The sequence below is a fragment of the Ciconia boyciana genome, chromosome 10 (genome assembly GCF_034638445.1).
Source record: "Ciconia boyciana chromosome 10, ASM3463844v1, whole genome shotgun sequence".
Taxonomy (NCBI): Eukaryota; Metazoa; Chordata; class Aves; order Ciconiiformes; family Ciconiidae; genus Ciconia; species Ciconia boyciana.
In genome coordinates, this window is record NC_132943.1 from 38,334,539 (window position 1) to 38,401,170 (window position 66,632).

The window sequence follows — 66,632 nt, forward strand, 5'->3', positions numbered from 1 at the left end:
TGTAAGCTAACTAAGATGTTTTGGGAACCATCTGAAACAACTAGCAGAAGTGTGCTAAGAGGCACCCTTACATGAACTATCCTCATTATAACACTAAGAGTCACAGCCCTCGAGCTGGAGACCCCAGCCCAAGCAGGGACCCCTCACCTCTGAGTGTGTGCAGAATATTAAAGTAGCACTGTAGCTTTAAGTTGAAATAAGAGAAATGTAGCCCAATAGAAAACTGCTTTGTGTAATGACTTATGCATATGCATAACCAGACTATATAAATACTGTACCTGTATGACCGAACTCTGCGCTAGCTTTATGGAGCTACCACCTAGCACCCATCTCTGCGCAGACATGAAATAAAATACCTCTGCCCTGTGTGTATATTGGCGTCTCGCACACTGGGTAAACGACTTCACGCTTGTGGGATAACACCCTCCCACACCCCCGGGTGAGCGAGTATACCTGCCGGGTGCCCACGAGACAGCGAGCGTTTCCCCCTTTGCGCGCGAGTGTGCGTGCGCACTTTGGAGCATCGTTCTCCTGTGGAATTCTTGCCGTGTAGTAGCAATACCCCCACTGACACCGCGAACCTGTTATATGTGAAATGTTATCGGAGTGTTGGTTGGTTTCGGTTTACCTCTGTTTCTCCTTGGTTTCTGTTGTGTGGTTTTGGCTGTTTTGCGAAATAAAGTTGTTTGAGCTTGTCCCTCGTTTGAGTTAGTTTTAGTGTACCGCCGTGACAGCAACCCCCGAGTTACTCTGGATACCCACTGATAGAAACTGAGTGCAGGCAATTTTGCACAGCTTAGTCCTTGGACTGCCCCTAGAGATAACCTTCTACCATTGCTATCCTATTCAATCTTTCATGGATAGGGTATAAATATATCATTACATTCCTCATCTGAAAAGATTCCAGCTAGAAAATCTTTCAATCAAAGAGACTTATTTTGCCAGCATGATGTCATCTCAGAATCCTTTGTTTTCAAAAAGTTACAGCCTGAGGTTTTAGATGTAGGGATTCTGGGACAAATTCTCCCTGAACTGGGATTGCTTTAGGCTTAGAAAAACAACCCTAAAAGATAAATCCATCCATAGAAGGAATGAGCATAGGAAGATCGCCAGCAACATGCAAGCAGTATATTAACCTTTACCATAGTCATCACCTCTACAGCTGACATCAGGATGTGGCTGAGACAACACGGACCTCCCTGGGATTTCTGTGAAAGCCTGTTAACCAGACTTTGGCCTCACAGCCCCGTAGGGCCCCTGACGTGGACATATGCCGTTCAGAGCAACACTGAAGCTGTTTTAACAGCAGAATCCAAGTGGCACACAGTGACTTCTGGAATTGGAAAAGTATTGTGCAATACAATAGCATTACGGCAAGAATCTCTGCTCAGCTCCACTTTTGATTTTCCTTTTGTTTCCGTTCTTTTGAAGCTGTATACAAACACTGCTCTGGAAACTGTGTCATTGCTGCCTGGTCATCATCTTACCATGTGAGTCCTGAACACCTCCCTCAGCCTGTCTGGAGAAGAGCAAATACTTCTGCTTTTCTTTCTGTTCTCAAGTCTGACGCGCTCTTCCAATTAATGCCCTGTTTGTGAGCTGTTACCAAGTAAATCTGGTCAGATGCCATGTGAGCATAGTTTCACAGACTCCAGAAAATTTACTTCTCATTGTCTGGCATGAGACCACTCTGGTCAATGGAATTACACAGATTTTAAAAAAGAATCAACCTCCAAGTGGGCGCAGTTACAGAAAGCCTAGGAGGCATAAAAATGGATAAAAGTAAAAGGAGTTAAGTTCAACACATGTCCCTTACACGAGTCTAATCTGTAATAAGCTACTTTTTAAAAAAATTTGAACAAGGATGAAAATACAATTAAAAAAGTCAACCTATTCATGCAATTAATCATCAATCTAGAGAGAGCATCTCTTCCCAGGCAAGCGTGTTGGAGCAAAACTACTGGAATCATTCAGCAAACAATTAGATGATCCTGTGGGGAACGATGCACCACAGAGGTAATGAGCCACCTAGTTCTTACTTTCATAATAAAATTCTCCTGCTGTTTTTACAGAAAGGCTCTGGGGAATGCAATATCCAGCAGGCACACCAAGACTTAAAATACACTCTGCAGAAAGCTGGTTGGCCTTTGGATACCATAGGTCCCTAATGTATGAAACATACCATCTGTATTTAGAAACCACACGCTCCATTACGGGCATTATTTAAAGTTCTGTTTGACTTATTAGAGACTTAGGTATATGCTAAATGCCTTTCTTCACACTGCGACTCTTCTGAGCTGAAGAAAAGCAGTGACCGAGATTAAAAAATGCTTCAGACGACCAAATAGACACAATAGCTCAGCTGACAGCTGCCCAGGAGATGTCCACGTTCCCACCACAAGCATGCTCATCCCCAGCGTCCACCGCAGAAGGGGTCTGGGAGAGAGGAAAGCATTAACCTCAAACTCTGGACCCCTTGGTAAGAATCTTACCTGACCTGCCTAACAGTTGTGCTATCCTGGATTTGGGAAGTGCTAGAGCCTGGCGAGGTGAGAGGGAAGAAAGGGGTTAGGGGCCTCAGGGCAATGCTCAAGGAGGGCACAGCCACAGGAGGACAGCTTAGTCTGTTAGTATGTTCGCTTATTGCTGGTTTGCTCGTTTCTTCCTCAGACAATGCAAACAACACCATTTTAAGACACTTTCTGCTAAGTCTGAACATAAATGATTTATCCTGCCACTGCATTTGTCTACCTGTGTACAGCAGAAGCAACCCCATATGGCAAGTGATTTGTAATAGATGGGAATTTGAAGAGCATACCTTCAAAACTTGGGTTCTGTTAAAAACAGGCATCCGTACCTAAGGGACAAGAAGCATCACAAATGTTAGTAAAGGACGTCTATTTTTATGTAGGGCGTAAATCAAACCTGTTGACAAGAAGGAATTTGGATCTGTCTTTGCCTGTGTGGCAACTGGTTAATCACCACTAAAACTTCCATGGCTTCAGGAACTTTCAGGCTGCAGAAAATTATCCTGTGCTTCAGCAAATGCTGTCTGTGCATTGAGTTTCCAATGGTACGGTCCCAGCACACCAGGTATTGGTTTCCAACTTGGAAAACTCCGATTATAATAACCCTAACTGAATTCAAGGTTTGTTACAAGATCCTGTGCCTTGCACTAGTCCCACTCTGATCGCCTGTAACTCGCTAAGATCACCTCACTGGATCTCAGGAACAGGCTTTGTTCTACTGCATGGTAATACCTGATATACTTGCTCTGGATAGAGACTTCAAACTTTTCTCATACCAATAACTAAAATCTAAATAAAGATATCAAATGTTTTCTCCCATTTTCTCATTTGCTTCTTGCTCTTCAGAGGCATTATCTAAATATCTACTAGTTCAGATACTCTAAAACAAGAACATGATTTAAGACAATGAACAAAATTTTAAACAAGTATTTCCTAAAATTAGTTGCAGGCAGATTAAGTATCTACAATATCACGAGAACTTCAAGTTCTTAAACTTGGAAGTGCCACTGACGTCCTCCCCCCATTAGCTGCACGTGCCAAGGGCCTCATTTGGTTCAACTTCATCTCTGTAATGCATCCGCAACATTAGCTGCCTCAGCTAGACTGATGAACCACTCGGCTTTATTAAGTTTCTTAGCCATTTCCCAAAACTTGCTACTTAAGTCTTTTGACAACTGTTCTGATTACTATAAAAATAGGTCATGTAATTTGTCAATACATAACATTTCCCGCTCATTTTCAATTCAGTCCTCTTGGGATTCACAGGTGAGGAGCCTGCGTTACAGATCGGGAAGCGTTACCGTGGTGGAACCCTCCATGCAGCATGAGACCATGCATGGAGATCACTGTACAGGGCTCATGAAAATTTCATTAGGCAACACTATAGGAAGTCTAACTGTGGTTCAGAGTAATTTTAACTGCCAGTTAAAATCTCTTCCCAAGACTACCCAAGACTGCCAAGAGTTTCTGCTTGGCCATCCCCAAAGAAATTATTCTTATGCTTTCTGGACCAGAGCCAAGCATCAAGAATCAAAGCCCCAAATCTTCCTCTTTCTCTACCTTTCCTGACTAATAAAGATGAAAAACAGCAGTCTTGGTTTTACTACTCCAAATTCTTATTTGTTTCAAAATTGTTTGAATGCAGCAGGAGCTTATCATGAGGCAGTAAAATGCTCTTGACCACTGGCTTCCATATTTCTTCTTACCTTTTGCAGTTCAGATTTGTGTTGAATTTCATAACCCTGACATCAGATACGACGACACTGTTATTGCCAACAATGTTTTATGGGTGAGAGGGAGCTCTCTTAGTTGTTTTGGGCCAATTTCCATCTACCATGGAAAATGGACATAAACGGGAGAATCCTGTATTACCTATCTACACTTGTTAACAGAATGAATCTCTACTTTCTTTTCCTCAAAAACCTCACTGAAAACATCCCTTTTTCGTGTCCTTCATATTCTTACTGACTAGACAGAATTTACTGGGATTTTTCTCTTGTGATACCAAACAAGTTTAGATCCTGAAAAAACTATGCAGAAAATAAAGGGGGGAGAAATCCAAAGAGGACAAAGAGAAACACCATTGGAAAAGTTTTCCAGCTCACCAGGTCTCATTTAAATTATTTGCTTTCTCATTGCTTGAGACAACTTTGCCCTTTGCATGAAAAATCTCAGGGCTCACTTTGACTTTAGCAGCAACTTTCCTAAAGATTTCTTATCACTGCCGTTATTTTAAATCTTAACAAGTAGCTGAACTCTAATGTGTTTCTCTCCACTAATACAAAACCCACAATTATCTGCCAGTTGGCTTAAGGATTTAAAATTCTTATAAAGGCTTTGCTGTCAACTTTTCACATTACGTCTGGGAATTAAATCCCTCAAAAAAAAAAAAACATAAATATAGCCTTATCACCTTCTGCAATGAAGTCAAATGATACAAATTATTTTCTTGCCATCCTTTTTGCACAGATAAATAGACCGGAGTCCACAGCTCTGTTTCTAGTTCTCCTGACACAGGCAGTGCCCGAGACTTACCAGTTGGAAGTCTGCCAGAGCTCCCAACTGCTCCTTCTTCTTCTGGCTTGATGACTCAGCACTTACTATTAAAGGTAAAGAATTATAGAAGAGGTGGTTTTCTTCAAGGCCTGAAAAGGAGGGGGGGCTGTGGGTTATTGGTTCGTTGGGTTTTCTTTTGTTGTTTGTTTGGGGATTTTTTTTCCCTTTGGGTTTTTTTTTGTTTGTTTTGCTTGGGTGGTTTTTTGTTTGGTTTTTTTTTTGTTTTTGGTTTTTTTTGTTTGGTTGGTTTTTGGTTTTTTTTTTTTTTACACACAATAAGAAAATGAATATTTATCCCTTCAACTGATGTCTGTGACCTCTCTTGGGCTCCCTGGCCTTTTTGTTTATTTGTCTTTCAATAAAGACTAGGTGTAACATCAGATAAGAAAGGGGAGAAGGGAACTGACAAAAACTGCAACTTTTCCAAGAGAATCCAATAAACAGGCATTTATAATGCAGACATTTCTGAGCCACCTTGTTGAGCACCATTAAATTCACCTTCATGCTGCAAATCCACCATACCAAAACATCTGAGACATGCCAGCAAACTGAACCACAAAGGAGTTTCTGTCAACGTACCCAAGCCTCTGAAAACTAGCCTAGTGACTGCTATTTATATTTTAAGTCTTTGACAGACACAAAACAAACTTATTTGGTGCAATATATGCAAATGTGCTATCAAATACTGGTGCCTTTCAGATTTCAAAGCACGTAATTTTTTTGTGCTGTTTTCCACATAATCTGTCCTCAAATAAAGGCATCAGTAATTTTGACTTGATTACACTATAATTATTCAAATATCTTTCATTTTATACTCTGGACTAATTTCCATATCCGTTGTTATCATTAGAAGAGATTGTTATAGGTGATCTATCTCATATATTTCCCCTAATTGAAAAATGCAGTTCTTGAACAACAACAACAGTTATGACAACAGCAATCCTGTTTAAAGGCTACTTTGGCAATACAGCTGTAATTATCGCAAACAAACTATGGCAAGGCACCGTAATTAATAGCAGAGCAGAAGGACAAGCTGCCAGCAGTTAACTTTGTCCTTTTTGCCTAGTTTGTTTCCTCACCACGATCCAATAGACAACGCTGGAACTTTGCCAGGGAGCTCACAAAGTAAGCTGATTATTTATAAAACCCTGTAACACGCAGGCTATATCCCAAGTAAATGTAGTGTAGCTGCCTTATACTGCAGACCCTCCAGAACCAGAACCTCCCCGGCTGGACCTTCCAGCAATCGGTGACACCCAGCGCATCCCTGAGTCATGGTGCAGCACCATCTTCCCTATTAAAAGGCATGCTTTTCCCCAAATAACCTTTCTTGTTGGCGGATTCTTGCTGGATATGGGAAGGGAGGAGGGGTAGAACGATTCACCAGAAAAAGTGCAGCTAGGGCAAATGAAGACAAGAGTTACTTCTTCCCAGATCTCCCCCAAAACTGGAAAGGAACCAAGAAGGAAAATGTCAGACGACAAGACTGCGTGGTAAAGATGAGAGAAGTGCGAGAAAGGTTAAAAAAAGGAGACTGAGACAATAGAAGAAATAGCAGAAAAGGAGACCAGAAAATAAGAGAAGGGGAAAATTAACTGTGAGAAAAGGAACCACGTGCTGAGAAGAGGAAAACCAAAGGATAGTCAGAGACATAAAAGAGTGCAGATGCATGAATTTCATATTTGCCAAACACCAACACAGCTCTGAGGAAGAGGTTCAGGTGCCATGGACCGGAATAAAAGAGAGGATGGAAATACCCAATGAAATGATGAAAATGAGAAGGAAAAACAGTGTGAATAAAGAGTGGCATTAAGATTAAAAGCTCTTCAGCGGAAAGATTGCCTTTTTATTGTGTGCTTTTGCAGAATTCAGTAGAATAGGATTTTTAGCATAACTCTTTTCTCCAAGTGCTACTTCAGTACAAATAATTAATAACAATAACAGTCAAAATAATTCATAAGACTAATGACTTTACAAATGATTTTGTGCAGTTCTCAAGGGTAAGTGCTCCTTTCCCTCAACTCACTACCCAAAAATCACCAGCAAATCTAGCTGCTTCCCTTGACAGCTCATCTTATCTTTCTCCTTACTTTATTTCAGCTTGAATTATGGGCCAATTAATATACTTTCTACCTTATAAGCAGAGCCAAAGAAATCCCCTACAGTAGCTCTGTACTGAAGCTGACTGCATGTTGTGTTGAATTTGTAATGAACACCCTTCCGCTGGCACCCGGCACCGCTTTTTCAAAGCCAAGTATTTTGGATAGGTAAATAACAAATGCTGGATTTGTCAGATGTCTGGAACATTGGCATTTTACCATGGATATTGCAGCATCTGATTACCACACTACAGTGTTAATATCTCTTTTTAAATGTATGCTCTCAAGAAAACGAGTTTCCCTACAATCACATTTGATCATTAACTTATCCTTACAAAATATGGACCAGTTCCAGCAGAGCCTACTCACTCTTCCTTCATACTGACGTTCTTCTCTTCCGTTACATATATTGGGCTGATTTTGTAGCCAGAACAAAACCGCAGAGAATGAAAGCCCAGAGAGTATTCTCTGGTCTGGTTGCAGACATGAGCCAAGCTGTCTGGATGCGAATCCACCCCAGCCTAGATGCATGCGTCCATGGCTTTCAGCACGTGCCAATGGCCCCACCTTCTCCAGATGCACCGGTGTCTGCAGTGTTCTGCCAAGGTCCATCCAGCAGCACTGCATTTCTGGCAGGGAGCTGTCAGCTGAACGTGGGAATGATCCTATACGTCTGCTAGCCACTGCATTCGTCCCTGTTCTAGCTATCCAGCAGCACGGTATGTTGTGAGAAAAGGGAGAATTGGATAACCTTAGTGTTGAAAGCCTTTTGTTATCCTTCTGTGGGCTCCTTCTAGTTTCTTACTATCTCGTTTTCTAAGTGAAAATATTCTTCAGGTGCAATTTCTCAAAAAAACCCCAAAACAAAACCAAACCAAAAAACCAAGCAAACACCAGAGCATATTGTCACTTTTTCTTACAGCCCTTTCAAAGTAAAATAAGTGGACTAGCAAGGACTTCTCTTTCTTTACAGTCATGCCACTATTGTGCATGTGAATGACTATCTTCCCAAATGCCAGTTGTCAGATAGCACTGTTGTATTTGATCAGTGCAATTTTAATTTCTGTAGATGAAATAATTGTAATTGAAATAGAATCAATGCAGATTAAAAGGCAGGCAGGCTGCTAGACTGATCTTCTCCAGGATCCTTCTCCATAGTTCTCTCCATCCTACCTCTTAGTCAATGGGTAACAATGGAGGAAAGGTTGAAGGCAAAATGGAAGGCAGTGGCGATTTGTATTTACAAGAATAAGTTATTTTGTTTGCCTGTGCATTTTCCAGCATTGTGGACTCTCAATGCTTGAAAAACTGGTGGATGTATTTTAAGAGAATCCAGGAAGAAAAACTCATTCATGTCACCTTTGTACTGGTCTTACTAATATTTTACCATGCTGCTAACTGTGACCCCAGCACACATACACTGTATATACTGTAGAGCTTTTTTTTTTTTTTGGCAGAGGTAGAAAGGGATCTGAAGTTTCACCAATTCTGTTTATAAGCGGAAGCCGAAAGAATAGCTGGGCCATCCATCTGTAGAAAAAGAGTTTCCTCAATTCATATAAGTAACTTGAAGAGATTTAGAGGAATGTCTCTGTGCTGAAGGTCAGTTGCCACCTCCGCTGTTCTGGGGCCACTGCCGCCACAAGAGTTCGTTGAAACTTAAATGCTTGCATTTTTAAGTAAGTCACAAATTCCTTATTCTAAATAAAACCTCCCCACTATCTCTAAAGAACCCATTTTTGTGCTAGCAGCAGCTACATTGCAATAGTATAAACTTTTACTAGTGTGCATGCTGATCATGTCTCAGCACGTTTGAATGAGCAAGGCTCCCCTGTAATTGCAGTTTTGTTATAAATCCGATAAATAATAATGCAACATGAAATTACATTTGCTCTTCATGCTGTCATATCACATCATATGGAATGATTTGTCTAGTCTCAAACTAAAGGACCCACTCAGCAAGCTGCTCTCCAGTTTTTCCTTCTGTGTCTCTAAATAGCATTCCGTAATACTGTTGGGAGAGCTAAAAATAAGCTGGGAGGGGGGAAAGTGTTTTGCCTAGGAGGCAAAATATCCTCACACGTTCATAAAAATAAGTGAAAACAACAAATCTGCATCAGCTTTCCTTAAATAGCAGCAGCCACACAATGGCAGGCAGCAGTACGCACAGAGACAGCTGGTCCTTATTGAAATAAGGAGGGGAAAGATGAGAAAACAGAAATCAGCATCCTTGAGTACTGATATGGTTCATTTTGTAAATTTCAAGTGTCTCTAAATAGCTCCTACAATGCAGGGCACAGTTTTAGACAAACCTATGATAGAAGAACATTTCCAACTTTTCCTACATCAAGAGAAAATATGATTTGTAGCAGCTTCTGGCAGTAGTACCACGAGCTAGTACCAGTTATATCCAGCCAGTAACTCGTAGCTAAGCCAGACTGACACTTCAAGGAGCACCTTTCAGCAACAGGGAGGGACTGATCAGTTTGAGGAATATTCTTAACACTGGAGCCGCTTCCTCACTTTCAAAACTACCTTCTGCTGTAGACCTCCAGTGCGTGATTGATCTGACGCTAGGTCCCAACAGTCCTTGACAGCCTCCCACATCTACTCGAGGCAGTAAGCAGCCTGTTGTCTTCTCTTCAGAGGTTCAGCAATTAACAATTCATTTTATCATGCAATATTAACAGCTGTAATAACAAAGCCAACCTGAGCAGCAGCGATACGAACAACAACAAAGGAAAAAAACCAAACCTGCAGCACTCGGAAGAGAACTAAAAGTGGTTTCTTCAGAAAAGTGGAAGTTCCTTCAGGGATGAAAATAGGGAGAAGAAAGGAGAAGGGCTGGAGCCAGAAGAGCTGCCTCCCCACATCAGTTCTGGGCTGAGAAGACGCAGCTGGTTTGACGACTTTGAAACCAAATACCAAAATACATTTGCATTCAAGGCACAACAGGCGCGCATATCAACCCTGCAGCTCCCCATACACATCCCATTTCCCAGCTGCGGTAAGAGGTGCCACATACAGAGACCACCACCTTTACCCAGCCCCTGGGGCCGCCTCACTGGCGGCGAGGTTGCCGAAGGGACCTGTTAGGAAAAAAAGAAAGTGGGAATAAAAGAGCTTGGCCTGCTGGCTCACTAAATGAGATCCCCTGACCTAGCAGCAAAAATCACAAGGAGGAAGGGTCTGAACGTGCCACAGAAGGTCGCAAAAGCTTCACTTGTCCCCTGGTTTCTATTGCAACTACGTTAACATTTTTCTTTCCGAGTTTGGCAAAGGTTTTAATAAACTACTGATAGGGCAGGATGGTAGTTATGTCTTCAGGCTGATACAGCCAGAGGCCTGAACTGGGGAAGAAGTGGCTGACCAAGCCGAGGATCCAATCCAACAAGTGCCAGCAACCGGCGAGATCAACTCCTCCGTGGAACAAAAGACACAAAACCAGGGGGTTAATTTTACATATAGCTATAAATATAGGATCACACAGCTGCAGGTACCGAACTGCCCTTTATCATAATACAGCTGTCCGATTTCCTAAGCCCACTGCAGAGCTCTACAGGCGTTCTTGACCTGTTTTGAGTCCTGAACTCCTACTGGAAATTATTCATGCAGACCAAACGCCAAACTGAATGCAAGTGATCTGCATTGCAGATAAGGGAGCTAAAAGACATGTTTGGGAAGGAAATGTTTAACTGATTGACTAAATTACTTGACTTAAATACTTGTCTCCAAAGATTATATTATTTAATCCTGTTGATATTTGCATGGTGATAGCTGGGGTTTATGCTTTAATCTGTCTGAATTAAAGTGAATAAATTGGATCATAAATATTTAAAAATCAAGCTGGACCTCCTATCTCACCGATTTTATCTTTCCTTTGGGACTCAATGCTATTTTGATTCGATACTTGCCCTTTTCTCTGAATTCCATATTATACCAAACTCATTACAATGATTGCTGTAATGTGTGTAGCCCTAACTGTAAGCCTTTTCAATAAATGTCTTCTGCTTTGTTTCCGGTAATGTCATCAGGACACGTAGGAGAGGACAGTCTCAGGCAAGAGCCAGCCCGTGGGATCGCCGTGCCCATCCCATCCCTGCTCCGGTTCTGGTGGAGTCGAGGAGCCACATGATCACTCCTGGGAAGGCCATACGAATGATACAAAGGAAAAGGCCCTGACCCAAGAGAGCAACAATCATCTTTGAAAAAGCTACAGAGATCGTAATAGTAATAACTTACTGCTTTGAGATACATGGAAAATGCCAGTTTCCTGTTGTCTGGGAAGGAAGAAAAAGGGAGGGGGAATTTGTGACTGCAGTAGATATTTCAGTTAGAAGAAGTCAGCTTTATAAAAACCACAGTTTCAGAAGGGGAAATCAAAATATTTCCCATGAAAAAGTTAGTTAAGATTTATTTAAATAATTACAAGACTAACTCAGTTGCCATCAGAAAAGTTATTTAAAATTAGCATTCTAAATCAAATCCTTAAAGAGAGACAGAAGGGGTCCTAGTCCTGCAGCATTGCTGCTTAGTCAAAGCATTCAGAATTCAAATCAGACTATTAAATGCAAAAAGATAAAGAATAATGCACAGCGATTACTTTTGTTCACTGCTTCCAGCTTTGCTTTACAGATATAAAATATACTTAAAACTCTGGCACTTTATTATCTCTAACGTTACTACCCGTTTATAGCGAAATCCTGGATACGCTTTCCTAACCGTAACTGAGGTGTGGTAGAAAGTGGAGCTTAAGTGACAATGACAGGCTTAAAATTATAAACATAAGATGCTTTATGTATAACCCGTGCATAAATTTTATCAGGAAATAATGGGCCGTGTACACCTCCCTCTCCTTTGCTGAACAGATAGATCAGCAGTGCTATTCCTAAACCTTAAAACCAAATAGGTAAATAATCTGTTTAATTTAGTAATTAAGAGTTTGCCTGGGGCATTAATATGTGAGATCAAAAGACTTGCTTTGTGAGTATTAGAAGAGTATCTAACAAGTAGCACAACTCTGCAAGCCTCTGACTCGGTTTTACTTTTCCTGACTAACTTGAATAACTGCTGCAGTCACAGATCCACGCTCATTGCCCGTGTGTACAACAGCAAGTGCCTTTTGCCTCGCTGCAAAGCGTGGGAAGAGGAAAAGAGCCTGCGCAGTAAAGGAGTCCATAAACGTCCAGGGGGCTTAAAAGGCAGGAACGCCTGCTGCAGTCACGCTGGATGCGTTGGAAAGCAAGGGGCTGGTAACTGACTGGTCTGTGCTGACTTCCCCAAACAAACACCTCGTGCCCCGACTCCCAGGAGGAGAGTAAAATGAAGCAATCCCTCAAATTATCATTCACAAAGGAGAAATCCAGACGGTCTGCAGCAACCTGCATTTCACAGCCGTGTGGGCATAACACTGACCCAGGGGAAAAAAGATTGGGACTGCCAGCCAAGGGGCAAAATGGCGAGGAAAGACAGGACGTGTCCTGAGGAACCACCACGAAATGAAGGCAGGCTCCTTCACACACTGGACAGCTCATTTTGGTACTTCGTCTATGCTTACTTGCGCCGACCACTGGCAGGAAGATACTCACCTGTTTAAGTGTTGCTAAAGCTCCAGCTATACTGCATATCTATTTGCAGGTCTTCCAAGGAAGAAGAAACCAGATGCCTGGGGGAAGGGAGTACTCCTGTCTGCTCAGGAGTACTTGCGCCGACCACACAGATCAGCCACATGTAGTTACCCTTGACATAAATTCTAGTGTTGCTTCTAGCCTAGAAGACAAAACAGAAGGCAAGAAGATGGTGACTTATCGTATTAAAGAAGGACTGACTTAAGAGATTTATCAGATTTTGGTTACTGGAGCATCAGGTATTTATTCTATCTTTATGCAGACAAGACACAATCAACGGGCTTCAGGATTTGACCCAGTAACAATTACACGTTGAGAAGTGCGTTGGTTGGGTTTTTAAAGTATTTTCATAGTTTTCATAAGAATTCCAGCATTACGGACTACTGCCTCTTGGCAACAGTTGTGGAAGAGCTTATCCTCCGAATCAATCGGACCCTCAACATCTCCAATCAAAAAGTCATTACACTGTATTGCTGTAGCACTCTGCTTCTCACCAAATATTATTAGCTTGGACAAAGCCTTGTGCTAACGCAATTACAGAGTTTCCAGTTTAGACCAGGTCTGCATCTGAATGGCTTAAAATGCAAGCAGAGCGTAGCTGAAAAAAAGACCACGTAGGTCTTAAAGGTGCTACAAGTGTAAATTAGGTATAAGAAAAAAAAAATCTAGGGAAGACTAATTTTTCTTTTGCTTTCATATATTTTATTAATCAGGACCAGTCTAGCAGAGAAGCACTTTCAGAAAGCACATCAGTCAACAAATCTGACATTGCCTCTCAGTGAAAGACCAGGTTGATGTTAGGTTGCAAATTAACCTCCAGTATGGCAAACGAGAAACTCCAACTCAAAAATAGTCACAGAATTAAAGGCTGAAGAATGGTTCAAAACTCAATAACATCACGTATTCTGCAACAGCCCACAAGACGTGACAGATGTACTACTCTGCACCCTCATAATGTCTGTGCCACAGTGAGACTTTCCAGCTAAGACACATCATACTCCGTGACTTGTCACTCATAACCAGAGGAGTTGCATCAGTGCCTGCTAAAGTAAAAGATTTCTACAAAATGACAACAAGAGCTGTATTTCTTCCTACAAGAACTAAGCTCGCTGCTGCTTCTTCCATGCGTCCACCCCACAGCAGCCTAAAAAGTTAGCCTTTGAACTCTGGATGTGAACTTGGATCCCAGTACTCACATTTGTTAAAATAAACACTAAGTGGCCTACAGCCAATTTACCACCAAAATCCAGCAGACACAAGAACTGTAGGTAGGTTGGTACTAAATTGAATCCGATTGCATTTCTCTGGGTTTCCCAGAAGCATCTCGCTCACATTAGCGCTGCATTCAGGAGCCCACAAAAGGAAGAGTTAGAAACACAATTTTAAGAGATTTAAAATATTTATGGACTGCGGCTTCATGATTACAATAAAACCTATTGCCCTTCTGGGGCATCTCCAGTGTTCAGGTCCTCAGCTGTATGAGGAGTTTTCCATTATTAACAGGAGATTGGCAAGTAATTTAACGGTTCTTTTAAACGCTATAAGCAAATTGTTGAAGCAAGCCCATATAACCCTGGAAAGAATTTGTGCATGCTCTTCTAGATACAGTTTGACTCTTATCTCCAGACGACATGATTTTCTCCTTAATTCATCACTTCTGGCTTCAAAGCTAAAAGTGTGTAACTTACTTAGCAATGGAGAAAAGAGAACATAGAAGAAGCATCTGCTGTAGGGCTTTAAGCCTCTGTAGAGCTCTACAATTTCTCTTGATTCCTCAGCGTGCATTTTTCATCATCACAGCCTCTCAGAAGTTTTGACAAACTGGTGGGCACATTTTAAGAGAATCACAGAAGGAAAACTAATCCATATCATCTTTGCACTGCCCTCTTACACAGATTTTCTGTTACTGTGATTTCCGCTAATTGTGACCCCAACATTCGTATACATATACACACACACACATATATGCAGGGATTTGTTTGTTTGAGGGTTTTTGAGTGAGAGTTGTAGAGGGGCCTGTGATGTGATCAACTCGGCTCGTAACCAGAGGTGATATCTCGGGCTATTCTGTAGAAAGTTGGTCAACAGCATTTTGGCCTGCCATTTCCAGCACCAAATTAACCCTTGGATTTTGTATGAAAGGGGCAGCATCAAGAACAGAGGCAGACCATTTACTTATCTGTGCAAAAAGCAGTCTAATTAATTGTAATTAATCATTATTAAGTGGAAATATAGGGATGTCTTGTTTGGCACCGATTATTAACATCAGGAAATTGCTGTTCAGGGGTAGAAAGTAACTGGCTTTAAACCGCAAACAAACTAAACTAGGAACTGACTTACTCTCCTACAGGCACAGCTTTAAGCAACTCTTGTTTCTTGCAGGAGGCAAAGGTGCTAAACCCCACTTTGTCGGATGCTGCGATAATCATGGGTGGCAAAGACTGCACTTCTCCATTTACAGGGATTAAGCAAAGCCATGGCTTCCCTAAAAATTTCATTCTGTTTTCAGAAGTGTTTATCACGACACGGGAGGTATTACAGAAATGCATATGAAATTCAACTGATTTCTTTAGCAAAAAGAATACAGAACCTGTATATTCTTATTTCTAAAATGCAATTTTTAAAAATGTTAGCTTCAGATCAGAGAATATAAAATTATTTCCTTTAACTTCAACCCAAAGGAAACCTGAAGAGCTAAGCACCTCTGTCGCTAAAGAAAGCGCATTGCACCATCTGCTGGACACTTGTTAAACCAAGTTCTGAAAAAGAAACCAGTGTCCACAGGTACAGGCTGCTTGTTTCACACCCTGAACTCAGGCAGAAGCACTGTGTCCAAATGCCGTAACTGCAAGCATGGAAAATCATTCTGAGAGTCAAGATTTCTGCTACAGGTAAAAGTGAAGCTGGGGCTTACCAACATCAAGGGTAACTAACGCTTCCGAGCGCTTTCTGTTTTGATATGACAGCCTGGTAAAAAGAAGGATGAGCAAGCTCTCCAAACCACCTTCAGCCATACATCTGCAAAGCAGAAGACTGGCTTGCAGCAGGCTTTTTTTTTGGAAAAAAAGCAATTGCCATACTTCCCACTGCTGCAAACGTTTCCCCACCTCTTTGAGAGGTTTGTACATGCAGCTCGTACCAACTGGCAGTGTATCTAGTAGATGGCAGATATAACAATTTTTGCATGGGCCTTAAAATCCAAAGTTGTTAATATCTAGGTGTATAGGAAATAAATTTTACAAGTTCACTGGCAGGTCTAGAAGAATTTATATAAGCTTTTAGTATGATTGTGTCACAAAAAATCCCGGGTCCTAAGAAAAAATAATCAAGCCCTGCAGTAACTTGAGTCCAGACAGGATCTTGAATGTGAATCCTAAATGGGCTACATGGCTGTACAGCCTGACTCCAGGATTAAAACCACTACTATCATAGAGATTATTTTGATTTTGCCAGATAAAAATTAGCTGATTTCTAGTCCTTATTTTAATGTTGGTTTTAATTAGAAAAACCCTACACGGCTCAAAACTCCCAGTCCTGACAGAGTGAGACGCTACATCAATCCATCCAAACTGCCCAAACATTTCAAAAAGGACAGAAGGGAAGAAGGAGAGAAGTAGTATTATACTCTTACACTGAAATTTATCTAGCTGTTACATTTTGGTTAGCAGTTCATTTCAGACACAACTTTTCATCTGACAGAAGCAATGATGGCACTTTCGATTCCATAAAAACATGCCTATCACCTGCTTGTTCATTTTATGCCTTTTCTGTCCCTGAATGCTTTCTCAGCAAGTCTGAAAAGACATGAAGAAAGTGTAATTACTATATTCACAGGTTCTACATTTAAATTTGGACCTTTGAGAAGCAGGTATTAAAAGTTAACACAATTAATGAGGATGAGGAGCAGAAAAACCTGCTTAAGAACTCCCAAAGACCACACCATAAAGACTGAATTTCCCTGTAAAACAGTTTAGGCATCACAGCGACTGATGCTACAGATAAAGCAGAGATGGCTGGCATGTTTGGAATTTCATGCAATATTTCTTCCTTGTATTTGTCTTTCTTGCCCCTAACCCAGTGGTCAGGGACTCAAAGTCAGTTTCTGCTCAAGCACCCCGTTTTTCTCCTAGACTACAGAGAAGTCACGTTTTCATCAAAACACAGGTATAAAACTCAATATCTCTGTATACTACTGGCCAAATAAATAATTGAACAGTGCTAAGTAATACCTCACCCCTTTTTTCAGTGACAGTAGTACCTGAAAGCGACATTTCCTTTGCTCTTGGTGAGAAGGGCTCTGAACAGGGAAAAGAGCATCCTGCCTGGCAATGCCAGGCTATTCTAGAAGATGTCACTGAAAATAATCTCTTCCAGCCTCAGCCTGTAATTTTATTCACCTACAATTCAGCTGACACTGTTGCCCTGGATTCTTCCTCCTTGTTAGAGATTAAAATGGCTCAAGTCAAACATGAAATACCATGCTTTTTCAAGAATCTGTTTGGGAATTCAAAACCCAGGGACAACTGGACTCTGCAATAGCTCTTATGCCCTACTGACACTTTAAAGTCCTTTACTCCCCTCCAGTCTCAGCAGTAAAACCAGCTTTAAAACATTTCTGTATTTTTAACGTAGTTGACTGATTTCTGCCAAGTGTCTTTGCCCTCTCCTCTCCTCCTCCTTCAGTTGCAGGAAGTTCACAGGCAGATAAAGAGAAGTTAAAGCAAGAAACGTCCAGGAAAAAACAAAACCTTAGCTCACTCTGCCTCATGCAGACAAGGCAGGCATTGAAATCATCCTGAAAATTCAAGTTTCCGTAATTTTTCAAGTGCTCCCTTGAGAAACTCCCTAGTAATCAAATTGTTCCTAGATCTTCTGGCGCTTATTAAGAAACACCTCTGTAAGCAGAAATGACAAGACTTCTCTGCCAACTGTTTTATCTCAGTGGATAATTTGTTGGGTACATGTCCCAGCTGGCTTCTCCATAATCTAGTCCTGACACCAGTCACATGTATGGAGAGGTCTCCAGACGCTGAGAGACTCTATTGCTGTTACAAGCACAAAACAGCTTCCAGGGTTTACAAGACTGAGGGCACTCAGAAGGGATTTAGACATCCAACCAAAATTGTACAGCAATGAATCAGCAGTCAGTAAGTGCAGGACCTCTAGGAAATAAACTGGATAGAAATATGAGTCATTATCATTTCAAGCATCTTTTATCCTGACATCCCTTACATGTATACCAGAGTACATGGGTACAGCTTAGACTCTAATATGATCTAGGTAGAAATCATAGCCAGACAGAATAAAATACAAAGTAGTTTTGCCTTCTCTGAGCTGACAAAGCATCGGTTTGGGCTTATTACGTACGTACTCAGCTGGGAAGCTGGAGAACTGGGCTCCCCATTCCTGCTAATTACTTCATGCCCTACAACAAAAGTATTAAGTACATAATGTATTTCATTAGAATAGACATCATCGTGGATATGGGTGTAAAAAGCACTACCGGACTCTCAGCACACAGCACTGTTCCTGGAAGATAAATTTAGAGCTAAGGATACTGGGGAAATACACAGAATTACAGCTCTACTGCACATAAGTGCATCCCTAACTGCCCAGGAAAGACCAAACACTGCCCACCTACCTGGAAAAAAAGACAGTCATTTTCTTTCACATTTGCTCTGGCTGCTTGCCAAAAGTTTGCACACAATTTCCACAGGGATTTCCAGACTTTCCAGTCTTCCTATGTTCATATCTCTCTCTCTCTCTCGTCTCAGTGCGCTCAGTAAGGTGTTTGGAGTGTGATCAGCACAGACCTGGAGGGGAGCCAGCTTCCAGAGGTTGCAATACATGCAAAGGAGATCCATGGTGTTTAAAGATGAAGGAGATATACACACACACCCACCCCCCAGAACTGGTATTCTCAGCAGCAGAAGAAAAATTGCTTGTCAGCTGAATTCTTCTTCCAAAGAAAAACTATACTCAAAGGCATCCAAAGACCACTGAAATAAAGAAAAACCTCAAAGCAGTTCCAGACGGAGATGTACCAAGTGCTCAGTCCCCGTGAGGGAACAGCAGGTTTGGACCCTGTTTCATGGCCAGGGCACGTGTGCGTTGTGGCTCTCTTGACAGCTGACCAACAACCAGAGCCTTTGAACCCTTTCAGTCACGCTTTGGTTGTCTCTAACCTAGGGGAAGCAGAGCCATAAACACGCTATTACAGTAAGTCATCTACCATTTTCATGAGGTAATCTCTACACACAAATAGGCTGAAGAATGGTGCAGACAGAAGGTCATATCACTAGAGCAATGTAGCTGATGCAATTCCATTTTCCACACACCAAGTGGTAGTTATTTTTTTTGCCAACTCACAGCCATTTGGATAAGACACCTTATTCTGTCTTGTGATATAAAGCCATTCCTAATCACTTACCCACTAAAGTATGGTAAAACAATCAATACAATTAAGATTAATTATTCTGTTAGTGTGAAAAACAGTGTCCCAGACCTTTATATAATAGCTTAAGAACACCAAAGATAAAAAGCTACTCAAGAATCCTCTCCAGAGGACAAAAACTTCCCTTCTCTCATCCAGCAAAGCCAAAAAAAGAAATAAACCAACTGAATTTCCTCCAGAAATGGCTTCCCATACTGCCATTAGTTAATCCTCAAGGTGACCTGATTTAGGCTGAAAGTACCAATAGATTACCAGGAGGAAGGAATAAAAATAGCACAGAAATGGTATGTGCCATTCTCCTGAGATTCACTGTTGTGATTTAACCCCAGCTGGCAACTAAACCCTGCACAGCCACTCGCTCACTCCACCCCAGTGGGATGGGGAAGAGAATCAGAAGGGTAAAAGTGAGAAAACTCATGGGTTGAGATAAAGACAGTTTAATAGGGAAAGCAAAAGCCATGCACACAAGCAAAGCAAAGCAAGGAATTCCTTCACTCCTTCCCATGGGCAGGCAGGTGTTCAGCCATCTCCAGGACAGCAGGGCTCCATCACGCGTAACGGTGACTTGGGAAGACAAACACCACCACTCTGAACATGCCCCGCTTCCTTCTCCTTCCCCCAGCTTTATATGCTGAGCATGACGCCATATGGTATGGAATAGCCCTTTGGTCAGCTGGGGTCAGCTGTCCCACCCGTGTCCCCTCCCAGCTTCTTGTGCCCCCCCGGCCCACTGGCTGGTGGGGTGGGGTGTGGAGCAGAAAAGGCCTTGACTGTGTGTGAGCGCTGCTCAGCAGTAACTAAAACATCCCTGTGTTATCAACACTGTTGTCAGCACAAATGCAAACCGGAGTCCCATACTAGCTACTATGAAGAAAATTAACTCTATCCCAGCCAAACCAGCACACTCACAAACATGAAGGACAAGGACAGAATCTTGCTGTTGGTTCAAGCAAAAAAAAAAAAAGAAAGAAAGAAAAGAGTAGCAGAATCCAACCTGCCCTCCACTCTCCAAAGTATAAACTTCCACCCTCCCAAAAAGCCAGGTCTTGTGAACAGATAGGCTTTGCTTCCTTTAACAGAAACTCTAGCAGGATTTTAAGTTAACCTACAGATTTAAGAAAGTGTCATTTTCTATAGCTTTGCTGAAGCATGGGAAGGAATTATGAATCATTTCAGAAAATGATTAGCATGGTCTGAATTCTTCATATTTAGATCCGGAAACAAACATACTAAAAAACACCCTGAAGTAATCCCTCCCCCAGAAACCCTTTCTGTTGAAGCTTACCATTTGTTCCTTTTAGAATATCCAGCACAGTTTGCATATAACACATTTTAAATATAAATTGGTCAGGTGTTTGGTTTCCCCCCCCCCCACCCCAGCATTTTGTACCATCCTAAGGAACACAACAGCCATAGTGGCAATCACTTGTTGAACGTCTCTTTTCTACCAGAACCACTGATGTCAAGAAGCAGCAACAACTGTGACTTCGTCAGTAGTTTAATACCTGGTTTGTTTTGATTCCCAGAAGACTGCCCTTCCTCTCGTATCACAGAGAAGGGGAAGACAGAATAGGAAGCCCAAGGGAAACAGCAGCTGGAAACAGACCCTTTGTACTCCTCAAAGGCAAGGTGTTTAGTAGTCAAAGAAACAAAATTCTTTTGCTACACATCCAAAAAGGTAGATCAGAGTACAAAGGCAACATGGTAAGATCTGGTTTTCACTCTCATTTTTCACCAGCAGGAGCACCTCACCCTCCTGCACGCAACAAGCTCCAAGAAAGGCATATAGCGCTCCTGATCTCCAGCCGTGCAAGAGAGTACGTGTCGTAAGCTATTGCTCCCACGGGTCACCTTAAACTGTATGATGAGCATAGCAGGATCTGAAGATGTCTATAGTACACTCATGCATGTGTAGAGGAGTCTCAGTGTTAGGGGAAGCTCTGTGTAAATCCCCCAGGGAAAGTTTGATAGAGAATTACAGCCAAACACAGCCCTACCTTAGGTAGGTGGGCTTTGTCCCTCATCTTTAAACACCATGAGCCTCCTGACCATGTAGCAGGACCTTGGGAAACTGGCTCCCCCGCAAAACAAGTCTGTGCTGATCACACTCCCAACACCTTACTGAGCACCCTGCTATGCCCCCCATCTAACAGTGTCTCGCTGTCGGTGGTAGTGCTTCCAGCGCAGGGAAGGTACTGACAGGTGCCGAGTTTCTGTGTACGTACAGTGCTCTGCCCACTTGTCATTTGAACTTGACTTAAAAAATACTTGCTGACTTAAAAAATATAGAAGAAAATGAATGAATACTTGCCATAGCTATACCAACAAAATAGGATTTGCAAAATGCAGAAAACTGTATGTACTTATCTGCATGTGATTGCACTGAAAAGCACTTTGCTTTGTGTGTTAAAGGCATTAAAAGATTACAGGCTTGCATTCAGGCACGCTGCAGAACTTGCTAGCCAGCACAATCATTCAAGGAGAAGCTTGGAAGGAAAGAGTAGGAAACTCTTTCTTTGCTTTCTTTTTACAGTATTTTTACAAAACAGAAAACAATCCTTTGAGAACATCCTGAAATCCAAGAATAGACATAGCTTCCCTAAGGATCAAATCAGCCTTTAGATATGTACACACTGATCGCTGACTGCTTTTCATAAATATCTAGGGGAATAACAGCCCTTAGTGTGGGTTTTTAACCATGTTGAGACCAGATTTTGCAAAATAGAGTGCAAGTTCAGAGTAAAACCTATTCTGAGATCTAATTCTCCAGATAGTGGGTTTGATTCTTGTCTTACATGCAGCAATAATTCCACAAAAGCCACTTTGCTCCACTGATTTGCGAAACAAGTTCAGAGACTTCAGAACAGGTTTCCAAATAGAGGAACACAAATCCTGCACAACTGCCCTCATGTATACACTGAGTGGAGGATTTCTCCAATTCTCTCAATCTGCAGAAGAATTTATTTCTTTTACAAGAAAGCTTGGTAAGTCAAAGCAGATGGAAGTTCTGCTATTAAGGAAGTTATATTTACATGAAGCTTTTCATTCATTTGTGGAATTTCACAGCTATCTAGATCCCAGATATTTTTAATACAGATAGATAATGCACGTTGAGCATAGGAAGGATGAGCCTCAAGGATGCGTTCACAGCTGGCACACTGACACTTCCATCCTCCTATGGTCTTCTACCTCACTTGCTTAAATCACCAACATTAGAAGACAAGAAAGCAGTGCACAAAACGGAACCCTTACAAATCGCCACTTCTTTAAGAACAACTGCTGTTGATGAAGCTTGACCCCAACGATCACTTAAAATTAAAATCTGGGTAAGCTGAGTGTAACAGATCAACCTCTGCATACTACAGGTAAAATACATGTATGTACCTTTCACTTTTTCATTTATCATTATGTACCCCTTCAGTTTACCATAAAAACCACAGCATGTTATCACCACCACATTCTCAGTGGGAAAATTAAGCATACACTCAGGAGAGAAAAGAAATGTGGTCAAATGACAGACTTCAGCGAGGCAGGCTGTGGTGAACAGGCGTAGGTCAAGTTGGTACAGCTCCGGCTACCCACCCTACAGGCTGCGGTGCCACCAGGGCAGAGAGGACCCTATCGCAGTCCCTATCACAGGGCAGAGCTTTTGCTCATCTCTGATGAAGCAGTTCACGTCGAGATGCAGGACTATGAGCTAGAGCGTGTCTGCTGTGGGGACTGAAACACACTGCCAAAGGGTAGTAACACCTCGAACTGCTGCAGCTGTTCATTCAGTGAGCACGAGCCCTAAATCTTTACTCCGTATCTCAAGGATTAGTCCAGCTTTACCACTATATTGTCCGAGACAGGTTAATTCACCTCTTTACACCTTTTTGTCCCCCATCCCTTCCGTTCCTCTCATGCATTTTGATTTTTGCCATTGGTGGAGGGATGGTGGATTCTTCAGTCTGTTTTAGCCTATAGCCCCTACTATAACAAAAAAAAATTCTTGATGATAGTTATCACAAAAGCAAATATGCAGGCAAAATGAGTGATTATCCCAATATGAATATTTGTTTGGGTTTTGGTGCTTTTAAGTAGAAAAGGACAGCTTGGAAATTACAATAGTTACAACCAAAAAAATCAGAAAGTATACGTATTGGCAATCTAGTTGCCAGGATTGCTACTGAGTAAGAGTCAGTAGCCATTAAATTCTCCTCACAGCTCCTCTGTTTAGGTTACCTCCTGGCATCAGTGGGTTTGTACCACAAGAAGCTCGTACCACCGTACCATTTGAAACCTGAGCAGGAACAGGCTTCTCAGCCAGCTTTTTTTTTTTCCCCTGTTCCAAGAGTTACTAAAAATTTAGAGTTTGACGCTTTCTTAGTCATTGCTCTATTACCCAACATGAATTGTATCTACTTCTTTTACTTGCAGGTTTCTTTGTAGAAGGGAGGAAATCTGGTCAAAAAATAACCTACATATGAATTTCTGCCCTTTGGTATGCAGCTGAGTCCCTGAGTGTGATAAAGAAATAGCGAAGAGAAATTCAACCATGAATCTGTTATTTCATGGAGTTATATATATCTAATTCCTTAGCAGTTACAAAAGTTTATATTTTATTTTAACTGGAAGGGCAACAAAATTCAGAACAGCATCCTTAAACTATCACCATGGGTATTTGTTCTCTGAATCAGGAGCAGGAAGGGGGGGGGGGGGGAGGAATCTGTAGCAAACTACTCATTTTGATCCAGGCAATAGCTACTGTGTTTCTTTTTCCTTAAGCACACAAACAAAAATAAATGGCCCCACTGGCCAGTAATTTTCCTCTTCTCTAAGGAACTCGAAGGAAAGAGACTAATATGTCACTTTCAGACAAAAAGAGACTTGGGCTGCAGGCTTTTTCAACACACAGAAAATGACTCTGTTACTTCTGGGATTTTGTTAAGAAGGCAGCCTGCCTCTTTCTATTTCTCTCAATTTTGTTGTTTCAAAACACTCAAACAAGCAAACAATTAGCTCAATGGGCTACTACTGATTACAGTCTCTTTGGAAGAAGTGAAGCATGAGCTCTTCCAAAGAGTTGCAGAATGACAGACCTGAAACCTCCAATAAATTCCAAAAAGGAAAGGGGAATACTGTTTCACCACCAACAGCCCTCTCCTGAGGTCTTTCTGGAGCTGATGCCTCTATCTCAAAGGCTGACAAACAAAATCCTGGTGGCAAGTCTCTCCTTCACAGATAAATATTTCTAACCACAATGAAACTAAACAGCAAAATGCCTTTGTCTCCAACACGCCCACCTCTCAGTACTTTTTGTGCTAATTTTAACCAGCTAGCAAAAGGTTTTCAAAGCTTATTTTTTAAGCTTTATATATTTTTTTTTTTAGAGACTCCATCATTGCTGTTGGAAAAATTACTCTTGCCAGACTGCTGTGCTGCTTCAGGGCTCTTCTCTCCTGTTTGATAGAGGCCTGAGGCTATAGACCGAGGGCTCACTGTCTGCCGCTCGCTTCAGGACTCCAACACGCTCTTGGTTTTACAGCGTGACCGCAGATGTGGGCAGTGCCGTACTCCTGAATACTGTTCAGAAAATAAGAGTCTCAACACTGAGGTTTTATCCACTGTCTCTCAGTTCAGAGGATCCCCAGAACACCAGCAACCTATAGATCCAGTGACGAATAGCATTTTTGTAAAACAGCAGGTATGAAACACATTACATCATGTCATGGAGAAGAGTACTTTTTGTAGATGAAATTGATATAGATCCCTGATATATATACACACACACATATGTACACATGCTCATATATAAAAATATATATATCAAAAAATAAAAGACTGAAAAACCTTCAGTCTGCCCAAGAAACAAGGAACACCCAAGTTCTTATTTATCTACTTTGCCTGGAAAAAAAGTAAGCTATAACTGCTGGGTTTTGAATTTATGGTTCTTAAGAATTTAGGGATTAAGTTATCCCCTGAAGAAGAAACTCAGTCATCTCAAAGCTTAAATCTGAGGAAGGTTCCACCTCCTCCAGGGCAGCTTATGCCAAAATATTGAAAGTCTTAAAATCCGAACACCAGTTTTTGCTGTGGATTATTACAGTGAAGGTTTTGGTCTTCTCCAACATGTGAGTGCTTACAGCTCTTGAGCTCAGATACTCTGTTGTAACTTGATTGCTTTCTGTTCACAGCTCTTCGGGGTGCAGTATTCATAAAAACAGGCAAACATATTATACACAAAGATCAGGTGAGTTCTGCAGCACACCGCCTAATCTTCGGTAACGCTCCATATCTTTGGTCCACTACACAGAAAACGCTTATTTCACTAGAGGGTCAAGGAAAAGCATCCTGAAAGTCATTAGCACTACATTTCTGAAGTTTAAGTATCCTATCATTGGCAAACACAGCAGCTAAACACTAAACACAGTGCAGTGCAATCATCAGTAACATTCATAAGAACCCAACTAAACCTTTAATTCCTTCTCAAACAAAAGGAGGAAGGAGGCTGATTATTTTAGGATTCATAGCAAAAGCTGCTGAACTATTTCTGGAAATTTTCAAAAGGCACTTCAGACACAGACTTCATGGAGAAGATAAGGTTTTTTAGCACTTCTAGAAGTTACTCTGAATTTTACAGAATCAGATCCTAAAGCAAAATCCTAGGGCAAAAGCTACGGGACTTCTTTCCTCCACTGTAAATAAGCCCATATTGTTCACTGGGCCCCTGCAGACATGCTGTAACAGCCATGTTTAGTTCCTGTTTCTAGTTTTCAGTTCTCCCTACAGCTTTTCTGACAAGCTTGTCACATTTTCAAGAAGCACCTCAAAGATAAGCCTTATTTAAGTTATCATAATTCCATCCAATGCAATTGAGCTGCCTTGCACAGCGCAGATGAAAATTTTCATTTCATTTGGTCTCCTTTCCTATTATACTTTATACTATATTTATACTATAATATTATACTATTATCTTTAGCATGCCACATGTAAAAGCATACAGATAGGTTTTATAGTTTCTTTGATCCTTTTCTACCAAAGCAGAAAATTAACTCCTCTAAAACTGTATTGCTCTAACTTTTTCAAGCCTACAATGCATACAAGTTTTTCTTTCACCTGCAACAGCAGGAAACTTAGGAACTACATAACCAATTTACTACTGTTAGTGCCATACACAATAGTGACACAAACTCCAACCTGAGAGTGAATAGTTCTGCAAGGTCGTCCCTACTAAATACATCTCCAAATGTAACAGCGGTACCCTGACAGAAGTATTCTGACTAGGAGACAGAATAATATATTCATTCCTCTCAGAATTCACTTTTTTTTCCCCAAGACAGAGTCAAAGTACAAAACTGCAACTATAAACACTGAATATAGCTGTTCTTATAGCTCTGACAACAGCCTCTGCTCACCCAGTTGTATTACACTCTACTGTAATCCGCATGTTCTTTAACATGATTTTCTTTTTGCTTGTGTATTTATAATATTTTTGTACATAATCAAGCCCTTTTTAGTCAAGCTGGCAGTAGAAGTGGACTGTGAAGTAAATTGGTTTTCAAAGCCACTATGACAACCCAAAAATAGTAGGCAAAAAAGGTAGTAAAGTGCAGCCGTGTAAGATTTTGCTTCATTAGAAATAAAGAAAAGTAGTGGCTGTTAATAAAAATGCCAAGTGAATTGATGTTTCATTAAAGCAAAAAATTCCAGTGGCACAAAAGACTAATTTAGGTCATAACACACCACATATTAACTGTTTACTATTACCATAGATAGTGGCTAAATTATGTCTGCAGTCTGGTTGTCTGTATATGTATTTATTAAACCTAAGGCAGCTACTTCAGGATGTCAGTGTCCTTTAGAAAACAGCTACAACAAAAACAATTACCCTATTTTAAAACAAAGTTACTTGAAAACCAAGAAGCACAATAACTAACATTCTTCATAGCCCCTAACACCAACCTAAAGACAAGTCATTTTGGAAATTAAAGACATTTACCTCTTGAATATTTTCCTACATCAGAGACTTCGTTCATAAAGTATGGATTCTCAGTTTACCTACAATGCATTTTTGCATTGTTTGAAAGACCCTGGAAAATGGAAGTTGTTTCAGAAACAGAAACCAAACCTAAGAAAGAAAAAATGGCATGGGATAGGACAAAAGATTATGTTACACTGCTCTAATTCTGGGCTAAGGGCTAGCATGAAGAAGTGCTGAAGGGCAGTATTTTAATATGGTTAAAAACAACAGCTATGGCTTTCTTTGACCTGTTTCCAGGCTGCTCGGTACAGTCCATTCTTTATTCATGAAGTAGGTCACCTTTTCCTCCAGTTTAATAAAGGCTTACAGGACAATTTATGGACTTCCATGAAAGCTTTATATCAGTAATGTTTCTAGTTGTGTCTAGAAACTTCCAGGATAGGAACACCCTTACAGAGCCATGATAAGCCCTTTTGATCTCATGGATTTATCTATTTGGTTGGCAAACTGTTAACACTAAACTACTATTATAGCAATCAGGAATGACATCACTGAGTTTTGAAAAATAAACCAGAAAAAAGAAAATCAAGTAATCCCCATTGTGCTAGGAAGATACGGTATATGGTAAGCTATACCATATACACAGAACACTTCAAATTCTTTCCCCACATAGTCCATCATACTTCCACTCTAGCTTTCGGGTTTCTTCTCAAAAGAGTTTTGAGTTAGGACTAACCCTTCCACAAGAAACAGGCTCATAAAATAGCAACAATTAACATGAAGAGGGAAAGCATGAAATTAAAATTTGCAGTCATCTCTCACATCTTGATAGCTCACCTCTCAATTTTCTAAGTCCTACTTCCCCAGTAAAGGGACTTTTCCCCCCTTGCCTACACATAAATTATACACATATTATGCATGTAATTATGCATGCAAATTATAACAATTAAATAATTTTAATTGCTCTATCTGCTTCAAAAAGACAGATACCCTATTAAGTATGCATGCTCTCCTTCCATGTAAGCAAAGTATTTCTCTGCTCTGGAATTAGCTATAAACAGCTTAAAGTCTTACTGGGAGTGAGAGAAATTGAATAGGTTTGAGGCGGATTTCACCTGCACATACAAAACAGGTACACATTAGAGTAGATGGATAAAAGTTTGTTCAAGTAATCCTTTTTCATGCTTCAACATTTACCAAAAAAATTACTTATGTCTGGGAAATACTACTGAGCTCCTTGCAGTCACACACACACAGACTATGTTCTTCACGAAAAGGCTGCCTGTTACCCTACTTTGGGTCACAGCTACTTATTTCATATGCTTTCAGACTATGGAAGTATGATTGTCAAACAGCATGATTTTCTCTGTATGTTTCCCAACTAAAGGTTCATATCAAATATTCTGGAACAGATCCATTCACCGCCCCCCACCCCGTTTTACCAAACACTTTATAATCTTGAATCCATCCTGGATGTAGGTAGTTATTCACAAAGCTATTTAGCAAGAACAATGGCAAATCTTTACTTTTAGAGTTTGCAGATCCAATTTCCCCACAGAGTAGTCAGGAGTGTATGAGGACTCTAGGAGTCAAACCCTGATCGCATAGGAGCGAGTTAGTGTTTTGCCAGTGATGAGTTTCAGTGGTGGCAGAATTTCTTGCTCTATTTAAAAAACACTATAAAAGTTTGAGAAAAGCCAATATTCCAGGAAATAAATGTTGCTGGAACTCCTGGAAATGAAACCCTTTTTTCTCTTTCCCTTCATTTTACATTTGACATGTTTTACTTCTTATGATGCTACCCCGTTTACCCTATTTCATGACTACTTTTGTCAAACAGTATTGTTTTAACCACTAGGATTTATGTGGGGCCATAACTTTGCTGGTAAGCACAAGAAAATGTTGGTCTTCCAAAGATAAGCTGAAAAAAATGTTAACTTTGTATTCCCTATTGATCTGTTATAGAGCACAAATTATTCTTTGAGTTGTTTTCAACCTCACAGAATACGTTTTAGAGATATCACTTTGTATTTTAAGAAACACACGAGACACTTCTTTAGAGATCATTTTCGTTACAGCACCACAAATAAAGACTGCCACTTCTCTAAATGGGTAATTGTTGACAAGAGCCATTTAAGCTGTCACACATGCTAATAAATAGCCATGCACTCTGGAAGTATTTGGAAACAAACAAAAAAAATAGATGAAAAGGCTTTTAAGCTATACAAGAAACTGAGCTGCCTAAGTGGGAATAGCTTGTTTCCAAGAGCAGGGCAGTGCTCTAAAGAGTACCGCCAGCCCACAAACACAGTAGGACAATTACATACCACGGTGAAAGCGAGGAGTTCAAAATTGGTATCAAGCTCTCAAGGACAACTGGAACTCTGCTGATGCAACTTTCTTAGCTTTAAAGCATATTCTGAAAAACTGACCTCCAAGAGTTCTTGAAGCAGCTACTGGTACTGAAAATTTCTATCCATTTTTATTGTCTGCTGCTGCCAAGGACTGCATCAACTCAAAATAAAAGTGCGGCACAATGTCCTTCAGCATAAAATCAGCAATTGTACCTTTATTATTCACAGGATTTTTCATTCTGATGCTTTTAAACTGAAGAGGGTTAACTTGCCAAATGGTGTCCTCAGTTTCTTTTTTTAAATCTGGATTCTTAAAGCTCAGTGTTTCCAGCTGATGAATATACAGTAGCAGTTTTCATTTTCAGAACCAACGTTAGTTTGCTGCACCATTGGTTGAAATCCAAGCATTTAGTCAAGCTTGTTTCCCTTGCTGCCTGGCTTAGCACATGTAATGAGAACTATGTCTTTCACGTTCATGCCAACTTGAATACATTAGATGCAAGAATAACAGAGTCAGCACTATATCAAGACAGACAGCACTGCAGAAAATCATCCAATGCATTCTAACCCAGGTGGCATTCCAACTCCAAATGTTAAAACTAATGAACCATAAAGAGGTAATGAGAGAACAGAGTTTACCTCTACAGTCTAACCTTGCTTAGTTTAAACTGTTGCTGGATGCATTTTAAAAAGTATTACTTGGAGAATGCATCCTGTTCTATACAGGTTTGGTGTTGTCATAACATTGCTTAAGTAATAGAATGAAAACAGGTTCTGGTCTTTGTCACCTCGCATTCAGATTGCAAAAAGAAAAACCCCTTGAGTTTCAACACTATCTTTTTGCTAATTTTCACTAGAGACTGCAACTGAATCTCTGCTTTGTGTACATTATTTTGCAAACATACTTTCACACCTGAAAACTATAAAACAGGTAAGTTTTGCACATGAATGCACGTAAGCACAAGTGAAAGAATGAAAAAAGATTTGTATGCATTTTCTTGTTACCAAACAATTATATTTCAGTTTTTAACATATTTCTGATTTTCATTGTTTTTTCTATTCAGCAAGGTATCGATGCAAAACCTAAGCACTAGGCTTCCTGTGAAGACTACGCTTAAGATAACACTATTTAAGCACATGGCTTATGGATGGAACATATCCCTTTAAAAATTTGCTAAATAGAGATATCATAAGAACTTATGTATTCCTTCCTTGAGTTGGGACCCTCATCCTCAGACTGGCTGAACATGAACCTGAACTGATCATTGCCAAGAAACAGTATTATCCAGGACTGTTGTCAGGCTGTTCTATAGTATATGTTTAAACAGGAAATAAAGAAACAGTTGAGCAGTACTCAACAGTTCATTTTAATTATCTCTGAGGTATTTTATACCTTAATATTTTATTAATACAAGAATATATTAGAAGAAAACCCTGAATGAATTTACATAGCAAGACACAAGAACACTGCATTTTAATAACCACAAACATTCAGTGGAGATAACGGAAACAGTGCTGGGTGGAGTTTGCTGTCTCCCCATGACAGCTTTCCCTGTGAATCATAATGGCTCCAGTGCCACCTTCCTCCTCTTTTTTTATAACTTTTTTCTCTTCCATTTGCTTTGGTTCTTTTGCTCTAAGTTTTCTTAGGACATAAAGCAGGGCATAAACACCTATGTGTGGATGAATGACAATTTTATATCTATACAGATACGGAAAAATTTTTTTTATGTATAATAAAAAACATTAAGATCACTTACCTTACCTATATGACTAGTTTTCCATTACATGGGGTAGTAGGCAACCGGGATAAATCAAATCTAGATACTCCATTGCTCACACAGAACTGTCACAGCCTCTGTGCCTTGCCTCCTTGCAAGCCCAGTGCCAGGACAGCTTATTAGTTTCAGCACAACATGAACATGTGAAGCCAGCTCCCCTCCTGAACTGTATTAACACAGTGTGACACTGGAACTAGTAATCCCAGGTGGACAACAGCACCCCCACAAAACCAGCCTGATACGGTATTTGCAAACCGGTTAAGCCAGACATGAGATAGCAGAACATAAATAATGTTTTCAATTATTGGGTTTCTATTTTCTTGAATATAAAAATATTTTAAAATTTAATAAATTAACACTTTCTTTTGATAAACTTACCTTGTATTTCCATTAATAGAAGGATTCTCTACAGCACTAGAAGAAGGATGGCCAAAATTAAGGAATGAACTGTTCAACTGCATTAAGGGAAGGATTTACAAGGGGAAACTACAATCAGTTATGAATTAAATACCTGACTTCTGATTTGGGCCAAAAGCAGATTTCTCATTTTAAAACAACATAATAAAATTTGTATTTCAAACACTAATACTGTGAAAGTTCCCTCGATTTTGCTCACACAAAAACAGCTAGACTATCATCATGCAATAAGACCACCAAAACAAACTGGCTGTTCCTTTCTTTTAAGCCAGCTTGACACAGAATTTGTAAACCAACATCAGATAACCTGTTGCTCTGCTTTAGTTTATTTATTTGTTTACTGTAACACCCTTACCCAAGGAGCTATCCTGTGAAAGTACTTAGTGCACTGAAGAACTAGATTCCGTGTACCCTCACAGTGATACTGAAGCAAAACAAGAGCTTACGCTGCCAACATCTGATGAAAGAAAATATAAATCTAAATGACATCACTAAACCGATCACACTATAAAGGGATAGATGCACACACAGTTTAGACTAAACTCAATTCTGTAAAAAGTTAGTTTCAACACAACAGCTGATATCCTAATTATCACTCCCACACCAATCTATTTCCAATTTTTAAAATTTTTTTAAACACAATTTGAGAGCTCAGTTATTTGATTCAATTCTTTATCTCTTCTAAATGATATAGGACCTGCAGTCCAAAAATCAATCTAATATCACTGCTATTAATAGGACCCAAATCTTGAAGTCAATACAGTAGAGTACAGCAAATCAGACTTTTTTGAAGTTACTATCAGACAAAAACTGACATCCTTTTCTCAGTCATATTTCTAGTGGGTAGAAGCAAGACTAATGTGTCTGACCAGAAAATGCCAAGGGGAAAATGTGCAAGTGTAGGCACTCAGTTGGCAACACTACCCCAAACAGCGCTGGTACCTCAAGCCTTACTGTCCTCTTTACATTTCACAAAGTTCTTTCTCACCTGGGAATCTTTTGTGGAGATCTTTGTTCAAAACCAAGCTGCCAGTAGAGAGACCACGTGAAATCTAGCAAAAACCTTAGCTGCAGCAGCCGCTTTTGAGATCCCAATTAGACACATTTGGATCAATACCCGAGAGTCTCTTGCACTGCTTCAAAAGGCCGGGTCATGAGCTCACTACTTTTTGCAATCTTCTCCGCCAACTTTCAAACCCACGTGGCCTTGCCAGAGGTCAAGGCCTGCAAAGCCTGTGATACACACATATACTTTGTTTTTGTAAAAGCTGTACAGAAGATACATTCTTTCCTACTGCTAAGATGCTAATTTTACGCTTATACTCCTTACCCTTGGGAAGGAAATATATACAGTAATTCATACAGATTATTAAAAACTTCGGAAAAAAGGAAGAATGGAAAATTTGATGTATCACTTCTATTTGTCACTGAAATCTCAATCCACCAAAACAGTCCTACCAAACTTATGCTTTCAAAAAAATTAATAAATCTTTTATGCAAATATTGGGATACATATCAGTTTTGTAGAGTAGCTTGGGCATTTAAATGTCAAGCTGACAGGGTCTCTGTTGGGAGAAAAAAAAACAAGCCTTCTTTCCCCTCACTTACAGAAGCTGTATTATGTAGTTAATACTTAAGATATGGGAGTATTTTCTCCTCTCTCCTTTGTGTAACACAAGATTTCTTTGTTCCCTTTTATTGAGAGATTTCTATTGTTTCTGCATGAGACTAGGACTTAACCTTCATGTACGTAATATTTGCTACTGCTCCGTGACACACCAGCCCCCCCTCGCTATTTCTATTCTTTGCTATTATTCCACAAAAACAGCATTGCAGTGACACTACTTGTGTACCACTCTTGATTTTTAGCTGATAAGAGGTGCTATAGCATTTTAAAATGACAAGGTAAAGTAGCACGAGGGCATTATTTCTACCCCTCTCAACAAACTTGGCTTCCTCGTTGCAAACACAGAGAAAGCACAAAAGCAGGGGGGAAGAGGGGAGCAGGCATTTCCATCTCTGTATGTTTATGCAGCAAAAGAAAAGGTGCACTAATACAGCCTTAACCAGTTTTCTAGCAGAAGCTACCCAACACTGAGTTCTCATCAAAAAAATTTGCTAAGGAAGATCCCAATTTCCATCAATCTCACATTTCCAGGTTCTAAGTTCTGCAGGGCGGCACCTACTTCCTCCAAAGTGTCTATGTAGTGCTTACAAAAGGCACAATGACAAGAATGGGAGTCAAACCGGTACAAGAGCACAGGCGCCAGAACAAATAGTTCTGTGTTCCAGAAGATCCCAGACATCCATGCAGGATTTGAGATACTTAAGTTACCAGAAGATTCTGGGTATTTTGGTGAAGACAATCTTCAGCAAATAAGAAAGAAGATCCCTGGGTTCTAGACAGACATCCTCCTGCAAGAGCAAGATCCTTTCCACATAATAGTGAAACTCTGGAAACATATGCTTTTATAATAACCTAAAGCTTCTAGGCCATCATATTTTATATGATTTGCTATTCCCATACTTTTTCTCCACACATGGTAAAGATCACGCAACTTTTTCCCAGCCTAGAATCTTGGCAGTTAAAACGTCTAAGAAGAATTCACTGGTTTATCATATGAATTGCCAGGTACTGTGTCTCTTTATATTGAGGAAGGCTTTTCCTGCTGTGCCAAGTTCAACCTGAGATATGAGAACGGATATGATCAGTGAATCTCTGAACACTGACACAACACAAAAGGAAGAGGCTTTAGATGCCCACTGAAGTACCCTTAAAAAGGGATAAAGGCAGTGCAATGGTGGGCTACACTTTCCACTGCAGAACATTTATCTGTATCCCAGAGAAAGCAAAACTATTTCTTTTGAACTTGAGCATGCAATAAATTGAGACGAAAACTTGGATAAAAATAATGGGTAGGATAGAAAATCGTGATCAAGAGGGAATCAGGATCAACCATTCATAATAACAGCATGCACGTTAATAACTGATACTCTTCTGTTTTGCAACTAGCTGTAGGAAAAGATGTTCATATTTAATCCCAATATATGTGAAACTCCAGATCCTGTCTAGGCAAGCACTCTGACCTAATATGCCAGATCAGGTTGCTGCTTGAATTTGCTGCAGTAAGCCATATTAATTTCCTTTCCTTTTGAAAAAGAAATTTTATATTCTCCTTGTATTACTGAACACAAAGAAAGTCTACACCATTAGCTCTAACAGTGCTGGACTACTGTTGCAAAAAAACCAACCAAACAAAACAAACCAAAAACACTTAATGCAAGTGTTAAGACAATTAAGAGGTAGTGCTGAAAACTTGAGACCTTCTTCCATTAGCTTGTGAGCTGCATAAACGTTTACCCTGCTTTTACTGAATTTTGTTTGATGTCATTAGTACATTTGTTTGTATGAGGTTATTAAATAAAACATACCCACAAGTCATTTAACACACTGTCAAACTCACCAACTAAGTCCTGTCATTACATAGCTAGAGATTTCAATTTTAAAAATTCCCACTGACTTCAGGAGACAAAAGTTTGAGAAACATTCTTATGATTAAAAACACAGAATATGAAATATAATATTGTAAGACTTCAGAAAAAAATAATTCGATTCACAGTTGAAGTAAAATTATTTTTTGGCTCTTAGTGGCTTCAGAGAACAACTACAATATACTCTGTGACTGTAATTTCAAATGCAGTTACCAGTAAGTGGCCTAGTCAATGATCAGTCCTACCCAAAAATTGAAGTCTATATACACCACTTGCAATAAATAAGTTTTAGGGTTTGGGTTTTGGTTTGGTTGGTTGTTTTTTTTTTCCTTTGGTTGGTTTTTAAGAAAAACAGTTTTCTAATCCTATTGACTAACTTTTGTGGTAGCGTTCCTCAGGTTTTTAATAATGTATCTTCAAGAACGCCTTCCTGCCATCAAACCACATCTTCAGTTTTTTCTGCCTTGCATGCATTATGAAAAAAATTTCTTTTAAATTACATCCTTAAATTATTGTACAAGTTTACAATAATACAGCATTTGTATGTATAGAATTAGAGGAAAACCCCATAATCTTATGGGGAGCATCACTCATGTTCAGTAACAATACTTGACCTGAAGCTAACACAGTGACTGCCAGATGTCATTTACACTGGTAGCTCAGATTTCAGTAGGCTAAAATACTGGTGCAGCAATACTGCTGCAAGGAAGCTTGGAGAGCTTCAGTGTCTGTCTCTCTCTGAGAGAAATCGTGTCTGATTTATGTCTGAACAACAGCTAGCATGATCTCATCTCTTTCAGTTCTATAACAAAGCTGGCACATCTTTCAGTGGAACCGACCTCTCCCAATTCACAATGCAGAATTTTTGAGAGAGGAGACAGAAAATTTAACAGAACCTAACACAGAGATTGTGGAATCAAATCCCTACACAGAATTTTTTTCCAGCCCAAAGAGTTCATACAAATTATGTGCATAGTTGTTTGCAGTCCCATCCTACAGGGACTGAAATGTCAGCAATTCCAGATGGTCATAGAATGATACCCACAAAACCACTTCTAGTTGTTAAAAAGAAATCCTTCATCCAGCAAATAAAGACCTGGCACACGACGCCAATCAAAAACATGCTAGGTAGAGAAAACACTACATTTCTTTCACTACAAGCATTTACAGCATTGCTGTCGACCATATCTCATGCGCTTCCCACTTAACACAGTGCAGAGGTGGCAGTTTTTATCATGCTACTTTAATAGCACAAAAAAAGAGCAGAGGAAGAATACTGAGAAAATGCTTCTAAACCATATTTCTTACTCTCTTCATGCTATGTTAAGTCTGAAAGCAAGTGACAAATTTATGTAACCTCATTGTTTTCATGCATGGTGTTAAGGTTCAGAGACAAGTACATCATTGTTATAGCTGTGTGTCAAAGGTAAATTTAAGTCAGTTTTAAACTTTTCAAACACATCTGAAATGGCAGAAAATATCAGACCATAAGCTTCCAATACTTGTTGAATTTTACAGCAGTTTGATGATAAATATTTGTACAGTAGAAAAGCTTACCAATCACTTTTTCAAACTATTCTTCATGCCTTACAAATTTTGTTATTCATTTTTGAATAAATAATTCTACTTGACCTGGTCTTTGTCACATTATGTATTCCATCGATGATATCGTGCATATCTGGTATACACACATAACATTTCTCAAGGTTCATTATATGCCCATCTAGAGTCAGATGCCACAAAAGCCTTCTAGAAATAAAGAAGCTAGGCAGCTGCTCCTGCATCACATTTTGATATGCTATTACAGCTTTAATTCATCCAAATAAACTTGTTTTCATCTCCTGGGGCACAGAATGCCAGCTGCCACCACTGTACTGCAACTAGTAATAACATGTACTAGTGCCATAGTTGTAGTGCCAGGAGTTGGACTCGATGATCCTTATGGATCCCTTCCAACTCAAGATACTCCATGATTCTATATCTTTCAGGACCTTTTCCAGTGGCAACTCCATACAGAGCTGGAAAAAAAACATTTCAAGACGAGCTAGTAAGGTGCTCAGCAAGGATTAAATGGTCAAAGCTGAGAAGACAATCATTACCATCACCTACTCCATTAAAATACCAATATTGCAGTTAATCATTGTATATCTATTAGGCTAGTTGTCTCCATAACAAAATAATTAAAAATACATTTAAAATTCTTAATTATGCAAGAGTCTGTGAACAACACTAGATTAATTTTTAGAAAGATGCTTTAAGTCTTTAAGTCAAGATGTACATTCATCTTATCCCATCCCTAAAATTTACCTGGAGCGAAAGCTGTTTGACACTTCTCCTAAAGAACCACCGCATTTGCTAGAAACTGGAAAGCTGGCAAGTCTAAATAAGTGCATAGGAATAACAATTAATGTCTTTTTTTTTCAATTTACCATTAGCAAAAACAAAACCTATACTATTCAATATATATGCAAGCTCCGTTGTTAACGCAGTCATATGGAAAAAAAGAATGTAATATTAGACTGTTCTCTAGCCTGTATACAAGGTTGACCTCTGTGCAATTTTTACTTTATGACCTTCAATCTGCAAATGAACATTTTCATATGTTCACAAGCCCAATTCAATTACAAAGAAAGAGAAACTGTGGCACCTAAAAATCAATAGCCCATTATAGTATCCTATGATGGGCAATTTTAACTGTATTTCATCTATTGAAGTGTGATACTACATGCTATCGTATTGCACACTTGGAAAATATTGCAGGCCTTCGCTCAATTTCACTGAAGTCAGCAGCATGATCTTATCCACCAGTATAATTCTACACAGTAAACAAATCAAATTTCCAAACTTTAAAAAGAGAGCTAAGGGCACTCAGTGAGAAAGCCCAGTAAGTCAAAGTACTTGCCAGCTGAGAAAGCATGTTGTGCAAGAAAAGTTGGTTACTTTGCAGCAGAGATTTTTTTTTCCCCCAAAAATAAAGAGGAAGTTTCATTACAGTTTTATGACTTCATGGAAGCAAGGTCTGACTTCTGTTGCAGTCTGGATTGCTGAGCATTTTTGAGCAGGAGACTGGAAACTGACACTAGTTGAATTAATAACTTATGTTATTAATGTATGTAACAATAATGTATGTAATTAATAACATATGTTATTAATATATTAAAAGATCAAAACAGCTTAATAAACTCATTTTACAGTGCTTTATGTCATGACAGCCAGCATTGTAACCATGATTCTTTCAAGCCAGCTATACGTTTAGTTGCCAGGAGGAAACAGGAGTTTTGGCAAAAGAACAGCCACCAGTTAGCGTGCTAGCACTCAAAAAAAACCTCCCCCAGTCTGGGTTCCAACTAAAATCCAGCACTTTATCTGATAACCAATTCTGGACTATCTTCATGTTTCAAAACAAATAAGTCTATTAATAACAACTGGATAATCCACATTACAGAACTATCATTTCCAAGATCTCCACAGACATCCATTTGTCAGGTTATCCTTGCTTCATGTATTCAAGGTTACCTTCTTAACACCAGAGGGTGGGAAAGATCCTTGAAAAAGAACAGCATTTTTTGGAACTTAATTCTGCAACAAGGGACAGATTTTCACAGAACACACAGGGTTCCAAAGGCAGCTAAACAAGATGCTAATTAGGTGGCTGACATACACAATAGAAAGGAAAAAAAATTGAAAACTTCTCTATTTTCATACTGAAAATTCAATTCATCCCTACAATGAAAGATATGTTCATAAACTGATTTCTGCAGTAACCTACACCGAAATCTGACGCAATAAACAATTGAGCAAAATAAAACAATGACTTGTTCAAAGCAATTCCTTACTTTCATGGTGTTTCTAATCAGAAGTCTCCAACTTCACACACAGAAGGACTGTAATGAACAAAACCAGCACTTCATCTACAGAGACCAGAATTTTGGGGTGACTTTAACTGCATCTGCTTACATCAGCAATTAACTGTTTAAGCTGAAAGTTCACTTACAAAACTGAAGAACTTGAAGAACCACCAAGATATTTGATGACATTATATAGGACATAAGATTTTACAGCTTCTCAGACATGCTCTTAATTTCAACATGAGTTTTACTTCCAGAAAAGTGGAAAATATGACTTTGTTGATAGCAGCACAGTTTATATGCATTACACAAAAACAGAGTCAAACGATTCCTTAATAGAAGGCCAAAAACATTTTGAAGTTATTAATTACGCATTCATTTTTAAAGGTAACTTCACCAACTGAATTCCCCTTCATAAACACTAACAGAAGCTTGACAGTCAGTACTGTTTGCACTTTGATACTTAGAGACATACCACATCAAAAGAACACCTTTTCCTCTTGTCCAAGCAATTAAAAAAAGGCAGCATTACTACAGAGCCATGAAGTTGCCTGAGGACTGATGTTTTTACTAGAGATCCAGAATGTTTATTCCAGAGCCTTCTCACCTGCAGTCTGAAATTCAGTAAACCAACTCCCAATTCAGAGTTGTTTGTAAGCCAATTTATTTTGTTTTCACTCACTTAACAACTGAACAGCTTACTATTTCTAAACATATTTAAGCAGTACATTTTTGCAGACTCATCTGTGGTCTAGTCATCTACAGTCAAATTAAAGAAAACTGATGCAAGTCTTGTTTTTTGTTTTTTTTTTTTTTTCACATGTACTTAAGACTATCAGAAAAAAGGCAATTATGTTTATACAAAATGGATTTTATGGTATATTCTGCTAAAATATCATTTGGTCAATTTACCCATCTCAATATGGAGATGAGTGAATACTGGTAAGATTTTGAATAAAGTTTAAGAACTATTTCATTAAAGCAATATTTAGAAGTCTGAATTACTCCCGAATTAAGATATTTAGTAAACTCATCTTTGTCCTTTCTTCTTTTATTACAAAAGCACGTCAACTAAGATATTTGAGCACTGCTACTTTCTCACAGTACTGTTTATGCACTTCCTAACTAAAGTATAATTAAGATACCATAATCCATTCAATATCGGTGAAACCTCTCATTAAAGTTCTGAAGAATTGCCACACAGTGGAGGTAGATGCCTACAACTTGAAACAAGAGGTAGACATGATGTTCTCTAATATTTGATCTTCATTTTATGTTAGTGTACATGGATTACCCAAATAAATATCACTCACTTTGAAAGTTACTAGCAAGCTAAATTGAGGAGGGGTGGGAGGGAAAAAGGAGGACAAAAAACCCCACTATCTCCAAGTTATAAAAGTCTTGACCAAAAAAAGAAAAACTGTTAATATTTTAGTGAAATTACCATTTAAACAATACAACAAATACTTCCAGAATTTAAAACTGTGCAGATCTTATACTAAAAGTGAATTAGATCCCTGAATAACATGCTTGTGATTGAGGCAGACAACAGAAAATAAGTATTCATGACAGGTTTATTTTAAACTGAAGCCATAATCCTATGGAAAATGTAGTCTGCAGTCTTACCCCATACAACTGAAACCAGAACTGAGTTTCATTAGTATGTTACAAATCACTATCTGAAGTCCATAACTTTGGTTTTAATGTAAATAAAGTCTAGCTACAGCTAGAAGAGAATCCTTCCTTATTGCAAAGCAGCAAGTACATATTTAACAAACAGGAAGAATTGGATTTTTAAATGCAATGCTACCTAACAACAGTAGCTAACCTTGAAAAGGTTTACTTGAAGACCTTCCAAGCGTTTCAGAGATTCTTCACACATGTACTTCTCAATATCCTCTGCCTTTTCACACATGGCCCCTGTACACTCATATAATTCATAATGATATTATCAGGAACACATTGCAACAAAGCTGTGCGGTGGGTTGTGCAGTGTGGGACTGCAATGTTCTCATAGTTAGTAAGCCCAAATCACTGATACCAGGGTTCAACTAGTGCTTAACACTAAGAAAACGTACTAAGTCTTACCAGCAGAAGCCACATGAAGATAATTTCTTAATGATACTGTCCACGAGTACACAGATTTATATGTTCTAAACTTTATTCTTCTCCTATTTACTACCTCCAGAGCAAAGTAAACAACATCTGCTACTCCCAGGTGCTTTTACTCTACAGGAAACTGCAATGACCTATAAGTAAAATAATTCCTAAAGCTATGAGAAACAAGAGACTAAGGTAAACAACTGGGGAAAAAAAAAAACAACTGAGCACAGTTTAAAATCTGGTACTTATTGGTAAAATAGGTCAGGCAAACGACTGACTTTGGCTCCAACTCCTTCCTTATGTATTTACCTTCAGACTTATTTGATCCGAGTTCAGTCTTACACTTCATCACTTCACTAAACTAAATCCTATATGCATCATTACAAGTCTGAAGCATGCCAGAAGTGTATTTTGCAAAGCAAAACAAGAATTTAGCTGAACTACCTATTTTCTTTCTGAAGTCATCTGCATGACAAATATTTTTCACCAAGAAAAAGCCAGACGCATTCTGAGAAAACACATTCAGATATTAATTAGGTTTGAGCAGCTCCCTTTGATCAAAAGCAAATGGATGAGTCTGAACCAATATTCCAAAAGCATCAGCCAGCAAATACAGTAAAATGCATCTCAAAAAAATCTCTGAATCTGCCTGCACATAGGTTATTTCTAAAGCATACAATGAAGCACAAAGTGCCCTGAGGTAGAAACCTGACTTCTAAGTGCTTTGGGAATTTTACTCAGCACTATCTCTAGCATAATCCTGTAAACTGGATACCCATCAGCATCTGACATTAGGCATACTCCTGGACTAATCTTTCAATCTAATTTCATCAGAGAAGTGCAGCTGAAGAACTTTGAGACCACACTGTGGTATGAAGCAAAGCATGGAAATGGGTATGACTGGACCTTCACCTGAGCAACACACTATTGTCCCAAACTAAAATGATGATGTTAACCTACACTAACACAGCCACAAAATCGAAGAAGTAGTAGTTGCATGTAGTTTCCCGAGTATTGGAGAAAAAAATTGCTCTCTTACCAGACAAAAGAGACCTTTATCTCTAAGACTATGAGCTTACATGACACATGATTACTTGAGAGGCTCACCTCCAAAAGAAAACTTCAAGGGGGGGGGGGAAATTCAGTTAAAAAAAATCATCCTTCAGCTAATACCTTAGAGAAAATTTCTTAGAAGAGTCTTGAAATTAAAGCAGCTCTGGTCACTGACACATTGCATTTTTCTATTGAGTTGAAATAGCTGAACATTTTATGGCTTAGAATGCCACAGTTTGTTACCTGTTAAGTGCACACTGCTATAAAATACCCATGGAGACTACATTTAAACATTAGCTAGTTTTAATGCTGGTTGGTACTACTTCAGTAAAAATCAGCAGCATCTGCTCTGCTGCTAACACTTTAAGAAACATTAGGCAGCATCATACTTAACAGTTAAGAGTACTGCAAGTAGTTTTTTCTAACAGAACTCATACTTCTTTAAAAAAACAACCTAAGAAAAACTTAGCTTTATTTACCTTTATTAATAAAACAAAGAGTTAAAAGGTTTCTATGACATTTAGAACATGAGATGCCAGAGATAACTATAAAACAGCAATGAATCCTAATTAAAAAAATTTAAATCACGTATACCAAGAACAGTCCCTGTCAGCCAGCTGTGCATAGTGTTCTTCCTGCAAGTAGCCCATCATCTTTCCAGAAAAAAAAAAATTAAAGGCATCAGTAAATAAAGCTGCCATTTTAAACATTTCCAACTTACTGGGAAGTAATCCACAGAAAGTACTTATAGAGGAAAAAAGTCAGTGCTGATATTTTTTCTACAATCATGCAATCAGAGCACAAATGGGAAAAAAGCACTTATATTTACATTTACTCAGTTTTTAAAACCGTGTGTACATTGCCATCATTTAAAGTGCAAGCTACATGTCTGCTGAATTAACTGAAGGCGTAACAGGTGAGATGTGAGTTAAAATACTGCCACCAGTAGTTATACAACTAACCACAGACGCCAGTAGCATATTTCAAACCCTGACCAACTTAGTGTGTTGTTACTTCTTGTATATTACCAGCCGAACACATATTCCATTGCTTTAGATACAATACTTTCATCTTTCCTCGGAGTTTGTCTGTCAGAAACCACCTAGAAGGCCGGGGAAAAGAGGAAGAGAGAAAATAAAGAGAATCAGTCAACATATAATTAATTATTTTTATACTAACCAGGAAGTGCTACTATATTTTGACAAAATATGTTTGAAAGATTTTCAGAACAAGCCCTTAACTTCTGGAAAAGTCAAAAGTCATTAATTTTTTATTATTTATTATTTTAGAGACTGAACAGACTGAGTTTGTACTTGAACCACATCTTTAAAGAAAATCACAGGAGAAGATAAAGGCTAAGGTCACATTGAAGTTAATATGTGTACAGCCTGATACAACTAAGGGGAGATAGCACAAAAACACATGCTTCTGTTTCCCTTAAAATACCTGATAGTCACTAGTGGAAGCTTTATATGCTGTTGCAAGAGGTCTCATTGTAGAAATCCTTGTAGTATTATTTGCAGGTTGTACTGGTGTGCCAATGGATTTTGTAGGTGGAGTGAAAACTGAAGACATTGAGGATGTAGAGCTTCTTTCAAAGTTTTCCATCACACTCTTAAAAAGAGGGTTAATATAACGTAAACAAATACTAAAAAGCAGTGTTTCAAGCTTTATTAGCTAGAATTATCTATTATCTAGAATTGTTTGATAAAATATGTTCACATCTCAAAGTAAGCAAAGACCATAGGTAAATTGTCCGTCAGTACGGAGCACACAAGTACACACCACCACCAAGCATTTTCCTCACTGCAATCTTTTATATGTTGGATTATGCCATTGCAAAGCAGTGAAAGTTTGTAACCTGTTCACTGTATGTACTAAATGTCAGCCAAGTTTGAAACAGTATAGAAAAAATAAATTGTAAGACTTGCAACAAACTTCAAGTAGTAGCTTTTATCAAGCCTAGTTGAACTAAGTAGCATCTCTTTCTAAATACTGCTAAACATCCTCTTCTGAACATCCTCTTTCTAAATACTTCTAAAATTTTTTACCTGATCCACACAGGAAAATCTTCAAGCCTTTACCAACTTGCAGCTTTTTGCTCAAATTCAACTTGCCAAGGAGTTTCTCTCAGTCCCCTTAGCCAATGCTAGAAAAGGAGTCAGAAGACTCCATTTTGTAAGCTTATGTTTAGAAAGGAATGCATGTAGCGTGGAAGAGGCAGCAAGTGACTTGACGGAACCATGAGTTCCACAAGAACCCAGAGAAAACAAGATGGGAAATTACAACCAGCCTGGGGAGACCTGATTTGCTGCATTTAGACTCAGTGGAGCACAGCATTCAACCAGCCTAAAGACAGCAGAAATTCGAAAACACATCCGGCTGGAGACAGCTATCCAAAATACAGGGTAGGATTGGTGTCCAGTGTGGGTGGCTGCTGACTCTCTGCTCAGCATGAGGGGAACCCATGGAACTAACTGCTACTTTTAAATCAGAAGCCTAAGCACTGATGTCAAATCCATCACATCTTGTTTTCACCTGCAAGGAAGAGTTCTACAGGCTAACGCCAAACCCTCAAAGGATTAGTCTCCAGAAATCTCTCTTGCCTCCAAAAACACACGTTAATGATTATGGGTTTATGTTTATTTATTCATACTTGAAAGCGGACACTATCCACAAAAGACATAATGAGAATTCAAAAGCAACAAAGATCAGATGCCTGACAATTAAATGTCTCAGATCATTACTTTGAGAGTTTCAGCTTATAGGCAATTCAGTCATTGATACAAAACAGTATGACACCAAAATAAGGTAAGAAGAGATCGGAAGCCCTACCATCAGGAGCTCACAGAGGAAAGGGGCACTGAAGTACATTCGTTTCTGAATTTTAATCAGTATAAGAAATGTTTCGAACTGATAAAAATTGAAGTAATTGCAAGCTCAATTTCTAGGGCTGCCTTCTCAGAATGGTTTACATTTGAAAGCTTACATTACTCTTTAGCATCACTTATCCTTAAAGGAGACCAAAAAAATAATCTGTGAACTATAAAAGAATAACCGTCATTTGCTTAAGCTAAAGTACAGTACCCAATACAAAGTGCTGCAAGAATTAATGGTCAGGGCATTGTCAATGCCTAGGAATTAATAGCTCATGATAAAATTAGACTGAAACACAGCCATGCCTACCCCAACCACTACTTACAAGAAAGGGACATGTTTTTGTGGGGGCAGGTGGGAGAATAGGATCAGGACTATCTTGCTAACAAATTTTCAGTCTGATATACTAAGATAAACTGAAAAGCCAGAATCAGATAAAGAGTCACATAGAAGAGGGACAAATAGGAGCAATAACAGCCTTACTCTGCCATCACATATCTATTGCAGCCCCTAAATGCCACAAATCCCAGTCTGGGAAACTATCTCAACTGCCTCTTATGTTGTAGTTTCTTGTACAGCAATATAATTCTATGCACTGTAACTTCCAAGGAGTACAGAGATTTCCCCTAATGATCCTTCTCAGCAGGAAATTTTGTCAAATACTTAAGAAAAACTCATGTAAGGAATAATAGACTATACCTATATAACTGAACTTCCTATGCTTTGCCATTCAAAAAAGAAAAAAATTAAAGATGCCGGGAAAATAAAAAGGAAGCCCAAAAGCAGAGTGCCTGATATTTAAATAAAAGCAGGTGTTAACTTACTTTGTCTATACACGGCTTGACACCAATCATGATAGATTCACCAAAAATTCTTCCATCTTTGCTTAAGGCTTTCCGGGCTTGAAGCTTAGACTGATATCGAATGTGCATCCAGTTTCCTGTGTTGGACATCTGTATGAGATTAAGTGAAAATTGTGAAATGTAGCCTTTTAAAGAATGAGCCAGAATGTTTTCAGAAATAAGTCTCAAACTAAGACATACCACATGCTTTAATATGTTTCCATACTGAGCAAACTGTAGGAGAATATATGAAGCTGATGCTTGAGGAAATCTGAAAGATAGAAAAAAACCTGAAAAATTTATAATAAAGCAGTTTAAGAATTCTGGTGCTAAAACACAACCCTATGAAGGGTTTTTAGAAATCCAAAGAGAGACCAGTGTGTTCATGTCATTTCAGAAGCAGTGACTGGAGGAATATTATCTTCTAGGAATTTTTACTTCACCACACACCTCAATGGTAGAATGCTGCCTTTTTAACTTGAAAAAATAAACACGTAGCTTAAGTTAAGGTGCTTCACTAAAATATATGCATTTGCTGGCTTTAACCACAGTTGTATTTCCTGCAGAACCTAGGAATGCCAGACAAGAGCAACGTCCAAGTACTTCTTTCCATATGCTGCAAAAACTTCAACCATGGTTTTTCTAATACTTTGGAAACCAACTTACCCAAATACAGTTACCCATGTGTCATCAAGTTGATCTTCTGAAGTGAGGGAATCACCCTGAGTATAAAAAGGATCTAGCTGAGCAGGAGATAGGGTAGTCTTCCTAGGCTGCCCAATACTTGCAGGACTGAACATACTTGAAGCTGTTAAATTGAAATGGCATTGTTTAACAAATTACTTTTGCAAGACAGATAAGCTTAAGAGCCCATAGTAAAAGAATATATTCAATATCAAGCATTTCACTTCTATATGGAAGAGTTTGATGGAGATTTATTTGCAGACCCAGACAAACAGTAAGTCAATCCAAACTTCACATCTGCAAGCATGCTAGTAAGTTTTATGACTAGCAACCTAGCCTTCTCCTTGACCTCTAAACACCAGCAGCTTAATACAGAAGCCAAATAGGAACAAGACAGCAGAATTAAGCTTAGCAAGAAGCCACAGGTTCATACACAAGACAGGAAACCTTATGAAGATGGAAGGCGACCCACAATCTCAGCTGTTTCACTCAAGCACAACCACCTCTGTGCTCAGTTCAACAACAAATTTTGAATAAGGAATAAGTAAAGTTGATTGAAATACAGTCAGTCTCAGAGTGGAAAAGTATTTCCTATTCACATCCACATACCTTTTGAAAAGCTAGTAAATAAAGATAGAACTCTTTCACAAATTTGCAAGGAGTTTTTGAACAGTGATGGTTTTTGTGTATTAAGGAAAGCAGTAAGAAAGTAGATTACATATTTTGACAGGACATCTACCTGTTCCAGGAGTTGATGGCATAGTTCCAACCAATGGGCTCTGTGTTAGAGAAAAGCTGGCCTGCATTAAAATAGAGAAAGTAACAAATTATTCTTTCAGGTACACTACTCAGATCAGAAGAGATAATTTTCAGGTAACTTAAGCATCAGGCAAGAATATTAACTGTTTGCTTTAAGTTACTCCTAACTTTTAAGAGTAAGAACAGACGTTTACATGTATATTTAATACAAGATTATTAAAAGTTATTTAATTAAAAGTTATTTGACAATGTTTTTACATTCTAGCACACAGCCTAGCAGATAGCCTGAACATCCAGTAGGCCTCAACTATTACATTCTGGAATGTCCAGCTGATTACTAAGCCTTAGAAGAGAATGCAGTTACCTCTCCTGATCAGAGGCTTAAATGCAAGTATCAGAGTATGGGAGAGCAGAGCAAACAACAGAAGGGAAGCATCACAAGCAACAGGATTCAGGGTCTGTCTACAATATTTTATCATCTAACAAGAAAGAGCTACTCATATCCAAGAAGAAAGCTTATTTAGGCTTAGCATGAGCTTTACGTAATAGGAGCTGAAAAAGCCATTACCTAACACCAATCACATACGCTTTGTGAAACCAGATAGCTTTATGTATCAATACTCAAACCTTACAGTTTAACTTTTTCAAAATAGGCATCTCGCTGTTGCTGTAGTACAGTAATTCACACGTTCATGTGTAACCTGATGGAAAGGATGCCAGTACCATAAGTTACCAGCATCTGATTTTCACTGTCTAAAGGGCTTCGAAATCATGAGAGCATAACCCCCACTTGCATTCCTCATCACTAGACTTACTCTCCCTCTCAACTACTTAGCGCAACTGCACTGAAGGAAAGTATATTTCGAGTTTTAGCTGCTAGTAGTTATTTTCTTTTTAACATAGAAGGATTTCAATATAAAAAAAAATTTTAGTGTATTTTTAGCCTGAATGATGGCATTTCTTAGATACAAGATCAAACTGGAGAACCTGTAGACCTAGCAACAAGCATTCTGATAGCTGCTCTTTGTTTTTTTTTAAATATCCAGTCCTTTAAGACAGTATTGGATTCTGTCCTTCACAGAGAACCTGAACTTTCAGAATAAACTTTTCAGAAGGCAACACTCAATAAAAAGACTGCTCGTTCAGTGAAAGGCTTTCTCCTTGCATCAAAAGAATCATGTTCACTGAAAAAGAACCTAGTAACGCTTGACTACTCAGTTGAGGTAAGTAGCAGAGCTTATTATTAGAATGACCTTCTAGAAATATTACTGTTACTCTTTCAACATTAACCCCACCTCCCTGACCAAATTTTGATTAGATATTTTACTCAGCACAAAATTCCTTCTATTTCCGTAAGTGCCTCTATTGCCCACTAAAAGAAAAGATAACGCATATTTGGACCCTTCTGGCAATCAGCAGCCCAATAAACTTACCAGAAGGTGAAAAGCTGCAACAAGTTTGCATTTGTCATGTACAAAGCACAGCAGAGGCATGATTTGCATTTTTCATTCTCTACAGTATCAAAACTCAGTAACAATAGGAGATAGCTCCACAACTGCAGCTCTCATTGAGACTACACAGGAACAGGCACACCAAACACCCAGACTAAGCAACAGCATGATCTGAAGACTCACCAGTCATTTTGCTACAGCAGTTTATAGAGGCAAGTTAAAGCATTCACTGAAGCGGTAAGCTACTTCACATCTTCTGCTAAGAATAGGCCAGTACCTAAGCCACTTACTGGTCTTCTTGAGGATAGAGGTGTTGATCCAAGTCCAGGACTAGATAATTCGTCATATATGCTTCTAACTGGTGGAGCACCGCTTTTATCTTTATGTGTAGGGACTACTGGTTGTGGGGGAGAGCCTCCTGCGATTAAAAGGAACAGATGAAGAGCATGAGAAAACTTGTAATTCTACTCCACTGCTACTTGTTCTTGCAACTTCAACAATCAATTCAGCCATGAAAGACTGTTGATTGTTTCACTGGGGGTTTGCAAAACCATCTGGCCTACCAAAGTGTTCAGGTTTGAATGTTCTACATAAGAATATCACATGTGTGTCAGAAACTGCCTCCTTGCACAAGTATCATCTAAAACTTTTAGACGTCTTATTAACCCAGTGTATTCACTACTTACATGCACTTGTTCTTTTTATGAATTGCTGAGCATAGCTACATCTTCCTATTTTAAGGCAGGTAGGTAGTGTATTTTAATTGTTTCAGAGACTAACTTCCCTGTAGCAGAGATGCAAAAGCAAGGTTTTTAAGACTTGAGACATTCTACACACTAAAGAACCATACCAAAATGCACATAGACATTGCACATGCTGTCCCATTCCCACTATCTAAATTATTTTCCTTCCCATATAATTCCATATTAAATAAAAATGTAACCTCTTGAGAGCAGGGACTAGCTTGCATTTAGACAGGATGAAGTTAAGCTAGCTGCTCTCCCATTTTGTAAACTTTAGGACTTCCAGTATAACAGAGAATTAAAGCAACTGAAAGATCTTGACATCTCTGAATACTGTGTGTTTATCTCGGGGGGGGGGGAGGGGGGTAGTTTGACTTAGCCGTTTTCACTTGCAAAACATTTGGAAATTAAACTTTTCCAAAGTACTTTTCAAGACTAAATTCTGAGCTTCAAGACTCTTCTCTGAAGTGTTTAACACATCCACAAACTCTTACAGTGTATTATATAAAGCACTCTCTCATCAAGGTTTTCAGTTTAAGCACACTCTCCCATCAAGGCTTTCAGTTTAAGTGATATACTTAACCACTCATTTTGGGAGGTCTGTATTAGGATCTTACTGGTTCCCCCTTTCCTAGAATTGATACTCTGAGGCTGCAATAAACCCTTTTAAAAACAATTAGGTGAAATTCACATGACTATTTTCAATTTCATAAATATTTTCCTAAGAGGCTTGTATGTCAGGGGGGACAGGGGGGAACAGACAAGGGCAAGAAGCAGGAGACCAACAGACCACCAATCACAGAATATCTCAAGCTGGAAGGGACCCATAAGGATCACCGAGTGCAATTCTGCTGGAAATTGAAAGAAAATAATATCTAAAATTATCTTGCAGTACTTTAATCCTCAATTTCTCCTTCAAAGTGACTAGCACACCAACACCATCAGATATTTAGATTACACCAACTGATTTAATACAAAAGCCAAGATCACTCATGACATGAAATAAATCAATGAAGCTGTTAAGTACTCACTCATACTTCTCAGAGAAGAAAACAGATGTATAATACCACCATCTCAGAAACACGGGTAAGGACTTTTTCTAGACAGATCCATTAGGTGGTTGGAAAGAGATGAGCATCTACAACTGGGAAAAGTCACTATTCCAGCCCAATTACAGCAGACATCAAGACTGTAAATACAACCACTAGATAGTAATTAAGAAGTATTTTTTAGTTTTTCTCCATCCAGTTTTTAGAAGTCTGACAACCTGTAAGTGGCTTTTTAGAATTCATTCCAAAGAAATCAGCAGCTTGCACAAGCTGCATTTAGCTTGTCAGCAGACATCTCTGTTTTAAACAAAGAGAAAACATTGATGTCTGTATGTGCAACTGACTTGTAAAGAGCTGCATAAATTGATTTTATATTAGGAGAGGTTCATATTACCTTCCCTGTTAAAAGCAACCTTTCCTGGTACCAAAACTGCCATGTTTAAAACATTTATTAAGCTTAAGTCTACTTTGAAGAATTTAGCCAAACTCCATTGAATACACTTGAGTTCACCATTTATTTAATGAGTCAGGTTCATTTATAGCAAGTTATAAAACTACAAGAATTCAACTCTGCAACAGTCACGTAGAGCAAGACAAACCAAATTTTTACTTTCAGGACAATTTTTCAGCATTTAACAAATTCTGACCTGCAAGTAGCGGAGACCTCATTTCCATTACACCAACTGAAGGGCTGCTTAAAACACGCGGTTGCGGAGTCACTGGCGCAGGTAAATCGCCCATCAAGAATCCAGGAAGAAACTGAGCACTAGCTCCTGGTTTGGGAGATGTTGGGGAGCCAAGAGTCATTGGCTCAGCTCCTGTGTTAATGAAAACAAAATTTAAAAACACAGAAGCAGCCAAGTGATCCAGTTTTTCCATTGCTTAAATAGTGGTTCTACTAAAGAAACGTAAAACAAGATACAGTAAGTGACTAAGACGGTTCTAATCATTTATTTTCCACGTAAGCAAAGTTTATCACCATCTTGCATTTTTTACAACTAGAAGAACTGCCAGGCTGAGACTTCGTTCTTAAAATATACTACTTTGGTTACGCCTAGATTTCTGTTTTTGAGAGTAATTATGGTTTGGGGGTTGTTTAAAAGGTGTTTCTTATGTAAAGGCAATCACGCCAAGGCTAGGTTCTCCTCCCCCGCCGGCCGGTTCCGCGCCCCAGCCCGGGGAACGTGCTCCGACAGAGCACGGCGGGCTCCCGCCAGCAACATCGGGGCTTCCCCGCGGCCCTGCCGCCACAGCCGGGCGCGCCGCTCCCCTGAGCTGTCCTTGGGTTTCGGGGTGCTTCAGCTACGGATCTTATACGACGGAGCGCGGGCGCGGAGCCTGCTTGGTTTAACCCCGCGCCCCCTTTCGCTTTCCCTCAGGGGAAGGCGTTCCTCCTGGCGCGGTCTCCCATCACCCACTTCAGCCCGGCGGCGTCCGGACTCCCCCAGCGCGTCCCCCCGCTGGGAACGGGGAACCAGCCCCCGCCCCCGCCCCCTCACCAGGCCAGCGGAGCGCGGGCAGCGCCGGCGGGAAGAGCCGAGCAGCCTTGGCCGGGCAGCAGCGACCTCTGAGCCGCCTCGCGCCGCCCAACGGCCCCGCACGCGCCCAACCGCCGCGCGGAACGGCGCGCGCGGGGCGAGGCGCCGCCCGGCCAAGCCGAAGGGGGCACGACGCCGGGAAGGGGGGTGGGGAGCGCCCCGCCTCACCTGCGGGCGGCGGCTCCATGGCGAAGGCGGCCATGTCGGCCCGGGCGGCGGGAAAAGGCCGCCGGTAGCTCCGCCGGGCGCTTTCAAACCGGACGGAACTTCCTCCCGCCGTCACTTCCGACCCGCCCTCCCGCCATCTTGTGAGCGGCCCCGGCAGGCAGGGGGTGTGGCGTCACCGCGCGGCCCGCCCCCACGCCGCGGGGCGGGAGGTGTTACCTCACCGCGGGGTGACGTACCCTACGACGGGGTGAGGTACCTCACCGCGGGGTGAGGTCTCCCGCTGGGAGGGGCGGGAGCGCGGCCGGGCCTCTCCCCCACACCGCCCAGCTCACTCACGGGCCGGGCCGCCGAGGTGGCGGAGCGAGCACCTGAGGAGCGGGCCGGGGTTTCGGCGGCTTTCCTCGCCTCCTGGCGCCGCTGCTGGTGAGCTGCGGCCGGGACCGCGCCTCACGGACCCCGACAAACGGCCGCCCTCGCCGGCCCGGCTCTCGTACTAAGGGTCAGGCGTCGTGAACCGCGATCGTTACGCACACGGCTTAAAGAACCGTAGTTACCATTACAGGTGCTTGTCCTGCATTATTTCTATGGGCTAAGAACTCATAAACCTGACGCTGAGATGAAGCGGGAAAGCTTACTCACCAGGGAAAAGACCGTCAGTCATTTCCAAGGTTGACAGCGCACAGAGCCATCCACAACTGAAATGGAAATGCAATGACCGGTTCCCCCATGGAAATGGGGAAATGATGACCACAAAATAGCAATCAGATGCGGGGGGGGGGGGGAGGGTGTAACCTAAACCTTGCATTAGCATTTAGCATGAGCAATTAATGTTGAGAACAAGACACAATGTAGTTCATACGCAATGGCATGCTACAGTTCAAACTAGCGGTAAGAGAAGAGAATAGTGTTTCAGTTCTTGAAACTAAGGCTTTCAAATCACTTGAGTACAAAATTTATCCAAACAGTGTGTTCTTTTTATTTTATTGTATATTAATATATCAAACCATTTAGAACTGGCATGAAGGCCACAAAAAAATACTATTAAAATATTTTACTTTTTTTTTTTTTTTTAAACATGCCATCTTAAGACAGTAATTCCAGCCTGAGATCTGTCAGGAGGGTCAAAGTTACCTATCCTATGATGTCTGTTTTTTATACATGATGTGGAATGGAGCGAGGGGACAACAAATGAGGACCAAATGCAAAGAAAAGGCAGTAGCAGCGAGTCAGAGGTAGGTTGTTATAAACGTTTTTCATATCTCCACCAAAATGATCTACAAAAAAACCCCCACCTATCAGGTGGTTTAGCCTGGTTCCAGCACTTTGAAAACATCATGTTAGTGTACTTCAAATCACTACTTGATAAGAAACAGTAGAAAGACATGAAGCATTAAAGCATCCTACACATTTTAGGCATCCTCAAAAGACCATCTGTTTTAATTTCCAAAAATATTTAATGGCTGGCTAGCCCACAAAATTCAATAAAATCCTCTTTAGTTGCAATATAAATGTAAAATCCAATATCAAGGTACTTTATTATATGAACATTTTTTTATCTAGATTTTACAACCAACTAGAATGCATAGATTTGGTTTAGTATTTAAGTAAACAGGGCAACTTATCTCAGTTATTTTATTTCCTTTCTCCATTGCCTGCATTTTCTGATGGTTCAATTAAAAAAACATCATTCTGTTTTTTTCTAATATTTCAAGGAAAAATGAACTTTATCTTTTTATTAGCGCTCTAGGAAGAGCTTGTTCTTGGGCAAAATCATCTCTGAAGTCAGTGGAATACCATTTGGCCTTTAGACTACATGCTAAAAAACAGGGGGTCAAAGGGGGGTAAGAAAAAATACGTAAAGACTTTAAAATGCAGCTGTGAAAGGGGACTGCAAAATGACAGATTAAAGTACATCCAACATCTATTACTGTATAGTCAAAACAGATTGTTTCACTTCTCCCTTTTGATCAGTCGTGATCATTTATGCTTCCATTTGCCTTTATATTCTGTTCTTGGTACTTGTGAAGCTGCTCCATGAAGCCAGGATTTGGACAAGCTGCAGGCCTTGCATTTTTTACCAAGGAAAAGGCTCTAGCAAAACTCAGTCTTTCTGAATTCATTAGAAAACCGATGACTACTGCCGCTGCACGGGAAACTCCTGCATTACAGTGGACCAGTACCACACCATCCTTCAAGAAACAAATATAAGTTGGGATATTCATTAAGTAGATAGCAACAAGTATTAGAAACCTTATATTAAAAAAATCTATTGAGACTTATTAAAAGCTCCTTGCTGAGCTCAAAGCAAATATTTACACATATAAGTAACTCCAAACACAGATAAATAAGCCCCAAATTAAATATTTTTCTAACCAAAGCCACTTCATAATTATCAAATACTTCAAACCTAATTTATACCTTAGAACTAAAAAACATTCCTCTGTCCCTTTCCCCAAGACCTTGCAGCAGCCCCCTCAGGTAAAAACCAAATCACGGACATCTGGGATACTAAGATATCTGATCTCATTGGGTGCCAATTTTAAGATAGATTTTATTTGCAACATGGAAAGGAACTTGACTGTATCTTGTTACCAGGTTAAAAACATAGCAAGGCAGCAAACAGCTAGGCACAGAGGCAGATTTTAGAACATCTTGTAGTTTCAGTCGCATGCTTCTCGCGTACTCTGGAGTTCTTCAGTGAAGATACTGGGTAAGCAGGATGATGCATAGGAACAGAAAAATCAGAAAAGATGTCGTGTGATTTGCAACAAATCTCTACCTCCCCATCACACCGCTGGTACAACCGTAGCGGCTGGTACAGCTGGTACAACTAAGGTCCCTTAACCGGGGGACTAAGGTGCAAAATCCAAAACTACTGATCCTCCCATAAATTCACAAGTGTTTCCCCTGGGGTTTAAATTCAGGCTTATCCTGAATTATCTATAAAATTAATGTCTTTATCCTACTTAAACATTTCCCACGCAATCTTTGAGACAGCTGAATGACTCTTTAAAAAGACACTGCAAGTTTCGTTAAGAAATAATGGGCATGAGCTAACACAAAGACAACTAGACAATCTAGTGTGGCTTAGGCAATGTTTGCAAGGCCCAGGATTTGTGATGTTGTCATGTTTGTACGTCAGATTATGACCGGAAAAGGCTCAGTCTGAACTGTTTGCCAAATGCCACTTTCACAAAAAAAAAAAACAAACCCAAGCCCCTAGCATCTCCATATTCTGAATAAATATACTGAAACACAATGTGCTCAGATACTTGAGGCTAAACAAATATATCCTAGATATAAACACCCTGCTCTGTCTGCCCTTAACAGGCACAAATTATTCAATGGGCGTTTTACCCAGAGGAAGAAAAGATCTTATAACCACCAGGGTTCCTTTCCAGGAATTTGACAGCTTCTGTTACAGAGCTGGGAGTTGCAATTGTCTGATATATTAATAAACAGAACAGAAAATGGTTCCTGCTCCAAAAATCTTCCAGTTTAAATAGTAAGACAAAGAAGTATGAAATTGAGTGTTATTATCCTTGTTGAAGAAATGCCAAGCTGAGACTAAAAGAATGACTTGTTCATGTTAACACAAGATCATGGCAGAGCTAGGAACTGGAGCTAAGCTCCTGCATCCCAGCACAATGAATCACAATACCACCCTTTTTTGCAATGGAAATCTCACCCCCTTTGCATTGCCTGCTGGAAATTGTAATCTTCATCCCCTTTCTCACATTCACAGGGGCACGCTTCCTGATCACACCGACTACAGCAGAATGCAAAGCAGACTTGTATGTGTATTTCAACTACCTGAGGAAGAGCCAGTGGTGACCTGTAAATCCACTATCTCCTTTATAATAATGACATTAAAATTATGACATTAAAAATTATATTTATGCCACTGCTGATGAAGCAATGGCTGAAGCTTATCCACTGTAGATCTGGAGTAGGTTTTACTGATTTAATGGGAGTTATTTCAGACATAACATACCACAATCAAGATCAATATCTAGCAGTGGCACTGAGGGTAAAAAATAAGCATTGAAAGTGATCTTTTTTTTTTTATTTGTACAGTTCATGCTTTATATTCCTCTTTCATATTTCTTTTGTTTGTTTGTTTTTTTAATTACTGTTCTGTTGTACATTGCCAAAATTTATATAGTGATATCCATGGAACAGACCTGAAAATTACTGAACATGAATGAACATGGGCAATAACATTAAACCAAATTTAGTACAGAGAACATTTATGTTTCCTTGCTAAACTCCATTGTTTCTTTACACAAAGATTAATTTGGCATGTAACTTTTAACTATTTTTGTATTAGATATGAATACAGAATAAAAGTGAGAAGCAGATTGCAGATGTGAAATTAATCCCTATTTACGAAGAACTCCTTGATCTGATCCTGATAGCCTAACCTTTGCCTACCCAGAAATGGTCCATGGTCTTGCAAGAACCTCTTAAGATTCAAGACCAAGTAGTTTTTTTTTAATTTTTATGCAGAGGGAAGCAAAATCACCATCCACCAAGAGAAAAGGCGATTGTACAGTGGTTATACACAGTGGGCAAAAAGCCTCACCAAGGAAAGAAATGAAAAAGAAGCATAAAGCTTTTGGGAAGAAGAGCCATGGGCTAATGTAGTTCCTTAGGGATCCACTTTACTTTGCAGTGGTGCCAAGGCTTTTTCTTTAGGAGGGACAGAGGGAGCAATAAGGAAAGATGGTCATGAATGAGCTAAGATCTCCTCCCTGGAAAGACAAGATTTTAGAGGTGTTATAAGTAGATATTAAACAGAAAGATAAAAAAATATCCCTCATTCATAGCACTATGATCTGACAAGGATCTAACATGTCATGGAAAATCTGCCTGCCAATTTGGAGCCTAGAAGAAAAGGTGAGCTCTGATCAGTATCACAATTTGTACCATGGTGTCTACGGACTCGAGCAGTTACAGTTTTAGAAAAGACAGTCCTGTTACAAGTACCAGCTGGCAGTGACTTACTGAACAGTGCAGGCTTTACTTGCATTCTCAAATCCAAGTTGCTCTCATACTTCTTCATTAAGTTAACCACGTCCTAGTAATAATTTCTCACATATCATGCCCTCTCACCAGTGAGCATCTCTCCCTCCCCCACGTTAGGAGATGAAACAGTAGTATCTCTTTGTGATTACTTAAACTGAAGAGCACTTTATAATACAATTTATCATAAGCTCTTTTAACACTATTTTGACAAAGCAAGTAAAGTGATTCAAACCATCCAGAGATCTGTCTCTGCATACTACTATCACACGCTTCATGAACTGATCCTGGAGAACATCTATTCCACCAATTACCTGCTCTTTTACCCAACTCTCCCATTAAAAAACTATTCATATTGCTGTAAAAGTTTTCCTGAAAACTCCTTAGCTTACAAAATAGTAACTGGAACATAAACACCAGAGGCAGAAAGCAACACTGCAGTTATGAATGGCAAGTCTCATTTAGAAATGAAGTGGAAACCGTAACGAGAAACCTTGAATAGGTCATTAAGTGACAAGGCATATCACATAGCTCGTAAATGATAAATGAGAGAAGGAAAGAACATTGTGTGACACAAAGAAAGCCGGGGGAAGATTACCTTCTTTTATCCCAGTCTACCTAAATAATGAATATGGTAGCTATGGTGGAATAACGTGCAGTAAGGTTTGGTTGTCAGGTCATGGTGTTGATACCAAAGCAATGACTGTCATAAATTACACACTAAGCCCAAATTTAACAAGTAGGGGTCAGGGATGGTCTTGGTCACAGACAGGGCTGCCAAGCAACCCCAGAAGGAGTCCCTTCACCCTGTGTCCTATGTCATGACTTTTTCAGGATTTTGTTAGCAGTTAAAATCACTGGGTGGCTCCAAGACTACTAACACATTCTCTGACAGTCTTGGTACATAAATGTATGTGGATTCACAGCTCAATGTGTTGCATCTTCAATGGATGATCGAGGAAAAGGACAAGGATGGTGGATGGCTGCTGACAAACCACACAGATCTGTAAAAGCCCTGTTAGGCCTGCTTCTAATCCAAGTCAACATCCCGATGGATAAATGATAGAAAGTAAAGTTTCTCCTTTTCCCTCTGTTAGATTTAGTGACTTGGACTTACGATGGGATTTCTTTTATCTAAAGAAGCATTTCTCTAAAAGATGCAAGACAGTCATTCTGAAAAAACAATACTGGAGGGAACAGGGATTAACAGCAGTGCCATGTCTCTAGGAATGCTTAGAAATTGCTTGGATTCTCTATGTAAAATTAAAAAAGGCAATGGCAAAACTATTCATTTGGTACGATACTTTCTTTTGACAAAAGAAGCTGCTTTAGATTTTAAATAGTGTAATAAATAATCTAAACAGGATAACTACTAACAATGATTATTGATATACCGTACCTGGACCTTGGCTTTCTCAATAAACTCAAAACATTCTGGGAAATAGGAGGTGATATCAGTTTCTGGGAGGTCCAGGATAGAAATGGTCTTGTATATAAAGTCATTGAGGAAGGCATTTTGGACTCCGTATGCCACATTTAGAACATGAGTAACCTAAGTCAAAAACAAAAAAAAAGGAAAAAAAAAAAAAGAAAAAGGTATGTTCTGAAGACAGCAATCAAAATGACCAGTAGCAAAGGTGAATTATTCTTCAGACATACATAGACTGTACCTGACACAACCGCAATGTTCAGTTTTACGTACATACGCTGTCCATGGTACACTCTTCTCCAAGCAAAGTTTCAATGCGCATTAAGATACGTTGTGATAAATTTCAGTTTCCTTGGTTTTTTGAGAGGAAATGAAAATATCTGTGCTCAACCAAACACAGACTACAATAAGGATTTTCAACAGAAAAGGGAGTTGTCAGCACACAGATGGAAAATAAAAGAGAAAGCAATAGGAATGAGAGCACAGACCGCCCAACAATCCCCCAAACTTCAAGCCTGCCCTAACCCATCAACTTAATGTTCCTCCTACTGAGTTACCAGAACCATTTACCGGAGCAGAAGGATTTCAGGGTAAACTATACCTGCACTTGGCAGGCGAGACCACCTCTGGCCTCCCGCCATCTTTGCTCTGTTCAGGCTGTGGCCAGGCTGTGGGTTACTTTAACTTACAGTGAAGTGACATTTAGATGGCACGAGATGCCAGAATGGTGCACTCCCTGTCCTGCAGGAGCACCACTGTCCGAAGGCCTTATCACCCCATTACTGGAACAGAGAAGAGTAAAAAGACCAAAGTCTGGGACAGCCTTAGAGCTGCTGCTTTGTTTTTCTTGTTTCATCAGTCCCCATGAGGGAAGGAGGCCTGATGCTGCTCAGGGTCTGAAACGGAAACGCACATGGCAGTGCAGGAATCTGTCCCAGAAAGCAGCTCTAAACAATCATTAGTCTTGCAGCAAAGCGTTTCAGCTTCTTGTCAAGCTCACAGGCATCCATCCATCTGCAAATGGAGCAGCCTTTTAAAACTGCGAATGTAATAAAATTTTTCTTAAAGTTACCTGAGAATATTTTAGACTTTTTAACTTAAAAATAAATCCGCTAGCAAGCACTATGCGAGATGCATTTTTATTTCCGAGCCACGTTACCTTGTGCTTTTTCATCGTCTCCAGGTCGTGAGCGGCATCCTGCGACCCTGAGGAGAAAGCGCGCCGGTTGCCACGCTAAACCCCTTCCCGGCAGGCAGCAGCAGGAGCTTCGGGACGCGCCCGGGCCCGCCACCCGCACCAAGCGCTTGCTCTGCGGGCCGAACCGCGGCCTTTCGGGCAGCACCGGCGCGCCCCGGCCCCCGGCGAGGCGGGACAAGGCGGGACAAGGCGCGCCGCCACCGCCGGCGCCGGGGCCTGCCGCCGCCCGCCGCCGCCCCCCGGCCCCACTCACCCAGCAGCAACCAGGGCTTCACGACGCCGACCTGGAGGTCGGCGCTGAGGTCCTGCACGTAGCCGCCGCCGGGCGCCGCCTCCGCCTCCTCCTCCACCTGCAGGCAGGCGCCGCGCCACGTCTCGATGACCCTCCTGCCGGTCAGCGTCGTCACGCGGGTGCGCTGCTTCCGCAGGTTGGCCCTGGAGAAGCTGCGGATCTCCTGGCCGAGGGAGTGCATGGCCCGGGCGCCGCCGATCGCCCCGCGACTGCCGCCGCGCCCGCCCGCCCGGCCCCCCGCGCCTGCCCCCGGCCGCTGCGCCGGGCGCCCCGCCATTGGCCGAGCGCGGGCGGCCCCCATTGGCCCGCGGCCGTGCCTCAGCGCGCAGCCGCGGGAGGCGCGGGAACGGTTCCCCTCAGCTACGAGGAGCGGTGAGGCGGCGGCCGGCTCTGGTGCGGAGCGGGGCTTATCCTGCCCGGTTTCGCTGTGGGAAGGTGGGCTCGGGCCGGCCGTTACCGGAGCTGGGCACCGCGGCCTCCCCATACCCGCTGCGTCGAGCCCTCGGAGCGGCAGGTGCGGGAAATAACTGAGAGGCGTTCAGGTCGCCCTCGAGAGCTGAGAGAGGTCTGGTCTTTGGTGGGGTCAGTCACAGAAGATTTTACCAACGCTTTGTCTTTAGTGCTTACAAGCCTGGGAGAAAGTGCTGCGTTCACCTAAAACTTTGGGGGTTTAATTATTTATTATTATTTGTGGGGTTTGGGTCTGCCAGTGCGGGATGCAGCAAGTGTAATTAAAGCAGCCTTTCAATTGAAAACACCTGTTTTTGAAATAAGTGCTGCTGTTTTGAAAAACAAATCGTGCAGCAATGCCTGTCTGACTGTAATTGGGACTTGCTTCATGGGAAGCATGGGAAAATACTGTAAGCAGTTAAATGGAAAATATTAGAATTAAATATTCCCCCCCCCCCAAGTCAATGGGCTAGTGGCCCATAATCAGCTTCTTATGTTTACCAAAGAGACAAAATAGGAAGAAAAGGGAGCCAAGGTGAGGCTGGTTTTCTTTTATTCCCAAGCCACTTAATGGCCATGTTTTCATGTATTCTCTATAGAGTACTATTGGTAGTGTTGCACAGCTAGTACATAAGTTTGTGGAGTTAAATGGTAATACTGTTAACTTAAATTGTGCCAGAAATTCATTTCAGGTTTTTAACCATCTTCCATGCCAGTTTGTAGAATAAGGATGTATTTCTACAGTACTTCACCTCTGGTGTAATAATATTCCTCAGACCTATGCTGGCAGGATATGAGGAGACTGAAAAATCCTTCTGATAGTTCCCTAGAATGCAGTACAGAACAAAGGCAACTTAGTTCCATGTAAAGAGGTCTGCAAATGCCTTGTCAATTCAAGAAGCAGAGAAGAGTGTTAGGAACTGCAAGAGCGTAAGTTATTTCTAGGAATGCCAGAGGCAATCTTCTGACAGGAATTACACATAAAACCAAGTTCATCTGAAAAAGGCAGAACACCCCACACACTGTCTGGAAAAGTAAGTGTCTTAAACCAGAGGTAAAATCAAAGAAGATGCTTAGGACAGGGAGAGGAACAGAACAGATATCTGGGCTGGATCAGAGATCAAGGTAGCAAAGGTGCCAAACAGAAGGCTCCAGGACAAAACATAATTCTCAGCAATCACCTTCTGTAATAAAAATTAAATTTTAAATACAAGTAGGAGGTTTTGTAACATTCTGCATGGTAGATGTGTATTCAGTAGCCTCTCTGAAAGTGGACTGTGGATCATAGCAGTTAAAACAATAATGATGTAGAAGTTGATTCATTCATTTTTGTTAAGGTCTAATCAATCATTTTGATGCAATTGATCAGAAGAAAGCAATGGAGAACTTTAGGTCTGTGGGTTAAGCCAGCAATTGCATAGTATTTCATGGCTGGTTTTCAAGCTGTATTGGCTTGTTGCAGCTGCCCCTGTGAAAGACCAAGAACAGTAAGGTATCCCGCAAGAATGCGGAGACCCTTGTGCGTCAGGAAATTGGCAAGACCTGAGCAAAATCTGCTTGCAGGCCAGGCCCAGAAGCCTGCCATTAGAGTAGCAAGGCTGTAGGATGTGCTTTGTAGCCAATTTCTGCCCCGTACAAGTATGGGGCATGCTGTGTAAGTGTTGGCAAGACTAAGTTGTGACAGATCTGTAAGATACTTACAATTAAACTTAACAATACAACTACATGTTGTTCCTTAACCTCTGAGGAAGAGTCTGCAATATGTGTGGAATCAGAAAGGCAGCTGATTCCAAAGTAATCGATTTATTTTCTGCTAGGAATGTTTATCATTGTTATAACTACCTTAAACACCAGAGGTCACTACTGGACATAAAATCTGTACTATTGTTATCTCTCTGAAATCCAAATATTCTGCAGATGTTTATATGCAGAATTAGTATATTATTATTTAATTAGCGTGTCCATATCATAAGCATTAGATCTAGCCTGAATATGCATGGACACTATTTGTTGTGATGCAGGCATTTACACGCTGCTGTCAAGTTGTTCATACTTTCCATTACAAGATAGAAGAGAAGATAATCGTGAGATTAGAGTTTAAAATTGGGATCTCAGTTCACAGATGAACGCTTCACCTTGCATGCTTTGCTGAGGGTAGGAGAGTTCATTAAAGATATGGCAGGAGCTGGATGCTTGTCTTCACTTCATTGGTTGAATGCATTTATGGTATTGCTGGAGCTTCAGCTTTTGAATAAGCTACCTATGAATGCAAATGCCATAGAGTTTTGAGTCGTTTTTAAGTTCATGGTTCTTCTGTTTTATCTGTCAAGAAATTCAGCAGAACCTGTTCTAGTGGGGATAAACTAAAAATGTGTAGCATAGACACTAATTATTACAGAAGGCAGCTTGTACACATTCAGAAAGCTCATATGACGATACATCATCTCTCTGTTGTCTTTGTTTCCTTCCACTATTCATTTTGGTCTAGGTACTGCCTGTACTTAACAATGCAAAAGAGCTAGCTTCTATCAGAGAAATGATAACCAGATGTGCCAGATAGCTGACTTTGAGAAACCAGCCTTGCACTCTAAAGAATGCATATGTTAGAGGGTTGAACTTGATTGTAAAATGCACCAAAAATTGAGAGTCAATTGCTTATGTCAGTAATTTAACTGAAGCAGAGAATCAAACCCTAATTAGTACACTATCTGCATCGCATTTCAAACTGCAATAACTAGGTGACTTTGAGGAGTAAGGGAAATGAGGCAAAAATCAAAATATTATCAGCTAATATCTAACTAATAATGCAAGCCTCTGCTTCACACTGTACGTTCATTAGTTGAAAATAACTGAGAAGTTGAAAATAACTCTGTGTACCAGTTGGTCACGGGATGACTGAATCATGAATGTAGTGTGGTGATGAGAAAGGCAAGCGTGACCGTAGAATGCATCAGGAGGTATTTAAAATAGAGAGAGGGAAATAATAATGCTATTGTCTAAAGTTCTAATAAGCCTTTTCAGAAGTGCATTGTGCTATTTGGAGATGACAGTATTGAAGAAAGATGATCTCATACTTGAAACAAGTGCAAAGAATAGCTTAAAGCTTAAGTTGTACTATATGCGTTAGACTCATCAAAGCACTCTGTGGTACTTGGACCCCTTGGGGCAGGCAGCTCCTGTCCATACTGACTTGAGCAGGAGTAGCGCCCTGGCGTAGTAACTATTCCACCACCATTTGTGTCAATGCACATATAAGCACTTCTAGCAATGACCTGCCTGCCTCATACACTCCAGAATGGTGTGCCCTGCACAGCGTGGAGACCCTTACCTGACACAGAGTCTCAGTTTCAGCTTTGCAAATTTGTCAAGACATGATGCCTACTCCTGCTGTCTTTCCTATTTCTGAAGAAGCAAGCAGTTTGGAGGCACAAGCTCAGGATCTTTCACACCCTAAGCAACAGGGCAAGATGGTACATGGGAGGATAGCTGGAGCATGACATGCTAGAGGGGAAAAAAAAAATCATGTTTCCCTTCAGAGGCATTTGTTTTGTCACGTGTCTGTGCTCCATGCCATTTTCCTCATGTAGAGAGGTTTTGGCTGAGAGACAACCACTCATTTGTTCTTATCCATTTGTTTTCCATCCTTTAGACTTGTCTACATCCAGTAGGACTGGAAAGAATATTCTGGAAGGAAACTAGAGTCCCAGCAAAGTGAGAGTGAGGTTGAAGGAGAATGAATGGTCCTCTTTTCCAGCCTCGTAGTTTACTTTTGTCCCATATCCTGAATGAGGATGCATATACTACCTTTTTTGTCCTGGTATCCAGTAACGTGCCTGGAAAAATCTATACTAAGTGGGATCCTGACTGGGAAGTGAAACATATGACCTTAAAAAGCTACCGAAGTGTAGACAAAATCTTGAAATGTCATTTTTATGGGGGAAGAATGAATTTGTAGCAAGGCCTCTTCTGGAACTGAATATAGTGAAGAGAAGTCTGCAAGGATTCTCCGTTTTGTGTGTACTGAGATCACTACATCGCTGAGGTAAGCAATGTAGGCCTAAGAAACTGTAAGTTTGCCAATTATTGTAGGTTTTGGGTTTTTTTCTTCTAGGATGGCAGCAAGAAGGGGTGAAGGTAGGGGCAGATTGTTAAGTATATGGCATTTTAAAAGTGTTGCTGTAGTAGTTGGTCCAAATGGGGAAATTTATGGGAAGCAGGACTGAAGGCTGTGTACAGAAAGTCATCAAAACAAAAAGCTGACAGGGCGTTTCTGCACATATTGCTGCAGTTACACATACTGTGACCTGGTTGTTAGTGAGCCAAGCTTCAATGTAAGGTGTTAGTTTGTTTCCGGATTTCTGGCTCTGCCAGTGTGTAACGCATTAGAAGCACTAGACCCTAGTGGCTAAATGATGGGCAGTTACTTGTGTGTGGGAATGGGGTGAGGCCAGAGGTGGTCAGAGTCTTCTGGAATTTTTTTTGTGCTTTGGTTCTACATAATTGTGGTGCTCATTTACTGCTACAGAGGCTTTCGTGTTGTAGGGGCTAGTAAATATCCTAAGCACACATTTACATGTCCTCTATTCCTATACCCCTTTAACATACAAATCAAAACCTCCATTAAAGCTATGCTTCTAATGTATGCTACATCATTCTTGACGAGCTTTGCCTATGCAATGTTTCTTCAGGTGAGAGCAGAGGATGCATCTTGGTCTAGCCCAGAAATAGAGCCAGTTCCTCAAGTCTGTAGCCTGGGAGACTGAGCTGGTGATCTGACTCTGACAACGTGCATATGAAATCCCAGTCCATGCTGCAAAAGACTGTGAACAATCAGAGGCCCAGTGGTTGCTCCTAATAATATTAGTAAGTCTGTGGACCTTCTCCAAACACTACCTTCTATCCTTGGCCTGAAGGGTACGCAGCTTCTCTTTATTTTATTTATTTATTTCGAGTAGCATTGTTTCATGGTTCTAATAAAGCTAGCCTGAACCAGTGGCGTTTCCACTGGCACGTCTCCTCATATTGCTGCAGGGAAATTTCCCCAGAAGCAAAGCCATGCCCATAACCAAAGGCATGGCCCTACAAACACTTATCAGGGCATTCCTCTCTGCTCTCACCACACTTTGTGAGCAATCCATGCAAATGAGCAGGCTGATTCACTGATCTAAAGATGTATATTTTCATAGTGTGTTATGGATTATGCTGAATAATGAGCACTGAGGAAAAGGATAGAATGCAAAGCTGAAATGTTTAATAGCCATAGGGAGTATCCCCGGGGATCTGTTGGTGTGAGGAAGATCTGGCACAACTCATGTCTATTTTACCTAAGTAGGATCTGAATTCCACTCCCATTTGCGCTCAGGTTTCTCTTCTCCAGGAGCACTTCTACTTCCTTCAGTGCAGTCATGTGTGAGCAAAGAGATATATATACACACACACATATATGTTTTTTATATATATGTAATGCTCATGTGTTCATGAACCTTATATATAAGGTGTAAAACTGGGTATATCAGCTCAGTAGTAGAGACATAGGCAAAGTTAATCAGGGAAAGGAACAGTCTCTTAAGAGACTACAAAAACCTGACCCATTTTAATAAAAATGTACACATACAAAACACCTTCCATTCAGGCTAGCTGTTCTGCAAAGGAGTGATGGTTAACTATACAGTTAGCACAGACTATCGGTCACCAAGGCAGTTGTTCTCCACCATTAGTGTGTTATTTCAACAATACCTTCACTTCAAAAAAACCAACTTAAGAGAAGTTAACTTTGCAGTAAGGCCTGAAAAGAACCTTTAAGGGTCAGGACCTTCAAAAAGAGAAGAGAAAATCTGAGCTTTTCAAGAGAA

The 66,632-nt window shown here is 40.3% G+C and overlaps 2 protein-coding genes and 2 long non-coding RNA genes across 5 annotated transcripts in view; 1 reads left to right on the top strand and 3 right to left on the bottom strand.

Annotated features, from left to right (window-relative positions):
- LOC140657809 (uncharacterized) overlaps positions 1–12,933 on the bottom strand; it is a 14,518-nt gene extending 1,585 nt beyond the window's left edge. Inside the window, exons 1-2 of the long non-coding RNA XR_012044501.1 lie at positions 12,772–12,933; positions 2,819–2,857 (exon numbers count right to left, since the gene is read on the bottom strand). This is a non-coding gene — a long non-coding RNA (uncharacterized lncRNA). The remainder of the gene's footprint in view (positions 1–2,818; positions 2,858–12,771) is intronic.
- Positions 12,934–42,484: 29,551 nt separating this feature from the next.
- On the bottom strand, positions 42,485–52,538 carry NUP35 (nucleoporin 35). Of its 2 annotated transcripts, none has more exons than XM_072874445.1 (9): positions 52,180–52,295; positions 51,328–51,498; positions 49,179–49,306; positions 47,418–47,478; positions 46,661–46,802; positions 46,196–46,265; positions 45,977–46,105; positions 43,722–43,889; positions 42,485–43,377 (listed from the first exon to the last, which is right to left on the bottom strand). In XM_072874445.1, exons 2-9 carry the CDS (start codon positions 51,485–51,487, stop codon positions 43,300–43,302), a joined length of 936 nt encoding a protein of 311 aa, XP_072730546.1. In that variant the 5' UTR covers positions 51,488–51,498; positions 52,180–52,295; the 3' UTR covers positions 42,485–43,299. The 2 variants fall into 2 exon arrangements, with proteins under 2 accessions (XP_072730546.1, XP_072730545.1); XM_072874444.1 differs by lacking the exon at positions 52,180–52,295 and adding an exon at positions 52,387–52,538 and having other exon boundaries at positions 42,509–43,377.
- Positions 52,539–52,543: 5 nt separating this feature from the next.
- Positions 52,544–56,679, top strand: LOC140657444 (uncharacterized). The gene is made up of 3 exons (XR_012044324.1): positions 52,544–52,948; positions 53,475–53,618; positions 56,132–56,679. It is a non-coding gene; the product is annotated as an uncharacterized lncRNA (long non-coding RNA).
- DUSP19 (dual specificity phosphatase 19) lies at positions 53,487–60,568 on the bottom strand. The gene is made up of 4 exons (XM_072874446.1): positions 60,292–60,568; positions 60,000–60,046; positions 58,811–58,963; positions 53,487–54,575 (listed from the first exon to the last, which is right to left on the bottom strand). Exons 1-4 carry the CDS (start codon positions 60,509–60,511, stop codon positions 54,354–54,356), a joined length of 642 nt encoding a protein of 213 aa, XP_072730547.1. The 5' UTR covers positions 60,512–60,568; the 3' UTR covers positions 53,487–54,353.
- Positions 60,569–66,632: the final 6,064 nt, after the last annotated feature.

Bases quoted from the DNA above. Each gene is read 5' to 3' on its own strand.
- DUSP19 (XM_072874446.1), bottom strand. From the start codon at position 60,511: ATGCACTCCCTCGGCCAGGAGATCCGCAGCTTCTCCAGGGCCAACCTG. The intron at 60,047-60,291 runs GTGAGTGGGGCC...CTTTCTCCTCAG, and splicing joins GAAGCCCTGGTTGCTGCTGG to GGTCGCAGGATGCCGCTCAC. The intron at 54,576-58,810 runs GTACGGTATATC...TGTTTCTTGAAG, and splicing joins TTGAGAAAGCCAAGGTCCAG to GATGGTGTGGTACTGGTCCA.
- NUP35 (XM_072874444.1), bottom strand. From the start codon at position 52,420: ATGGCCGCCTTCGCCATGGAGCCGCCGCCCGCAG. The intron at 46,803-47,417 runs GTAGATGTCCTG...TCAATTTAACAG, and splicing joins GCCATCAACTCCTGGAACAG to CTTCAAGTATGTTCAGTCCT. The intron at 43,890-45,976 runs GTAAGTTAACAC...CCTCTTTTTAAG, and splicing joins TCAAGCCGTGTATAGACAAA to AGTGTGATGGAAAACTTTGA.